At 43.0% G+C, this 71640-nt stretch overlaps 3 protein-coding genes across 5 annotated transcripts; 1 reads left to right on the top strand and 2 right to left on the bottom strand.

Moving 5' to 3' along the window:
- Nucleotides 1-16352: 16352 nt before the first annotated feature.
- LOC132891056 (transmembrane and coiled-coil domain protein 3-like) lies at nucleotides 16353-38005 on the bottom strand. Its single transcript, XM_060928527.1, has 4 exons — nucleotides 37832-38005; nucleotides 22408-23252; nucleotides 20705-20840; nucleotides 16353-18606 (listed from the first exon to the last, which is right to left on the bottom strand). The coding sequence occupies exons 2-4, from the start codon at nucleotides 23250-23252 to the stop codon at nucleotides 18316-18318; spliced, it is 1272 nt and encodes a 423-aa protein (XP_060784510.1). The 5' UTR covers nucleotides 37832-38005; the 3' UTR covers nucleotides 16353-18315.
- Nucleotides 38006-38860: 855 nt separating this feature from the next.
- On the top strand, nucleotides 38861-57081 carry nup160 (nucleoporin 160). Of its 2 annotated transcripts, XM_060928526.1 has the most exons (36): nucleotides 38885-38984; nucleotides 39753-39779; nucleotides 39913-40021; nucleotides 41301-41511; nucleotides 41804-42014; nucleotides 42153-42228; nucleotides 42429-42543; nucleotides 42804-43043; nucleotides 43121-43218; nucleotides 43304-43388; nucleotides 43830-43898; nucleotides 44027-44110; nucleotides 44487-44657; nucleotides 44974-45073; nucleotides 45191-45356; nucleotides 45517-45644; nucleotides 47174-47334; nucleotides 47422-47558; nucleotides 47652-47722; nucleotides 47840-48002; nucleotides 48091-48160; nucleotides 48423-48521; nucleotides 48650-48772; nucleotides 48855-48950; nucleotides 49052-49146; nucleotides 50250-50346; nucleotides 50534-50639; nucleotides 51540-51700; nucleotides 52065-52125; nucleotides 52442-52552; nucleotides 52678-52801; nucleotides 53668-53769; nucleotides 53860-54001; nucleotides 54232-54357; nucleotides 55340-55441; nucleotides 56909-57081. In XM_060928526.1, the coding sequence occupies exons 1-36, from the start codon at nucleotides 38894-38896 to the stop codon at nucleotides 56993-56995; spliced, it is 4215 nt and encodes a 1404-aa protein (XP_060784509.1). In that variant the 5' UTR covers nucleotides 38885-38893; the 3' UTR covers nucleotides 56996-57081. The 2 variants fall into 2 exon arrangements, with proteins under 2 accessions (XP_060784508.1, XP_060784509.1); XM_060928525.1 differs by lacking the exon at nucleotides 39753-39779 and having other exon boundaries at nucleotides 38861-38984.
- A 716-nt stretch (nucleotides 57082-57797) lies between these two features.
- Nucleotides 57798-66881, bottom strand: frs2b (fibroblast growth factor receptor substrate 2b). Of its 2 annotated transcripts, XM_060928524.1 has the most exons (8): nucleotides 66448-66881; nucleotides 65365-65540; nucleotides 63680-63769; nucleotides 60932-61022; nucleotides 60516-60702; nucleotides 59702-59866; nucleotides 59271-59434; nucleotides 57798-59145 (listed from the first exon to the last, which is right to left on the bottom strand). In XM_060928524.1, the coding sequence occupies exons 4-8, from the start codon at nucleotides 60995-60997 to the stop codon at nucleotides 58192-58194; spliced, it is 1536 nt and encodes a 511-aa protein (XP_060784507.1). In that variant the 5' UTR covers nucleotides 60998-61022; nucleotides 63680-63769; nucleotides 65365-65540; nucleotides 66448-66881; the 3' UTR covers nucleotides 57798-58191. The 2 variants fall into 2 exon arrangements, with proteins under 2 accessions (XP_060784507.1, XP_060784506.1); XM_060928523.1 differs by lacking the exon at nucleotides 65365-65540.
- Nucleotides 66882-71640: the final 4759 nt, after the last annotated feature.

Raw genomic sequence — 71640 nt, 5'->3', positions numbered from 1 at the left:
AAGTTTGAAAACCACTGCATTACGCTAGATCATTAACAAATTGATTAAATGGAGAGAGAGAGAGAGAGAGCACTGCATGTATCTGAGCTCTGCTCCTTTGGTTGCAATCTCCTCCTCTAATCCTTTCAACTCAAGCATTTTTTCTTTACAAGCCCTCCTAAGGGCATTCGATTTTGAAAGGAGCTGGGCCATTCGGCTACCAGCCTTGCTCTCTGCCTCTTCTGCCAACTTGTCAGCATCTTGGGCAAGGCTGTTTGTTATCTCCTGGACACTGTCCCTTTTCTTTTTCAGTTCTTTCAAGTGGTCCTCTGCAAGTGATCTTTTCTTCCCCTGGGTTTCTGTCTCCTTCCTCTTCCTCTGTTCATCCAGGTGTACATGGTACCTGGACCTGGCAGCCATGACAGATGCTAGTAGTTCTTTACTGAGTGGAACGTTGGTTACCCCACCATGCATTGCGACATAATCACACACAAGCCTGTGTGCAACTAAGGTGTCTTCTTGCATATTATCTGTCTCCACCTCTTTATTGACAGAGAGGCCTCTCTCAACAGAGGCCTGCCCATGAGACAACAGTAGCAGCTTCTGACAAAAAGCCCAAAGCTCTGGATAGGGTTTGCTAAGGAAGCCATGGAGGAAGACGTCTAGCCTCTTTTGCATTGGCTGGAAGGAAAGGAACTCTTCATTCCTGCACTCGATGGACAAAGCAGCATCAGGCTATTGGAGAATGGAGTCCCGTATAACAAAACAAACAAATGTTAAAAAACATACATTGACAAGTCACACAAAAGTGAGAAATATACAGTGACAAGCCACTACACCTCTTTCGACTCTATAGATATTGCTGAAAGATTTATTTAGTCATGTCAAAATCAGGGCTTACAGTCTTGGCTCAATATTTTGGATAAGAAAGTATAATCCCAATTCCAAAAAAGCTGGGACAAAGTACAAATTGTAAATAAAAATGGAATGCAATGATGTGAAAGTTTCAAAATTCCACATTTTATTCAGAATAGAACATAGATGACATATCAAATGTTTAAACTGAGAAAATGTATCATTTAAAGAGAAAAATTAGGTGATTTTAAATTTCATGACAACAACACATCTCAAAAAAGCTGGGACAAGGCCATGTTTCCCACTGTGAGACATCCCCTTTTCTCTTTACAACAGTCTGTAAACGTCTGGGGACTGAGGAGACAAGTTGCTCAAGTTTAGGGATAGGAATGTTAACCCATTCTTGTCTAATGTAGGATTCTAGTTGCTCAACTGTCTTAGGTCTTTTTTGTCGTATCTTCCGTTTTATGATGCGCCAAATGTTTTCTATGGGTGAAAGATCTGGACTGCAGGCTGGCCAGTTCAGTACCCGGACCCTTCTTCTACGCAGCCATGATGCTGTAATTGATGCAGTATGTGGTTTGGCATTGTCATGTTGGAAAATGCAAGGTCTTCCCTGAAAGAGACGTCGTCTGGATGGGAGCATATGTTGCTCTAGAACAGGGGTCTTCAATCCTATCCACAAAGGGCCAGTGTGGCTGCAGGCTTTCATTCCAACCAAGCAGGAGCTACACCTGATTTCACTTGTTTAATCATTTCACCCTCGTCTCCAGTCAACAATCAAGTGAGCCTCCAATTTGGCTGTAATGAAAGCCTGCAGCTACACCGGCCCTTTGCAGATAGGATTGAAGACCCCTGCTCTAGAACCTGGATATACCTTTCAGCATTGATGGTGTCTTTCCAGATGTGTAAGCTGCCCATGCCACACGCACTAATGCAACCCCATACCATCAGAGATGCAGGCTTCTGAACTGAGCGCTGATGACAACTCGGGTCGTCCTTCTCCTCTTTAGTCCGAATGACACGGCGTCCCTGATTTCCATAAAGAACTTCATATTTTGATTCGTCTGACCACAGAACAGTTTTCCACTTTGCCACAGTCCATTTTAAATGAGCCTTGGCCCAGAGAAGACGTCTGCGCTTCCGGATCATGTTTAGATACGGCTTCTTCTTTGAACTATAGAGTTTTAGCTGGCAACGGCGGATGGCACGGTGAATTGTGTTCACAGATAATGTTCTCTGGAAATATTCCTGAGCCCATTTTGTGATTTCCAATACAGAAGCATGCCTGTATGTGATGCAGTGCCGTCTTAGGGCCCGAAGATCACGGGCACCCAGTATGGTTTTCCGGCCTTGACCCTTACGCACAGAGATTCTTCCAGATTCTCTGAATCTTTTGATGATATTATGCACTGTAGATGATGATATGTTCAAACTCTTTGCAATTTTACACTGTCGAACTCCTTTCTGATATTGCTCCACTATTTGTCGGCGCAGAATTAGGGGGATTGGTGATCCTCTTCACATCTTTACTTCTGAGAGCCGCTGCCACTCCAAGATGCTCTTTTTATACCCAGTCATGTTAATGACCTATTGCCAATTGACCTAATGAGTTGCAATTTGGTCCTCCAGCTGTTCCTTTTTTGTACCTTTAACTTTTCCAGCCTCTTATTGCCCCTGTCCCAACTTTTTTGAGATGTGTTGCTGTCATGAAATTTCAAATGAGTCAATATTTGGCATGAAATTTCAAAATGTCTCACTTTCGACATTTGATATGTTGTCTATGTTCTATTGTGAATACAATATCAGTTTTTGAGATTTGTAAATTATTGCATTCCGTTTTTATTTACAATTTGTACTTTGTCCCAATATTTTTAAAATTGGGTTGTATAAACATTGCATGATAGTGTGGGGATCTGTGTTTTGTGTGGCTACCTGCACTGATAATGCAGGGCTCTGATTTGTGTGGCTGCTTGTTTTGTCACATGAGCCAGGTCACATGACCAACTAGGAAGTTATAAAGTTTGGCTGGGGGAGAGATCACTCTTTGATTTCGGAGGTTAGCCGGTGAGAGAGGCGGAGGAAAGCCGGGACGGATTTTGTTTTTGGCGGAAGGTTTGAACTCTAAAAACTTCAACTCTACAGTGAATGTAAAGTGGACAATGGCAGAAGAATCAGATGGTTATAGACAAGATAAAGAGAAGGTGGATGATGATGATGATATGTTTTGGGAGGAAGTGAGGAGAAGGCAAGTGAGACGACGAAGATCAGATGGTAGCAATAGTAGCGGATCTGTAGAAACAGTTAAGAGAAGTAAACCTATGAGTAAACCTGATAAGGAACCAGCTTGGAAAGTTATCATAGTTTTTGAACAACAAGGGCCAGATTTACACCCCATTCATGTCACCAAAGCCATAGAAAAAGAAATAGGTAAAATCAATCATGCACGCTTCTTAGGAAATGGAAGACTAATGATTTTTGCGATATCTGAAGATCAGAGAAGGGAAATCTTAAAGAAAACATCACTAAATGGATATAAAATAACATCACACGTCCCAGGAGCAATAGCTAAGAAAAGAGGAGTTATAACAGGGATTCCAGTTTCAGTATCCATTGAAGATATTAAGAATAACCTGAAAGGAGGAGAGATAGTGGATGCAAAACGACTCACCAAAGGTAAAGAGAAAACAGAAAGCCTATCGATTTTACTTCACTTTAAAGATGAAATGCCTGACAAGATACAAATGGGTTTCATGTGCTACCCAGTGAGAGAATATATTCCTCCCCCTTTGCGATGTTTTAAATGCCAACGATTTGGACATGTAGCAGCCCAATGTAAGGGTAAACTTAGATGTGCAAAGTGTGGAGAAGGACATGAATATGGGAAATGTGGAGAAAATGCTCAGTTAAAATGCTGCAATTGTGGAGGTCAGCATAGTGCTGCTTATGGAGGATGTGAGAGGCAGAAAGAAGCAAAGGAGGTCCAGAAATATAAAGTAACTTATCATGTCTCATATGCAGATGCATTAAAGGAAATAAATAAAGCTAAGAAAGACACCAATGCTAATAGAAATGTCTCCCCATCAAAGCAAGTTTCTTGGACTCCAATAAGTTATGCCCACAGCTCTAGCTCTGTAAGACAGAATGATGATGGGACCAATATGTCTCAGCTAACAAAGGTAGGCCTAACAAAGCCTAACCCAGAGCCAAAATGTTGTAAATGTAAAACACGCATTACAAATGACACCCTTTTGATTAAGGAAAATGAATTTATTGCATTCATTTGTACCATAGTAAATGTTACAATGCAACATTCTAGTAAGAGTGACCGAATTAGATCAGTTGTAAAAACTGCAAATGATTTTTTGGGTATTATAACTAAAGCTGATGAAATTCATGAAATGTTAAATAGCAAGTATGGAGAGTCACAAGTTGGTTAAATGCCTAATGGTTTTTATCATTCTCCAGTGGAATGCAAGAAGTCTAATTGCAAATGGACAGGAGTTTAAAAGGTATGTTGAAGAATTAAGCAGTAAACCAGATGTTATATGCATTCAGGAATCATGGTTAAAACCACATTTGGATTTTGTCTTAAAAGGTTACAACAGTATAAGACAGGATAGAATAAAAGATAGAGGAGGAGGGTGTGTGACCTTTATCAAAGAAGGGATATCATACAGACATTTAAAAACAGCTGAAGAGCATGACTGTATTGTGAGTGAAATTTTTAATGGTGATAATGGCAAATATACAATTGCTAATTATTATAACCCATGTAAAGCTTTAATAAATGGGCTGTTGAAAGATATTTTCATAAGATCTCATAGAGAAATATGGTGTGGGGACTTTAATGCCCATAACAGTCTATGGGGAAGTAATTATACAGATCTGAATGGGGAAGTTGTAGAAGAAATGATAAATGACAGGATGCTTGTATGTTTAAATAACGGTACTGGTACAAGGATAAATGTATACAAAAATAAAACATCATGTATTGATCTAACTCTGGTAGACAGGAAATTAGCCAGTATATGCGAGTGGGAAGTTGATCTAAATACAAGCATTGGTAGTGATCATTTTCCAATATTTTGCAGAGTAGGAATTGAACTGAAAATTGAAGAGAGTTACATACATCACAAGTGGAATTTTATTAAAGCAGATTGGGAAAATTTTTTATATAGTTGCAATAATGAAATGAAAAACATGCCAGAGAAAGAACAAACTATAGATCAGGTGAACAATAATATTACCATTCCTATTATCACTGCAGCTAGTCAAAGTATTCCTATCAGTAAAAGTCAGAAGAAAAAAATGAATGTCCCATGGTGGAATCAAAAGTGTCAAGAAGTCATTAAAGACAGAAACCGAGCTTTCAAAATATTGCGTAAAACATTAACTATGGACAATCTTATGGAATACCAAAGGAAAAAAGCTCTAGCAAGGAAAGTGATTAAACAAGTCAAAAGGGAATCTTGGAGACAGTTTTGTGCTACAATAGGTAGGGAGACAACTTTGAATAAGATGTGGATGATGGTTAAAAAAATGTCAGGCAGGTATAAGCCATCAAATATTCCTGTGTTAATTAGTGACAAGAATTTACAAGCTATATCAGACAATGAAAAGGCTAATATGTTGGCTAAAATATTTGCAAACATACATAAAGGAGATCATCTTGACGAGTGTTATAAAAAAAGGAGAGAGGAAATTTTAAGAGCAAATAAAGGTATATTAAATGCTAAAACAGGAACAGGGTCAATACTTGATGAAGACTTTACATTACCAGAGTTAAAAATGGCTGTTGCTAATACAGCGTATTCATCACCAGGAATTGACAATTTATGTTATGCCATGTTTAGGAAACTCCCTGACAAAATGCTAGAAAAGATTCTAGAACTATTTAATAAAATTTGGAATGAAGGCAAATTACCCATATTATGGAAAAAGGCAGTAATTCTTCCATTTCCTAAACCTGGGAAAGATTCTAGTAATCCAGGTAACTACAGACCAATAGCTTTAACCTCACACTTAGGAAAGTTAATGGAAAAATTGGTAGTGGCCAGATTAAATTACTTTCTGGAAAAGGAAGACTTGCTTAAAGGCTATCAAACAGGATTTAGAAGAAGTAAATCAACTAGTGATGCTCTTGTTAAACTTTGTAATGAGGTTGAAAAGACGTTAGTTATGAAAGAGGTAATGGTGGCAGTTTTTTTGGATATTGAAAAAGCTTATGACACAATGTGGAGAGAGGGACTATTAATCAAATTAGAGAAGATTGGAATTGATGGGAAAATGTATAATTACATTCTTGACTTTTTATCACATCGTACCTTGAGGGTCAGAGTAGGAAATGGACTATCAGATGAGATCATGGTAGAAAGTGGTATTCCACAAGGGAGCGTCATCAGCCCTATTTTATTCAACCTCATGATTAATGACATATTTGAGAAAGGAAGAGAAGGATTATTGTATGCAGATGATGCTGTGATTTGGAAAAGGGGGCGTAACATTTCACATATTGTGGAAAGCATACAAAAAGAGATACAAATACTAGAACAGTGGGGAATAGACTGGGGATTCAAGTTCTCTATACAAAAATCTAAGGTAATGTTTTTTACTAAAAAGAAGGTTCCAGAGACTTATAAAGTAATGTTATATAATCAAACACTTGAAAGAGTAAAAACATTCAAATATCTGGGGATGGTGATGGATGAAAGACTTACATGGAAACATCACATAGTACATATAGAAACTAAGTGCAAAAAAGTATTAAACCTTATGAGGATGATTTCTGGGCAACACTGGGGTGCGGATAAAGAATCACTCATGAACATATACAAAGCACTAATCAGATCAACCATAGATTATGGATGTATAGTGTATAGTTCTGCATGTACAACATCTATTAGGAAGCTTGAAAGAGTTCAGTTTAAAGGCCTAAGGATTGCCTTAGGAGCAATCAAAACAACGCCTACCTGTGCACTGTTAGTCGAGGCTGAGGAACCCCCAATTAAATTAAGATTTGAGAAACTGTCGTTAACATACTGGGTTAGGCTTATGGGGAGTACAAATAATCCTGCTCTGTCTGTGCTAAACAACTGTTGGGAATACCAATTAAAGAGTCCTGGTTTTGGGTGGAAAGTTCATGACATGGGGGAGAAATATGGAATTAAAGACTTTCGCTTTAGTCCTGCACTTGTTTTGAGCAAAGTTCCCCCATGGATGTTGCCAGTCCCAAAAGTTGATCTAGAACTGCTGAAAGAGAAAATGGAACAAACTAATGAACGGGCATTAGCTATGTACTGTGAAAGACATCTTGTATCTAAATACTATGGGTTTGTAAAGATATTTACAGATGGCTCAAAAGATATACAAAATGGTCATTGTGGAATTGGGATTTTTATCCCAAAATTTAACAAAAGTTATGGATATAGATTAAGTAATTTTTTATCAATATACACAATAGAGTTAACTGCAATAATTACTGCACTGAGATGGATTGAAGAAATCAAACCACTTAGATCTGTTATATGCTCTGACTCACTTGCAGTTTTGCTCAGCCTTGAATCAGGTAATACAGTAAGAGAGGATCTGGTAATTGAGACAAGACATTTGCTATTAAATATTAGAAATCTTAGAATATTAGTTCAATTTTGTTGGGTCCCAGCACATGTTGGAATTAAAGGAAACGAAATGGCTGACAAAATTGCCAAGAAAATGCTGGAAAAAGAACATATAGGAATTAATATCTCAATGGGGAAGGGAGAAGCAAAAACTAAACTTAAGTCAGAAATGCTGATCAAATGGCAACATGATTGGAAGGCAGAGCACAATGCCAGGTTCTACCACTCAAATCAGGGAAATGTTTGGGGGAAAAGGGCTACAGGTCTCAACAGAAGGGAAGAGGTTGTGTATAGTAGACTAAGGTTGGGTCACACATGTCTTAATGGTACATTGCAGATAGTAGGGAAGAGTAATGGGTTATGCAGGTACTGCCAAGTTAAAGAGGATGTAGATCATGTTCTATTTAACTGTTACAGATACTCAGAACACAGACGACAGTGGAAAGAAAGAGAGGCAGAAAATGGAATAGTGAATATCCTGAAAGAAGAAGGAATGCAAAGAGATAAAATGAAATCCCTATTTATTTTTCTCAATAACTCAGGTCTAATGAAAAGGATTTAAATTTTTTTTTTTTTTTGTTTACTTGATCAAATAGCCATAGTCTGCCAAGTCCCTTTACACACTCCTGTACAGTAGGTGGCGGTATGCACCAAAGAGATGTAATCTGCCAATAAACTAAGAAGAAGAAGAAGAGATCACTCTTTTCCTCCTGCCATTTGTTATTGTGTCTGGGTTCCCCTGTCATTGCAGGTAATGAAAGTGCTGTTGGATGTTCTATTGTATAAGAACTGTATTTTCATGTTTTGTTTTAATTTTATCAGGGTGAGTGCTTTGTGTTCCACTTCCTGGAGGACACAGAGGTGACTGCCTGATTTTAAAGACTTGACCACCTGTTGAGTAGCTGGGCCACAGACACTGATCTGCACTGGAGTGTCCCATTTTGCTCCTGTGTTACTGTGCTGTGGGGGAGCCCTGAACGCTCTTGCAAAGTAGGCCTATATTCATTGCATGTGTTTATTATGCCTGTGCTCTTCATAAGTGGTTTGAATGAAATTAGAATCTAATATGTTTCCTTTCTTTTGTAAAGGACCAGGCCAGCCACTGTTTTACTGTCAGTTCACGCCTCGTTCGTTTGTTTATTAATATTGCCCTGTAGTTATACTGTATGTAAGCTTTAACTTTAGTCTATTATTGTACTGGGAGCTGGCTGTTCTCCTGCTTTTGTCTCCGTGTAGGTTCCCTCTGTACAGGGCCGGATCCGCACCTGACTAGCTCCTTACTGAGAGGGGACATTTCTATCTTGGTGTGTACTGGTAATATACAACACGGTGTGTCATATTGTAGTGATATTCACATCTATTGCATGTGTGTGTGCAGTGCTTGCTGTGTGCATGCTTGTGTGGTGTGGGTTTTGCTGTCTCTTTCCTCTCTCTCACTAGGGCCACCTGAGATGGGAGCTGTGTGTGCTGATCCGACCTTATTACTTTGAGGAGTCCCAGCCAGTTGCCCTCCATCGTCCTTGTCTTTCACATCATTAATTGTATTTATACTAATTTGTAATAAATTTGAACTGCTCATAGATATGCCTCTTGTAAACTGTTCCTTTGCGGGGAAGGTTTAGCATCAGTCACACTGCAGAGTTGAGGGGTTTCCCCCGCCCAGATAGGGGGTGGCGTAGTCCGTTGGTATTCTGCATGTCAGGTACTACAATAGCAATTACTTAGTTAAAATGTGCAGTTATATAACAGTACTGAGGATATATTTTTATTTGCATGACCAAATGTCAGGGATATAGATATTTATGCAGTGTTTTATGCCCCCATGTTGCACTAGCAAAGACATGTTTTTGGGTTGTTTGTCTGTCTGCTATGTTTCAGGTTAAATCTCTAAGTAGTGTGTATTACCACACAGGCATCAGTAGTGTGGGCTACATTTTTCTCGTTTTAAATTCGGACATCAGTGTGTCACGTACTGCTTTCTAGTCAGAATTCTTCTGAATCTGAGTCCGAAGAGGTAGAACTGGAAGTGGGTTACTCAGATGAGACTGGTGATGAACCAGATTACAGGTTTGAGAAACCGTAACATTTTTTTCTAATAGGATGTGTGTTCCTTTATATATTATTAACTTGTACTTTGATTTTTTTACACACATTTGTATTAAATTTATTAGATTAGATTAGATTCACTTTATTGATCCCACATCGGGGAAATTCGTTACAGTAGCAAGAAAATGTCAAACAGATAACAAATAAAACTGAAATAAAAATTAGACAAATGAAAGATTAAATACAGAGGGCTATTTGCATTATCTACCGTGAAAAAGTATAGAAAAATTGCCTTATTGAGAGGCTTGGGAAAATTGCACATTACAGGTAGACTGTGTGTGTGTGTATGTGTGTGTGTATATATATATATAAGTATATTATTGCACATAATTGCATCGATGAGAGATGGCAGAGGTAGTAGTGGTGAAGTAGTGCAAATATAACGACAAACAGGTTATTGGTGCTCCGTTACAAGTTGTGGGTTAAGAGGCCTTTTTATTTTTAGATATTGTATCTAAATTTTTTGTCCCCCCATTTTTTCTCTGAAAAAGAGCGGGGGGAGACATAGAAATAGGGGCTGGCCGTCCATCTGGTTAAAGTTTTTCAGAATGTGCTTATGCTTGAAATATTTATCAGTTTTAAACAATTTATAACTTTGCAAGAAAGGTAATATTGCTTTAGTTGTTTCTTTGTAAATTCAAGCTTTTTTGAGAAACTTGGTAAAATTGAACTTTGAAAAAATCTCAACCTTGACTTAAGAGTTTCTGATGGCTTGTGGCGGGGGGATATTGGTCACTTTAGTGGCAATCTTGTAAAGTTTATTTTTGTGATGCATGCCTGTTTTGTCCTAGTATCTGTAGAATGACTTTTTTTTTTTAAATAATATCAAAGCTTTCAGGCAGATTAGCAGCATGCATTTGATTTGCATTATGCAATATTTTTGATAAAATTGAATTTTACTTCCGGAGAAACTTTTTCCCTGGAACTTAAACATTAATTTTAATTATTAATTTTGTAATTTTTTTGTATGATGTAATTTTTCATATGAATTTTCTCAGGAAATTTATTGATTGTAATGTGTTTGTGTTAAAACTGTTCAGTTTTGCTCTTAAATATGATGTATTAATTATATGTAGATGTCTACATGAAAAGATTGGTGTAGAGTTTTTGTTTCAAGCGGAGATTTAGTAATGTTTGTTTATCCGGCGTATTGTTTACAAGTCATTGTTGGAATAAAACATTGAATTTTAAAACATTCATAAAGTTTGTTTTACTTCATTTTTAGTTCTCAATATTGGAAAGTAAGCCTCTAATACAATCGTAAAAATTGTGGGCCCGCTGCCTGTATGGAAATATCCAGATCCCCTGTGAATAGCGGCTCCCTGGTGTGGCTGGATGGACACCTGCTACAAATGTTCATAGAATGTTCTGCTTCAACTGTTCATATGATGTTTGAGAACATTTGTGAACATTTGTATAATGTTCATATAATGTTCACATACGAACATTACCTGTCCTCATTCTTTGTTCATGTAATGTTCGTGCAATATTCGTTTCATGTTCGCGAACAATTCTATGCGAACGTTCTAAAAACATTTAAAAAATGTTCAGTTTCCAGGTGGGTGCTCTCATTAAGTTAACAAGATTAAAGAAATTGCAGCTTGTTCCATTATGACCCTGAAAAACTGTAAAGAAGTGTAAACTCCTCTGTCCTAAAGAAACTTAAAGTTCCTGCTTCATCTCTGACTGTTACACAGTGCTGACACTGGAGACTCCTTCCAGAGACGACACACACACACATTTCTCCTCACTTTATTATGATATACTATGATAACGTATTCATAAGAACGAGTACATTGATGATAGATAATACTGTGATTTGCAGTTGCACTATTGTTAGAGCTGCTGTGATAGGAAATTAATCAACACCTTCTGGTTCATGAGAGTCCAGCAGTGCAGTGGTGCAAATATGAGTAAAATGTGGAGGCATGTTGAAGTGGAATGAACTTTAAGACAGTGGTGTGGATGAGGAACAGCCAGAGGAACATGATGATGATGTGTTATAAACGCAGTACTGGGACCTGAGTCTAATATCAGGGGTCATAATATCCACAGCAACAGGTCAGAACCTACAAATACTTGCAGGACACTGATCTCTATAATAGTGTTTTTCAAAAAAAACTGTAGTAAAGGTCCAGATCAGGGGTCAGAACACAGACAGGGTAGCGAAAGAACTCTAGAGCACACACAGCCATGCGTATACACCAGTACTGTCGTCGAGTTACTACACCTCGAGTCCGAGTCCGGTTTTGAGTCCCCAGTGTTCAAAGAAAATTTTGAGTCGAGTCCAAATTGAATCTACTATTGGCCCGGGTCAAGTCCAACACAAATGACACAGCTATCACACACGCTCTCACTCCTAGGGGCGTCTCTCCAGGCATTTTAGTGCCATTAACGTTAGTTTGTTCCTGAACATGACGTATGAACAGGTGAATGTGCATTCTCTTGCACAAAATTAATGTAGATATAAATATCTTATGCCAAATTATTAGGGCATGTTACAAAAAATAAAGAAAAAATCGGAGCCTGAGTCTCCAATTTACGAGTCCGAATGCAGTTAATGCACGAGTCCGAGTCCAAGTCCGAGTCATCAGTGCTCAAGTCCAAGTCGAGCCATGAGTCCTTTAAAATTAGGGCACGACTTGGACTCGAGTACTACAAGCCTGGTTTACACACAGTCTACAAAACATAACATTCCACAAACTTCACACACATCAAGGTAAACTGTGACACTTGTGCACATGGTTATGTGATTAGTGAGTGAACACTAAAGCGCTTTCAGAAACGTGATCTCGAGGATGCAGTTGGGTTTCTTCATGACCAGTTACAGGACTGCGAACAGCACTACAGCTGGATGTAGTGTGAGTGCAGAGAATATTGTCTCTGTGTGTGTGTGTGTGTGTGTTAACAATGAGCTGAATACAGGAGGGGAAAATAAATGTCTTCGGAGGCAACATTATTTCTCAAGAGGACCAAAATTTATTTGGTGTATACAGTAGATTGCTGAAAATAATGGGACGTTTGTTGGAGGGATTTTTTTGTACAAAAGCCTTGTACAGTTGTGTGAATGGGATTAATGTCACTGTGAAATGATGTGATAAAACGACTGGGTATTAAATATTAAAAGCACATACAGTATATAACAAATCAACATTTCATTACATATCCTCCTCCTCCTCATCATCATCATCATCAATGTCATACACTACTGTCCAAGCAGTATCATCATCATCTTCTTCTTTCAGCCGTTCCTGTTAGGGGTCGCCACAGAGGACCATCATGATCTGTATATTTGATTTGGTTTAGGTTTTACACCAGATGTCCTTCCTGACGCAACCCTTCCCAATCTATCTGAGCTTGGGACTGGCACTAAGTACACACTGGCTTGTAGAGCACCAGCGGCTGGGTATTTTACTGAATCTGCACGTCTTTGAGCTGTTCAATCAGTATAAACATCTTAAATTCTTTAAAAAAAAAACAGGAGGAAACATTAATAAAATAAGAATGCTTCTGGTGTTATAGTATATATAGTTGCAGCGCAGCAGGAAAGCTGTAAAAGCCGTGATATGACGTTTTACAGAACACAACACACACAGATATACAGTAAACATGACTTACATTCAGTAGGCTTCGTACAGGCAAATGAACAAACAATCATTTTTAAAAGATTTAAAGGGCTGATGACACGAACATGACTATGCAATTTCTTAAATAAACTATACAGCATGGCAAACGTTAGATTTCTGTTATAATTACGTGAAAAGAAGCTGTTGTTACGCGAATATCCAACTTTTAATTGCACAGCGCAAGAAAACTGGGTCCGTGGCTCGCAGCCATGTTGTGACGTCAGCGGAAGAACACGCTGTGGTTCACTGGCTGTTCTACTCAATGGAAATGGCGCATGAAAACGCCGGTGAACTCTCTAGCTCTTCCTCTTCTGGGAGTCTAGAATTGTGTTGTGAGTGGGATAGATCGGAAGAATCAAGTGATGATGAACACAGGTGCATCCAACCGTACAGGTTTGAACCTGTTACTGTGCAATCTGAGAGCGACTCCGACCCCGAGATGGACAGCGGACAGGCAGACGGCCCAGCATTGAACACCACAAGGTTGGATAACAAGGATTGGTAGGTCAACCCGTATTTGTTCAAAATGTTACGGAATCAATATTTTAATATTGCGTATTGTTGTCTTGCATGTGTAAACACTGCTTATATAATGTAAGCCATATGCTACACTGAATACATAGTTCCTAATGGAGCATGCAAACGGCTAACGTAATAAGCTTATGACTATGCCTGATCCGTGATACATTTAGGATAATATTGGCAGGCACGTCTTCTAGTTTATGGCTTCTTAGTTTTATCCTTGAATGAAGCAAAATATTTGATAACCTACATCAGCTTAAGCAAATGACAATCTGTAGCCTACTTGTCTGGCTAAGTTAGCTTTCCCTCAGTGTTTGCTTTGAGAAACAAATTCTTTCATCTTGGCAATAAGAGACCACAATGCAAAGGCAAAATACTACAACTGCTACTACAAATCTGTCACATCAACAAACCAGGGTACTTGCTACCGTTCCCTAACAACGCATGGCAAAGGGTAAAGTGTAGTGTTGCTACGAGTACTTGCTAAAGCCTCCGGTGGAAGATCCTCGATGTGCTGATAAGACATACAGTTCTATAGAACACACAAGTGTCACGATAATCACAAAACAGATGCAAATTGTTAAAATACCTAATTTTTAAGCAATCATGTATTGATATCTTCCGAATAGAATCTATGATAGCCTACCCTCTTTACCCTTTGCCTCTCGTTGCTAGGCGGCAGTTACATGAAAGCCACAAGCTTTCACAAGCAAATACATGACTGATATCACGCCGACTTTATGATTACATTTATGATTATCATGAATGTGTACTCTATGATGTGTACTCTATGAGCGCTCTGGAGCGAGTCACTTCCAAGATGGCCGCGCAGACCGCATGGTTACTATTTTTAGCATCATGTCGGAGCACTCTATAGCTCTACGTACCTTTATCTTATGTCGTTTCTCAACACATGTTCTGACAGGAGGACTGTCTTTGGAGGAGTCGCCTTGTCCCAGGCGACTGCTGGATCCGGCATAGCTACTAGTAGACCCCCTCCGGAATACTGTAGGCACTGCTGATGGTAGCAGCACACGTTTGTGCTGAACTGAACACCCAAGAGATTCTTTTAAGCTGGGAAGGGTGTCAAAACAATCCAAATCGAAGTGTTCAGAGCACAGGACGGATGTTGGTGAGGGCTCCCACTTGTCACGAGTGCGCCTGACTTGCTTCACCCACTTCGCATGCAGCTCGGGATCTCTGGGAAACTTGAATAAACTTACCCCATCCTTGTGGGTTTTGGAGCAAAAGCCGGCAACACAACGCGAAGGCATAATAACTATATATTATAATAATGTATAATAATAATACTAATAATGATAAATTGAACACCTCTCGCATCAACAACAAACTGGTAAGTGAGGAGGAAGATTCTTTTGCTGACGTCATATAGTCCCTCCTCCTCTTTCGTCTCCTGGGTCCTGCGGCCCCGTCAAATTTGCCCAAATAGCCGCGTTTTTTATCATAACTTGTAAAATAGGCGACTTCGTGAATTAATATATGGATCATCGGGAATTACTTTTTATGTTATAAAACATCGCCAAAGATGTCAAAAACGTGTCATCAGCACTTTAAAGCAAATAAAAAGATTTTAAGGAACTCGGGAGTCGATGTAAACTGTGACTGCAGAAAATAAACAGTTTGACGAGCCCTGTGTGTATACCGTCTCACTGGCTGGAGACATTTATATGTTACATTTACATGGACACTAATGATCTGTTAATAATCTGATTCAAACTCGATCAGAATGAAACGTCTCCATGTAAACAGCTCGATAGCGTCACATCTGTGCAGCATGCAGCAGCGTACTTCAGACTGTAACTCATGTTCACACCGCACTCGTGCTCATTAAGATTATTTGATGCCCAGCATCTGTTCCTGATCACAGTGCAATCACAGCTCACATATTTAAGGACTCACAGGACACAAGCGGTAAACGCTCAGAGTCACACGCCTGTCTGTACCAAGCCGTTTGGATATTCCTGCCCTGGGTTTGACTTGGTTTCTGTTTTCCTGACCATGTTTATTGCCTCACCTGGTTTGTCCTACTGTTTGCCTGTTTCCTGTTCCTGGCCTCATGTTTCTGTCTTACCATTTTTTTTTTTTTTTTGTGTGTGTGTGTGTGTGTGTGTGATTACATGTCTATCACCTACTCCCATAACAGACAGAATTTAGTCAGACTGAAAGAGGTGTAGATCAGAGATAACCTGATCAGAACCTGGTAGCCATGTAAACACTTCATCAGATTTCCTTCTGCATGTTCAGTTTGCTTTCACGCAGTGACGTCATCGTGACATTTTATAGACGGGAGAAACGTGGTGTACTTTAGAATCTAATACATTATAGATGTAATAAATCATCATATGAAGTTACTCACTACTTGAGTTATTTTATGAGATTCTTTTTTTGATGAGTACTTCTACTTTATTAAGTAAAAATACTTTTACTTTAGTAGTTTTTGTTTTTTTCTACACACCGCTGATTATCACAATGAATTCATTCCAAGCGTAAAGAACGTGTGTGTAAACGTAGCTACTGGTTTGTTGAAACTTTGAAAATACGACTTTACTGTAAACTGAAGAGCAGCAACACGAGAATGCGAGAAATCTTAAGATCAGTGCACTACAGATACAGGTTGTGTGGAAATGCTTACTTTTATTACATCCATGATTTAAAAAAAACGTATTAAGAAAAGAACAAACTCAGTTTGCATACAGTATACACACACACACACACACACACACACACACACACACACACACACACCCCTATACAGTATGTGAGGAACAGCAATTACAGCTCCATGTGTTCACACAAGAACACCAGATTCAGTGCTGAAGATTAAAGATGTTCAGTCCATTAGAACCTGAGCCAAAACACACGGTACAGCACCGCAGAACAACGTTACCACCAAAATGAAAAACAAAACAAAAACACCCAGAGAGTGTACCGTACATCACAGCTCCATGCCAAGAGCATGAATAATAAAACAGAAACGTTAGCAGTAAATTATTTTTCTGCAGAAATTATATTTACGGGGTGGCACGGTGGTGTAGTGGTTAGCGCTGTCACCTCACAGCAAGAAGGTCCGGGTTCGAGCCCCGTGGCCGGCGAGGGCCTTTCTGTGTGGAGTTTGCATGTTCTCCCCGTGTCCGCGTGGGTTTCCTCCGGGTGCTCCGGTTTCCTCCACAGTCCAAAGACATGCAGGTTAGGTTAACTGGTGAGTCTAAATTGAGCGTAGGTGTGAATGTGAGTGTGAATGGTTGTCTGTGTCTATGTGTCAGCCCTGTGATGACCTGGCGACTTGTCCAGGGTGAACCCCGCCTTTCGCCCGTAGTCAGCTGGGATAGGATCCAGCTCGCCTGCGACCCTGTAGAACAGGATAAAGCGGCTAGAGATAATGAGATGAGATGAGAAATTATATTTACATCACAATAAAGTACATAAATACTGTATAATCCAACAATACGATGCAAACTTTAACAAAATCCTCAAATCAGGATTTAAACTTGCATTACTGACCAAAGAAAAGCTGCAGTTTACCTGCACTTATTACTGAACAACCGGTTTAATAACAAAGAAATGAAAAATCCTCGTTCTTTTGGTTTCTATCGGCTCACGAGTCTGAGGTTCTCAATTCACAGGTCAAAGGTCAGAGATGAAGTTGGTGCAAAGTGAAAGTAACCACAAGAGTGTTTCACACAGTGCCGGGTCATTTCCCTTTCAGTTAATCAGCAGAACTTTAGTCACCTTTGTTCTGACGACTGTTTTCTCTGAAAAAGTAGGGAAAAAAAAAAAAAAAGTGTCTCTTCCTGCATCACTGTAGGAACAGGTCAAAAATCATAACTATTTAAACCGTAAATACTGACACCCTGATTCACAGATTTATAAGAAGGAATACAGTGAAAGGAAGTGAGAACACAAATCCTGTTGTCTATATGAAATTCAAAATCAAGTTAAAAAAAAAAAAAAAACTTTGTGCAGCAACTAAAAAAAAAAAATCTGATTTCAACAATGAGGAAAAATATTTCTCCATTCGCAGTGTTCAGGTTCAGGATTGACGTTCAGGTGCAGTACCAGTGATGAGTTAGTGTACTTTCACATACACAGTTTTTAGTGTGTTTGAACCGAACCCTGGTGTGTTCTCTCCGTCGGCGTGGTTCTTTACACAGGTGAGAACACACTCGAGCGATCGCACTCAGATCCGAGAGCAACTGAGCAAAGTGTTCTGGTGAGAAAGTGATCCGACTGTAAATCAGCTGAGCAACTGAGCTAATCTGTGCAAAATGTGTTTTCATTTGGTAAAAAGTTGTTTAGATTTCTTTGACCAGTACAAAGTGTAATTTTATTTTATTTTTTTTCCTGTTTTAAGCCCCACCCCCTCTGGCAACTTTTTTTTTTAATTATTAAGTGCAGCGTGAAACCAAACAGAATCAAATATTTAAAAAATTAAATAAATAAAATCATCTCACTGTGACTCAGAGTTGACAAACTGAGCGAAAGGAACGAGAACGCTCTTAAAGATCAGTATGAGGGTTCAGGGTCCAGGATTAAGGGAGGAGTTCCGGGTTCAGTTTCAGGTCCAGTTCTGTATCTAGGTGTCTGGTTCAGATCTGCAGTTCTGCGTTCGTGCCGAGTCTCTCGTAGCTCCTCCAGACCAGAGCAATCAGCACTGTGCTGAACGCCGTCACCAGCAGGTGTGTACGGCTCCGAATGCCGGTCATGATGCAGCGTGTCGCCGTGGAAACACACACCAACATCAGCATGATGACTGCAAGTAGCACGCTAATGATTTTAGCGAGGAGCTTACGGCCAAACACACCTTCAGTCTCCACCTGAACCACCTGCACCTGCTGCTCCAATTTACACAGCCGAGAGTTACACGACTCCAGCATCTCCTGGAACACACACACACACACACACACACACCAGTGTGAGTCAGAGAGCAAATTTTAGATTTCCAAACATTCAGTATCTGAAATGTTAGACATTTTAATTAACAGACTAATTATAATAAGGATTAAAAAATAAATTGCATTATTAATCTTTGTATTTAATAAATATGGTCTTCTTTCACTCTTCATGAGATTTTGATGAGTTTAAAGTTTCAGTGTCTTTGTTTGCTGATCTTGGAACTAATTTTACTAAATTCAGATAAATAAATAAAAAAAATCTGAAACATATGAAAATATCTCTCTATATTTTCTGACTCATTCACTACATTTACATCCACAAAATATTCTGGGTTTTGTCCCTTTTTCCAAAAAGACAATATTCCTACTTAGCTGTTTACATGGATAATTAAAATTAATATTCCACTAATATTCCTGTTTACATGCAGCCGTGTGAATTCTAATTGTCTTCTCCGTTTGTGAAAAACACACAGAGCGGAGTGTGAACAGGAAAGAGCTCGTGCATCACAAAGTGCCATAAAACCCCCAATTTTCCAAATGCCTTGTAAACATGTCCAAAGAACGCTCCTAAAACCTGAAGAATCTCGATAAAAATCCCACAGATTAATCTCATCTCATCTCATTATCTGTAGCCGCTTTATCCTGTTCTACAGGTTCGCAGGCGAGCTGGATCCTATCCCAGCTGACTACGGGCGAAAGGCGGGGTTCACCCTGGACAAGTCGCCAGGTCATCACAGGGCTGACACATAGACACAGACAACCATTCACACTCACATTCACACCTACGCTCAATTTAGAGTCACCAGTTAACCTAACCTGCATGTCTTTGGACTGTGGGGGAAACCGGAGCACCCGGAGGAAACCCACGCGGACACGGGGAGAACATGCAAACTCCACACAGAAAGGCCCTCGCCGGCCACGGGGCTCGAACCCAGACCTTCTTGCTGTGAGGCGACAGCGCTAACCACTACACCACCGTGCCGCCCAGATTAATCTTAATCAGAAAATGTTAAGCTCATAATAAAAGGACAAATTCAGAATATCCAAACAGAATATTCTGTTTCCATCACGTCCCGTATCAAATTCCAAATATTGTTGTATTCTGAATAATAGTAGAATATTAGTGTGAATGTAAATATACGAAAGGGTTTTTTTTTAAAATCCCTAAACTTTAAAACTTTCCAGTGACGGCCATTTTACTACACTGAACTATTTTCCTTTCATCCAAATTAATTATAATTTGTTAAATTAATTTAAAATAAATAATTGGATCAAAGGCAGAAAAACATTAACATTGAGCTGTGAATTGAGATGCCAGCTGGTGTATGTGCAGGACATCAGCACCCCCTGGTGGAGATAAAGGGGAAACACACTGAGGCTTGAAAAGCTAACCGCACCCCCCAGCTGAGATTAACTCCGCCCACTACGTAATTTTGAGAAGAGGTGGATGGATGGGGCCAGGGAGGGGCGGGGTGTGGAAAGAGCATAAACTGAATGATGAATTTTGATGAGCGTTTATTTGAAACATGAGTGCGGTTTCACAGACTCCCACTCAAGGGCGGGGCTGGGGGAGGTGGGCCGGCCGGCCGGCCATCTCTGATTAGAGGGCGTTAACATTCTTCTTCTTCTTTTTAAATACAAATTTCATGATTTAAACGGTGGATTTTACATCAGCAGCGAACTTGCAGGGTTCAGGATGACTTTAACCAGCAGGTGGCGCTTTGATCCATTTTCAACCCATAAAATATAGATTTTTAGAATAAAAATTGTCATTTTGTTAACAGGAACACTAGCGTGATGTGTTTCATCACAGTACAGTCACATCATACAGTTTACAGCTCAAACATTTACGTGTGCAGTGATCTCACATCACCATAAATAAAATACAGGACATTTTTAAAGCCTGAGACACTAAAACTGTAAACACACAGTGTGATGAAAGCCTGACAGAGCCAATGAACTCAGTTACAGTCTCAGAGTACTGAGGTCTTCATTCTACAGATTATACACCACCACAGTGAAAAGAAGACGTTCTAACAGGAAGTGCCACTTTTCTCCACTTCCTGTCTGGGTGTGAGGTTACCTGCAGGTCTCTGGCCCTCTCATTAGCCTGATAAGCCACCTTCTCCTCAATGCTGGCCAACTCCTGCTTCAGATTTGCCATCTCATTCTGATGAAGTTCAACCAGATCGTTGAGCTGCTCCTCCAGACGCTCCGCCCTGTGACAGAAAGAAAAAGTGCTGAAACATCACCGCTGGGATTTTACACTGAACATTAAAGCAGATACGCAGAGCCATGGCCTCACTTTCGTTTATAAATGCCTTGAGACCTCAAGAATGGCACAGGAATAGTTTTAAACGTTAACAATAAATCTAATATAGTAATTTTTATGATTAAGGTGATTTATATAGGTAGCGGTCTGAGTGAATGACCTTGACGTCCGTAACATCACAGCAGGAAGTCTATCGGCCTCATCGCCATTTCCGCTATACTAAAACACAGAGCTGACTGCAGCACGACAGAAGGTGGATTTATGTTGCATTCATGGCCCAAGAATGTTCAAACTGCAAAGATTTGGACGCGTTTTGCGAGAAGTTCACGGGCACATTGGGCGCCTACGAAGTGGTCTCTCCTCTGCTCTGCACATTTTACTGAAGACTCGTACGAGACCTCTGATCTGTTGAGGAGTGTTGGCTATAAGCCCGGATTGAAAGAGGGTGCAGTAGCAACAATTAAAGAAAAAGAAAAATACTTTCCTTTTCTTGTAGTTATTTTATTTATTTATTTTGAAAAAGTAAAGTAAGTTCAGTTGCACCAGTCCTCCCGGAGTGTGAGCTGAGGGTTGTTGCTAAAACCCGGGACGGAACGGGACATATTATCGCTCGGGCAGTGACCTCGCTGCAGTTGTTGCTAAAACCGGTGACGTCCCGTTCCGTCCGGGGTTTTAGTAATTGCCTGAGCCAAGCAGTAATGGCGGAATACTCCGTATGGAGAAAATGGAGAATGAGTGGAGCAGCCGTCTGATTTCTCCGCTGGATTTGCTCGCCTCAGCAGCAATATCTCACCCTTACGTGGAAGAAGTGAATGAACGGAGAACTGAACAAACAACTGAAAGTCAGATTGTTTCAAAACAATCCGCCACAAGATCGGCCTTCAGGAAGCGAGAACGCAGACGGGTAAGCTCCGACTCTCATTTGGATTTAAAAAAAAAAACAAAACAAAACACAAAACTCGTTGTTTCCCTGCATTTAGATTAATCCATGTAACTTGTATTGTGTGTTTAAGTTAGCGGTATGAGATTATTTAATTTGCTTCAGAATGTGATTGTCTCAGTTCATCTGATTATTTAATGAGCCTTTTGCGTTTTATCAGTGAAAATGCATGCATGTACATGTCTGTTGCATAAGTTATAGCACCCATCCTGTTTTAATGAGAGTCAACCCACAATCAGTGAAGTCAAATCAGTCTTAGTTGAGCGAGTCGGTAACGCTATTTCTTACTTTCACCATAAATTGTTATTTATATGACTTTGGTCTATAGCTGTAAAAGGCCTCGGCCTTAAAACCGGTTCCCGCTGTGACGTCACGCGCTCAGGGCTGGCTGGCTCAGCGGGGCGGCGCCAATCACAACTTTGTGGTCGATTTTAACTCTCAAAAATATATATTTTTTATTCCCATTTATGCAGCATACAAGAGTCAAGGATGGAGATACTCTCCACTCAGAAATTTATTTAAAAATAAAGGTTCTGCATATATGCTTTAAAAACCTGGAGATGAATAAGCAAACCTGTCTCTCTCGTCCTCGAGCTGCTGTGTGAGGAGGTCATGTGTACTCAGGTTCACTTTCAGAACCTCCATGTCTTCAGCAAGTTGGATTTGGGACTGACAGATCTCCTGAAGTTCCTCCAGCACCATGTTGATGGTGTTTTGGTTGTGTTTGTGGAAGGAAGGCTTTCCGTTACTATCCACTGAAGCAGAGGTTCCCGTGGAGCACTCATCGTCATCACTGTGGAACTTTGATTGGCCGACGATGGTGGCACTCCCGCTCAGCATCCTGCCTCCACCTTCGTCCAGCGAGGTCTTGAGCTGTGTGATGTTGTCTGCGCTGCCGAATTTGTTGCGGATTAGATTAGCAAACTCTCTGGGCTTGTTGAAGAAGGACGGTGGTGTGAGTAACACTGTCGGCGCACTGGGTTTTAACTTGTCCAGGCAGTGATGGCGCCCGCTGCCACTCACATCCTTCAGAGTGTCCTTAGACACGTCCTTGGTCTGCTCTTTAGCGGCGTCTTTCGGGCTGCTGTTCTTGGAGGAGCCATTGTTGTTCTCGCTCTCCTTCATGCGTCTGTAGTACTGCTCCAGCTTCTTCTGTAACTGGTTAATGTTGTCCACCGTTTTCTGGTTCTTCTTCTCAAACACTTGTTGGATTCTTGGAACCTGGTGCTTATCGGCCATATTGACCAGCTTGAGGAACTCAGCCACGTTGTCATCGTGCTCCATTTGCTCCACCCTCAGCTGCTCCTTTGTCTTCAGGATCTTCTGCTGCAGGTTGCTCGAACAGTAAAGGTTCGAGTCAGAGCCTCCATGCCGCATCATCGGGACAGGGATACTGAGGACATAACAGTCGTTATCCATCTGAGGAAAAAAATAATAATAACACACACACACACACACACACACACACACGTCAGATAGGGAGCTCAGGAAAGGAAACCAAAATCAGAAAAATGACCATGAAAACTGCAACTGCTGCAAAGTTGATCTGACAGACTGCTGACACACGACTTCGAAAACAGACTGCTTTTAAAACAAACTGTTCACATTTTAATGCCATGTCAACACCTGAGGCTATATCATGGTAAAAACATTTTTTTTTACAGATATTACAATTACTTTATAAATAAAAACTACATTAAATATTAAAACACACACACAAAAATGAATAAACAACTAAATGAACTGCTTTAGGCGGCACGGTGGTGTAGTGGTTAGCGCTGTCGCCTCACAGCAAGAAGGTCCTGGGTTCGAGCCCCGTGGCCGGCGAGGGCCTTTCTGTGTGGAGTTTGCATGTTCTCCCCGTGTCCGCGTGGGTTTCCTCCGGGTGCTCCGGTTTCCCCCACAGTCCAAAGACATGCAGGTTAGGTTAACTGGTGACTCTAAATTGAGCGTAGGTGTGAATGTGAGTGTGAATGGTTGTCTGTGTCTATGTGTCAGCCCTGTGATGACCTGGCGACTTGTCCAGGGTGAACCCCGCCTTTCACCCGTAGTCAGCTGGGATAGGATCCAGCTCGCCTGCGACCCTGTAGAACAGGATAAAGCGGCTACAGATAATGAGATGAGATGAACTGCTTTAAAAACACGTGGCAGAAACCCAAGTCAAATCACTTTATTCAGCACGTTTAAAAACAAAGCGCTTTACAGTCGAGGTAAATAAAATTAAATACATAAAAGGCATGAACAAAACTGGAAGGAGAGAAATAATGAGGCAAGACTGAAGACCCAGAGGTGGACAGTAACGAAGTACCTTTACTCGAGTACTGTACTTAAGTACACTGAGTATCTGTACTTCACTTGAGTATTATTTTTTTGGAAACTTATGACTTTAACTTCACTACATTTGAAAGGCAAATATTGTACTTTTCACTCCACTACGTTTCTATCAAGGTCTTCATTACTCGTTACTATGAAGCAGCTTAGAAAGTAGATGTTTTTTTTCTTTTCTTTTCTAAATTGTGATTGGTTTTTTTCGCAGGTGACACTGAGACAGTCTATCAGTAATCACTCGGGTCACGTCACGGCCATAGACTGTATAAAATCAAGTTCACTGATTTCTCCGCAGCATTCTTTAACACAATCAGTTGATGGCAGAATGAAAGGAGGCGGTTCTTCTGGGGAACGCACGCACTCATGGCTATAGCTAGAACCCATGTTTCAGTTTTCTGAAAGGATTAAACATTTGTTTAGTCTTAAACGTTTGCTTTGTTTGCCAAAAACGGAGCACATCACGGCCTACAAAAACTCGCCGTCCAACCTGCGGAAGCATATTGAGGGATATAAACATTTTATCCCAAGAGAAAGCTTGCAATGAAGTTGTCTGTGCTTTTAGAGCTAGCGATAATGTTGCAGTAGCTGTGCAGTCTGGTTAGTCACATGACTTTCTATGGATTTGCCCACCAAGTTGCCATCGCCGTGTCCACGGCTAACCTTAACACATTAACACAGTTAACTTGGACACTGTTAGTTAGCATGTAAAAATGGAGTTACACCAACATTAGGGTGCATCAGTTGCCCTCACTTTCATAAAATCTGATGCATTTTTGTCTGGGTGTTCCTTTTCACCAATAAAGACATCCTGTAAAATTTTTTGACCATATTCAAAAGTCTAATGGTGGCACCATGAGGTTCATTTTTTGCCAAAAAACGCTTATTTTATGTTTTCGCATAAGGTTTGAATCACAATGTTGGACTCCATTTATTGATTTCTTGTGACCCAGAGATCATGTTAAGAACCTTTGCAAGGGATTGAGAAGCATTAATGTGATTCATAATACATTTGTATTGTTTAAAAGTAGTTGAACAATGATTCAATGAACAGCTAAAACTCAAACTGTGCTTGATAATATATTTAGAATATGTACTAAAAATGCATATCTAAGATATTTGGTATACTCTATAAGGTGCCATAATGTTTCATGAAAAGTGATCGAAATTGTGTCATAAAAGTCATAAAATAGCAGCTTTTTCCATAACTTTGAGCTCCTGGTGCCGCCATTAAACTTTTGAATTTTGTCAAAATATTTCACCCAGTGTGTTTTCTTACCAAAAGGAACATAAAAACAAAAATGCATCATGATCGGAGGAACTTTTCATTTTTAGGGGGCAACTGATGCACCCTAACCAACATGAATAACATTAACTTATCTGAAGTCCTTTCAGAAATGTTTTAGCATAATCTTGCCAAATAAACAAAATGTAGAAATCTCTCTTTTCTAGTAACGTTAGCTACCCAATATGATTTTGAGTTTGAAAAGATTTTGCTAGCATGTCAGGTGGAGCTTCATTGACTAGCTAGCTTAACGTTAAACCACCATGATTCCACAGGCAGATTCATACGTGCATGAATACAGACACTTGTGCACGTGAGACCTGTGAGATGGACAGTATTGTACTAGTCAGTCACAAGAAGTTGCTGGAATTTTTTGTTTTGATTTCAGATGATGGTCTTTTGTCTTGTTTAAAGCAGTGTTGCTGTTGGGCCGTTATTAAGCTCGAGGTGTGGATCTGGGTTTTAATCAGGTTGGATTGTCCTTTTTATTTTCTGAGCAAGCTGCATTTACAGCTATTCCACTGTCTTCCTGATTAACATACACACGTGTGCACACTACCATGCTGCTTTGTGTGGGTGGGGAGGAGTGTGACAATTTAAAAAAAAATATGAAAAGACAACGGTTCTTTTTCAGCTCAGTTGTGTTTCATTTTGTAACGTTCTACCAGGTGTTTATTCTACAGGTTAGTCAGTAAATCCAGTCGGTTGCTTCAGAGGCATTTGGTTTTGTAAGCGTTATGGCAATAATACAACAATGTGTTGACAGAAAATGTACTTAAGTATTTTTAAAAGCAAGTACTTCAGTACTTTAACTTAAGTAAAAATTTGACTGCACAACTTTCACTTGTATTTGACCAGCGGGATCTGTACTTTGACTTAAGTAATGAAGTTGGGTACTTTGTCCACCTCTGATAAGACCAGATAGAATCATAAAAAAGACTGTAAAATCAGTCATGAAATCGCAAGATCAGTCAAAATCAAAAGAGGATATAAAACCAATATAAAATCATAAAATTAACATGCAATATGATAAAAAAAATTATATGTAGCTAAATAAGAAATGAGAAATTATTCATGGTTAAAAAACACTAGAATGAAAAATTACGATTAAGAGTGAACTTAACCAAAACAAAACAGAAAAAACCCATGGAGCTCAGACTGAATCAAAATCAAACTGAATTAAAAGCAAGAGAAAAAAAAAGATGGGTCTTTAAGTTTGACTTAAAATCATGAATGGTAGAGCAGGAACTCATGTGGGGCGGGAGAGTGTTCCAAAGCCTGGGGGCAGCAGCAGAGAAGGTTCCATCCCCTTTAGTTTTGAGCTGTGTGAGGGGAACAGTGAGGGGATTTTGTGAGGATGAACACATCTGGTGGCGACACCTTTTTAAAAACATCATCCAAGGTATATTGTGAGTAAAAAGTTCTCTTGTGGTGTTGAGCTCCGGGCAGCTGAGTAAAATGGGCCCGATTGTTGACAATGTCTTGCAAAAATGGCACGATGGTGGTTCTTCACCCTTTAATAAAAACTGTGGGTGAGCCATGTGTGTCCAGTCCGACACCTGGTGTACACCACATGGTCATGTCCGTTTTGGAATGAGGATAAAAGGGGCGTTTTTAATAATGGGGTTAATTTCATGTAATTTGTTTTCAGGACATTTATCCCATTCAGGCTGCTGCAGACTCTCTAAAACAGGGGTTCTCAACCTTTTGCAACCTGGGCCCCACCAAAGCTGGTTCATTGCAGTTGGGGGCCCCTCTTCTCGCCCCGCCCCTGCCCCGCCCCCCCAAACACACTCACCCGCAGTGATGCCACCCGACCTACAGCACCTTATATCAACCGATAGATAGATAGATAGATAGATAGATAGATAGATAGATAGATAGATAGATAGATAGATAGCCCTGGGCTAGATTATTATTATCATTATTATTAGGGCCCGAGCCCAAATGGGCGAAGGCCCTATTGTTCTTGTAAGAGTTCACTATTCTTCTTCTTCTTCTTCTTTATTTTTCTCCGCTGTTGGGCCATTTTCGGGGCGCTTGCCATGGGCGAAAACGCACGAAATGTGGCACCAGTTCCGAGAATTGCCACCGCTACTCAGAACCAAAAGCCCAAACTTGGCCGGGGCTCAGGGCCTCTATAGCGCCCCCTAAGTCGTTGTGATTTTGGCCTCCCGCATTAAGGTGCCTGGTTGCCATGCAGTTTGAAGTAGTGGCATGCCATTTGGTACGCATATGTATCTCACTAAGCCGAACAAAAATGTAATGCCAATGCATTAGCCACGCCCAACAGGAAGTGAGGTAATTTCACTTTTGTGCGAAATGCATGGCCACGAAGACGGCGCAACTCCTCCTAGACCGTTCATAGGAATGTCACCATAATTGATACACATCATCTACAGACATGGCCGACAAAAGTTACTAAATAGGTTTCACGTAGGATAAACCGTTCAGAAGTTATACGTCAATCAATTTTCAACGCAAAATTTTACATGCTTAAAAATTCATAACAAATCTTCTGATTGCTCAAAACTGCTCATACTTCACACGCAAATCACTCATTGGGCTTCTGACATGTTACCCAATTTCTGTGTTATTTCGCCACTGGGGGCGCTATTTTTGGGCAAAAAATCCAATCTTTCCTCAAATTTGGTCAAACTTCACGGCCACCCTCTTACTACCTCCCATGTCATGCATACCACATTTTGGGAATTTTCGTCCATGGGGGGGCGCTGTTTTTGGCCGACGCATTTGCTCCAAAACAGGTTTTTGGTAAATAATTCCATTATGCTTTTCCTTCACACCTCTACCTTGTGATAGTACGTTGCTGTTGTAGACACTTATTTTCCCAACTCATAATCGCTCATGTACAGCATAGCGCCACCTACTGACATGGGAAAAACCAAAAAATTTATTCTTCAAAAATCTATATCTCATCTTCTATTGACTCAATTGTCATCAAACTTCATACGCAAACTCTTCATAGCTCACCTGACATATACGCCAAATTTTGTGCACTTTCGCCCCTGGGGGTGCTGGTTATGGCAAAAATGATATTGCAGCTTCTGATTTGTCAAACTTGGCAAGCAAACTCTTTACAAGACCCTTATTGGGGCGCTTGCCATGGTCGACAACGCACGAAATTTGGCTCCTTTTCCTTAGACTGCCACCGCTACTGAGAACCAAAAGCCCAGATCCAGGCGGGCCTCAGGGCCTCTATAGCGCCCCCTAACGTGTTGTGATTTTTGCCTCTCGCATTAAGGTGCCTGCTTGGCATATAGTTTCTAGTTATTATTATTATTATTCTTGGGGCCCGAGCACCGTTCAGTGCGAGACCCTATTGTTTTTGAAGGATTATTATTATTATTTTTATTATTATTAGGGCCCGAGCACCGTACAGTGCGAGACCCTATTGTTGCCATGTGTCCAATTCTGTGCTTTGTCGCCATTGTGGGAGTAATGTCTCTTGCCGAAGAAGCTGTGGAAGGTATTTCGCGGGGACGCATGCCCCCGCCCCCCTTGGCCGCTGGCGCGAGGGCCCGTCGAGGCCGCTTGCGGCTTTAATTATTATTATTATTATTATTATTATTATTAATAGTAGTAGTAGTAGTAGTAGCAGCAGTAGTAGCATTATCCATAGTAGACTAGCAGTAAGAAAACAACAAAAACAACAAATTATTTGGGTAGAGCTGAAATGGGGAAAGCAAAAATACAGTGTGGGGTAGTAGTCTTTAAAAAGACTGTTTGGGTTTTGCGCTGTATCGATGGATTGATGATAGTAGACTAGCGAGAGTCGGCACGAGTTAACTCGGCAAGAAACCAGACTAGTGTGTGTGTGGCAAGCACTCACACGGTGGCCATGGTATGCAGACTCACTCACGTGACGTTGCGTCATGTTCGCGTCACGGGCTTAAAATAACCTACACACAAGATTTTATGATAGATTGATGATAGATTTTATAATAGTATTGATTTGTATGTAATAGTCCAATGTCCTGCATTTTGACATGGGTAAATGTGTTGCATCTGCTTAGCTACTATAGCCTGTTAGCCCCAGATTTTTTTTTTTCCTCCATACATGAAGCCTACTCGCGACCCCCCTGGAGTACCTCCGTGCCCCACCAGGGGGGCGCGCCCCCCCGGTTGAGAACCACTGCTCTAAAATATAGGACGCCAGCGCAGGTCTGAGGTTCGATGATTTCTCTGGTGATTTCCCCTGGCCACACTATCTGCCTGCTCATTACCCATGAAACCAACATGACCTGGAATCCAACAAAAAACAACTTTCCATTTCTGTCTGTGTAAAAGTTCAACTTTGTGTAAAATACTGACAATCAAAGGGTGATTAGTTTTTTTAAAAAGCAGTGCCTGGAGGCATGATCTCAAGTCTGTAAAAATTAAAGAGTTCTGTTGTTTAGTGTTGTTTATCTACTTCAGTGCTAAAATCAAAGCACGAGCTTCAGCTGTAAAAACCTTACTCTGTTCTAAGACGTGCAGTCCGTGATGATTGTGTCTGGTTACCATCACTGCAGAAACACGTTTATCTACTTCAGATCCATCGGTGTTTATAGGTGTATGAAAGGCAGAATGGCATCTTGGATCTAAGAACTGCTGCTGGTGCACGTTTGGGTGCATCACTGCCTTCTACTTCTGGCCCAAAGCCATTATAATGCTCATTTATTTCCCAAATTCCAAGGGAAATGGTGTAGAAACATGTCTGTGTCAAATTATCCACACCGATGTTCAGCTTCTCCAGATGAGGTTTTCTACAGACTCCAAGAGCACTGATGTAGTCAGGGCTGGCCTCACATCTGGGGGAAGAACCATGGTCTAATGGTCTTTCTGACTTTATACCTGTCCATATAACAAATCTCTTTCTTCTCTCCATCTGTCTGTCTTCATTAGCAACTCTGGTTTTTGTATAGCATGTGGAATCAGTCTTTCATTTAACACACTGCTCAAGAGACTCAAGGTCTCAGTTTCACTCCCTCACACACACACACACACACACACACACACACACACACACGGTTTCTCTGAGGTTTTGTCTCATTCTGAGGAAAATAAGGAAGTTGTGGGAGATGAAGTAAAGATTAGAGGACAGTGCCTTGTCCCTCTTTCCTTCCTCTTTCCAAGTTTAAAAAAAATAAAAAACAACCCCCCCCCGCATACACACACACAACGGTCACTGGCAGAGACACTTCTCCCTCAGAGCCGTCCAACAGCAGACCTCAGAAACGTCACTCCGTTATTAAAATCAGATAATTTAAAGTCAACAGCAGAAATTAATTTTAATAAGAACATTAAGAATTTGTGTTTTGAACACAGCTGAAATGCGCATAAACACACACACACACACACACACACACACACAAACACACACAGAAAGAGAGAGAATTAACATCATTTAATTAAGGATTAAAAACAGCACAGAAAACTTTCACTTCCTTTTAAACGTTCACACAGTGTGAAAACATCTCAGTGTCGTTTCTCAGTACTGTACGAACAGAGTGTGTTCTGATTGGCTGAGAGCAGTACAGTGTGTTCTGACTGGCTGGGAGTCAGGAATTCCATCAGGGAGTCAGTTATTCACTCAGTCAGCATGACGTTCCGTCAGTCACTACTTCAGTCTCTCCACCAGTCAGTCAGTTACTCAGTCAGACAGTTAGTCACTTGGTCAGTCAGTCACTACTTCAGTCTCTCCACCAGTTCGTCAGTCTCTCCACCAGTTCGTCAGTCTCTCCACCAGTTCGTCAGTCACAAGGCCAGTTACTGCATCAGTCAGGCTACATTAAAAAAAAAAAAATTATATATCAAACTGTATACACACATGAAATCCACATCACTGTTAGGCTGCATTTGAATCTTGTTTATAAAACACACACACCTCCATTTCCATCTTCATCACCGATGGTCATTAAATCTGTTTAATGAAGGATTGTGTTTAATCTGTGTTTAATGAAGGATTAATTAAACACAGGGGCGGCACGGTGGTGTAGTGGTTAGCGCTGTTGCCTCACAGCAAGAAGGTCCGGGTTCGAGCCCCGTGGCCGGCGAGGGCCTTTCTGTGCGGAGTTTGCATGTTCTCCCCGTGTCCGCGTGGGTTTCCTCCGGGTGCTCCGGTTTCCCCCACAGTCCAAAGACATGCAGTTAGGTTGACGTGGGACGGCCTTGGGCTGAGGTGCCCTTGAGTGAGGTACCGAACCCCTGACTGCTCCCCGGGCGCTCTGGTGTGGCTGCCCACTGCTCTGGGTGCGTGTGTGTGTGTGTTCGCTGCTTCAGATGGGTTAAATGCAGAGGATGACTCTCACTGTGCATGTGACAAATAAAGGTTTCTTCTTCTTCTAATTGTGTTTAATGAAGGATGAGCTCATCACTACTGTAGGCTTTAAAAACAGAGTTTACCCACAAGGCACTACGTGGGGCAAGGAACCCTACAAGAGTGTGTTGGTATGCAGGGTGAACTTCTCAGACAAGCTCAAACACGCTTTCACACACACACACACACACACACACACTGAATCAGATGAAGACCTGAATCTGTCCTGCTCTAGCTGAAGGTTTATTTGCACGTCTGTAGTGCTGTGTCCGTGTTCAGCTCGTACCTGCCCAGGTGAAAACATGATGCTGTACATTTATGCAGTGTGTAATTACACAGTGATTCAGTTTGTTTAGAAAACACGATTACATAAAACTCACAGAACGTGATGAGCCTGTGTGCTGCTGTTTAGATTAACCTGCCCTGAGGAAAAATCACCAACAGCAGAGAACAGGACCGTACAGGTCTGTAACTGTTACTGACAGAAGAATAAACATGACGTTAGTCGCATTACTGAATACAACCCATCTGATATATAGATCAGACACACTGTAGATCCGTATAGATTTGTTTATTGCTTTATTTTTAACGTCACCCTTTTATTCTAGTTTTAGCTCTGTAGTTTAGCTTAATTAGGAATCTGTAGGCTTGCTCCTTACAATGTCTCAGTGTACTTACATACGGACAAGTAATCTTGAATCTTGCTGAGCTGCACAAAGTTTTGGCACCCCATCCTATGCAGTAAATTAATAGAAAGGACACACCATAGGGGCCTCAATATCACTGCTGATCTGAGAAGCGTCCATCACTCCGTCCGGCCATCAGTTACACCATCGCTCACTGCGTCAGTTACACCATCGCTCACTGCGTCAGTTACACCATCGCTCACTGCGTCAGTTACACCATCGCTCACTGCGTCAGTTACACCATCGCTCACTGCGTCAGTTACACCATCGCTCACTGCGTCAGTTACACCATCGCTCACTCCATCAGTTACACCATCGCTCACTCCGTCCGGCCGTCAGTATCTGTTACTTTTAAATCTTTTCAAAAATGAAACATAGGATTCTTTCTCACTGGTCTTCTTACAGGACTTGTCCGTTTTAGCGATGGGCATGCTGGTGAATTTTCTACCATAAAAATATCCTTCAGATAAACTACAGCCTCCTCAGTTCATTCCATTTCGCTTAAAAATGAAGACTTTTATTCATATTATGATCATTAGGCTGCATTAAACTGAACTTGAGATATACTTATTTTTTTCCTTAGAGTTTTATAGTTGCTTTTTAATCACTTACAGCAGCTTTAAAAAATAGGTAAAACACCACATTTACATTCTTTAAATCCTTAATTTCCCACCAGATTCTAATGAAGTGTGATTTCTGAGTGAAACCAGTTTATCAAAATTAATGGTTTTCAGCAGGAACCAATTAAATCAGGTGGGAGTCATCTGTGAATTATAGCTGAATCTTTCCTACACACACACGCGTCTGATCTGTTGGAAGATTCTTGTTTTTTTTTCATCTGATGATGCAAGATAAAATCTAATTTACTGTTTAAACATCTCGTCTACTTTCCAGTGAAACTCCCACATGAACAATTTTCTTTCCTGAACACTTGACACTAAAACCAATTTCAAACCTGATTTTCCATAAGCCATATACAGTCATGTGAAAAAGAAAGTACACCCTCTTCCAGTTACATGGTTTTACCAATCAAGACATGACGACAAAAAAAAAAAAAAATCATCTGACCCTTACCAGGTCCTAAAATTATGCAAATCTAACCTCAGGTGTAAAGCAACACACAACAGATTCCACTGTGTCATTATTTATTTAACAAAAATTAAATGAAAATGCAGAACCCATGTGTGAAAAAGTAAGTACACCCCATGATTCAATAGTTTGTAGAACCACCTTTTGCAGCAATAACTTGAAGCGATCATTTTCTGTATGATTTTATCAGTCTCTCACATCGTTACGGAGGAATTTTGGCCTGCTCTTCTTTACAACATTGCTTCAGTTCATTCATGTTTGAGGGCATTTGTTTATACTCTGCTCTCTTATGCCATGTACACACGTAGCCGGGTATTTTTAAAACCGAACATTTTCCCCCCCTCCGTTTATAAAAATGTTTTATCCACACCACCTCGTCTTCGAAAAAAATCCCTTCCACACATAACCGAACATCTGCGTTTTCAATCACATTCATAAGCATTCCAAACCTGTAGATGGCATTATTTCCCCAAATCCTACCCCCTAATCACATCGCCTGTGCTCCTGGAGCAGTAGTTGGGCTTCTAAAATTAAACATGTAAATAGCACCTGCACAATAATTAACGCTTTCAAGGCACTACTCCGATCCATTACTCTTTAGCTAGCCGCACACTACGCCGATTTTCAGCGTACCGAGCCAACTGAAGTCGCGAGTCAGGCGTAAAGACTAGTTTTCGATGGTACCGACTCATCTCACAGCCGATTCGAAAAACTAATCGGGAGCCAGACTGATCGGCGAGAGTCGCTAGCAATAGCCAATCATATCTTTCGCATATAACACGTGACATCATTAAACACAATTTCTAGCGCGAGAAATACGTGTTGGTAGCACCTAATGCAGGTATATACTGTAATTCCATAGACTGAAGCTTTATCCATAGACACAGTGGGCTGGAAAGCCACTCTGCTCAAGTTGTGTGGCTGAATTCCAAATCGCTTTAACTCCCCTATATAAGTGCACTATTTAAGGTTGGGAATAATAGCTCATGCAGCCTAGATAGTGCGCTACATATTCCGTGTTGTGTCATTTGTAATTCAGCCTGTAGCATCTTCAAGTGTTGGATTTAACAGTAACTATATCCAATAGCCAATCACAAAGCTATTAAGATGTCACGTGTCGCTTCAATCGCGACTGCACTCGTCAACAGTCGGGGGATATGTGCGTGCCCTGTCGGGAGTCGGCTCTGAAATGGGTCGGTTCGGTACCGCGTGGATCGCCGTGGTGTGCGGCTAGCTTAAGTCCATGCTTAATCTGGCTTCTGCAGTAAACAAAGGTCGCACGTTTGACGTCAGGGCAGATTTGTTGTCATTTTTTTGGCGCAGATTGTGACATTCTAAAACGCAAACCTCCGGTTATCTCTGTCCACACGAAAAGGCATACACGGAGTTTTCAAAAATCTTCACTTTGCCCGGAGTTTTTTTAAATATTCGTTTTTGATGTGTTTTCATGTGGATGACAGGCCAAAACGTAGAAAAATATCTTCGATTTAGCAGATACCCGGCTACGTGTGGACGGGGTCTTAAGGTCCCACCACAGCATTCCAATTGGGTTGAGGTCTGGACTTTGACTTGGCCATTCCAACACCTTGATTCTTTTCTTTTTCAGCCATTCTGCTGTAGATTTGCTGGTGTGCTTGGGATCATCGTCCTGTTGCATGACCCAATTGCGGCCAAGCTTTAGCTGTTGGACAGATGGCCTCATATTTGCCTCTAGAATACTTTGGTACACAGAGGAGTTCATGGCTGACTCAATGACTGCAAGGTGCAAAACAAGCCTGTGGCTGCAAAACAAGCCCAAATCATCACCCCTCCACCACCGTGCTTGATGGTTGGTATGAGGGGTTTGTGGTGATATGCTGTGTCTGGTTTTCGCTAAACATGCCCCTGTGCATTATGGCCAAACATTTCCACTTTGGTCTCATCTGTCCAAGGGACATTGTTCCAGAAGGCTTGTGGCTTGTTCAGATGCATGTTTGCAAACCTCAGCCCTACTGCAATGTTCTTTTTAGATAGAAGAGGCTTTCTTCTGCCAACTCTTCCAAACAAGCCATACTTGTGCAGTATTTTTCTGACTGTACTGTCATGAACTTTAACATACTAATTGTGGCCTGTAGAGTCCTAGATGTAGTTTTTGGTTTTTTTGCAGCTTCTCAGAGTATTGCACAGTCTGACCTTGGAGTAAATTTGCTGGGACATCCACTCCTGGGAAAATTGGCAACTGTCTTGAATGTTTTCCACCTCTGAATAATCTCTCTCACAATAGAATGATGGATTTCAAATTGTTTGGAAATGGCCTTATAACCCATCCCAGACTGATATGCAGCAGCAGCCGCTTCCCTAAGACCATTGCTGAGGTCCTTCCTCCTTGGCATTGTGTGAACAAACACCTGAGTGCTCCAGACCAGCAAACTGCCAAAACTTCTGTTTTTTAAGAGGTGGCCACACTTGCTGATGCTCAATTAATCAAATTCATTTGATCAGCAACACCTGGCTGCTAACTGCCTTCATAACTTCTATGGAAGCAGTAAGGGTGTACTTAATTTTTCACACACTGCTACTGCATTTTTGGCTTACTTTGTCTCATCTCATTATCTGCAGCCGCTTTATCCTGTTCTACAGGGTCACAGGCAAGCTGGATCCTATCCCAGCTGACTACGGGTGAAAGGCGGGGTTCACCCTGGACAAGTCGCCAGGTCATCACAGGGCTGACACAGACAACCATTCACACTCACATTCACACCTACGCTCAATTTAGAGTCACCAGTTAACCTAACCTGCATGTCTTTGGACTGTGGGGGAAACCGGAGCACCCGGAGGAAACCCACACGGACACGGGGAGAACATGCAAACTCCGCACAGAAAGGCCCTCGCCGGCCACGGGGCTCGAACCCGGACCTTCTTGCTGTGAGGCGAGAGCGCTAACCACTACAACACCGTGCCGCCTGGCTTACTTTGTGTTAATTAAATAATGACAGAGTGAATATGTCATGTGTTATTGGTCATCTGAGATTGTTTGTGGCTAATTTTAAGACCTGGTAAGGACCAGATGATTTTTTTTTTTTTTATGTCCTGACACTTAAAGCCTAGACTTGAAAGAGGGTGTATTTTACTTTTCACATGACATACTGCACATGCATATACACTAATTGTGTGGCAGTGGGGGCGTGGTCAAGTGTCAGTCTGTGACCAGAGGGCAGAGTCAGGGAAGGTAAGTGGCAGAATCACTGCACCTGAGGTTAATTAATGTGTTTGTGTGTCTTCCCCAGTGACCGCGCCCTATTTAAGGAGAGAGAGCGAGAGCAGAGGGAGCTCTCTCCCCAACCAGACCACTGTGCGGGGCTGGGAGAGTCAAAAGTTTGCACTGAAAAGTCAAAAATAGAGTTTTGTGAACTCAGTTCTGGCCTGCCGTCCTTCTGTGCTCGGTCCCGGGTTTCAGCACCACTGTGACAGTTCGTATGGGTGGGTGGAGCACAGAAGGACGGCAGGCCAGAACTGAGTTCACAAAACTCTATTTTTCACTTTTCAGTGCAAACTTTTGACTCTCCCAGCCGCACACACAGTGGTCTGGTTGGGGAGAGAGCTCCCTCTGCTCTCGCTCTCTCTCCTTAAATAGGGCGCGGTCACTGGGGAAGACACACAAACACATTAATTAACCTCAGGTGCAGTGATTCTGCCACTTACCTTCCCTGACTCCGCCCTCCGGTCACAGACCGACGCTTGACCACGCCCCCGCTGCCACAATAAGATTTAAAAATATTTGTACTTTATTTGCAAAGACATTACATTTTGATTCCTTTCTATGTTTAAATGTTCCTGCATGTAAACAACATTTAAAACACTGAAATGAGTTCTTAATTTTACATCAAATAAACATTTAAAAATGTAAATAACGTGAAAAATATTCAGAGTTTATCACAAAGATATGTCACAAATTCCAAGAGAGTCTGTGAGTGAAACTTTATCTGTAGATTAAAAAAAACCAGATCAAAAACAGATCTGATTCTCTTCACAAATTAAGTTGGATTTAAATGTTTTTAGGCTACACTTTACACAGAAACACTAAGATTTTACATCTAACACTTTTTATTAGAACTCTGCAGCCTGTCCTTCTGAAGAGTTCTATAAAGAGCCCAACATTATTTTCTAAGAATATAAAACAAGAAAGTGTTAATAAACAACTTTTAAACAAGTAACGAGTCTGACCAGTTTAACAGAAGTACCGTCAACACACACTTTTTGATAATAACTTCCAACACAGGAACGCATGAATGGAGAGAGAGAGAGAGATTGTTACCGTGTGTCGGGGTTTGATAATCTGGAGTTCTCTTCAGTTTTCTGAACTTTTCAGCTTCTTCTGCAGGTTTACATGCAACAAACAGCATAAAATCACACTCTTTTTTTTTTTTTAAACCCCCGTCTGTCTCTCTCTCCGTGTCTCACACACATCTGCTGCTGATCAGAATTTCACTCTCTACACACGACAACTCCAAATAAAATCATTAGGAGTAAAGAGCGCCTCTTGCAGGTCATTCATATACACACACACTGTCTCTCTTTAAATTCATATGCAGAAAAGAATGCAGTGTGTGTGTTCCAATAAAACGCTGAGTGACAGGGTGTTGTGGTAACTTGGAGTTAGTTATCTCTCCGAAATTGATTATTTTTCCTGTAACAGCACATCCAGACAAGTTAGTTCCTGATGTCATTTACATTACAGCAGCCATAAACACGTTCCCTACGCCAGCCTCTTTATTCTCTCTTCAAGTTAATATGATTACAAAATCACAGCTTGTTCCATCATGTCCCTGAGAAACTGTACAGAAGTGTAACCTCCTCTGTCCTGAAGACATCAGAAAACCGAAACTCACAGCTTCACCTCTGACTGATACACAGCGCTCACACTGGAGACTCCTTCCAGAGACGATACACTAATGTTTCCTTACTTTAAAGAAATATTCATCATATCAAATTATGTTTAAGAAAATGTGCACGTAGGTCGTCTCCCCTGTATTAAAACTGAAATGGAACTTAAAATGTATTAAACATAATATTATGTGGCACAGCAACTTCATAAACACTGTAATCACATGATGAAATCATTGCATCATTTTAGATGTAGTTTTATAGTATTTAAGCACTGTTTGTCTTTGGGAGAGCTGTATAAAATTATTTTTGTTACTATCTAATTTTCCAATAATCCATTTTTACAAAGTAAAGAAACTAAAACGGCATAAAATGAATACAAAAATACAAGTGCTGTACCAAAAGGGGGCGACAGAGAGCGCAACACGCTCCTGTTCGTTTTTAACTTGACGCCTTCGAAATGCGTCACATCCGGTGTTTTGGCGCGCGGAAAATGGCGGCTGCCTTAGAAAGGAGCTTTATAGAGATCTGCGGGTTTGAAAGGGAGACAGTTTCTCGGTTTCGGGATCTCACCATTAATCTGGGTAAAAATAAAAGCGCCTCATTTTCTTTGTTATAACACTATTCTTTTCGTTTTAATAATAAAATTATATTTTATACAAACAGCAAAACCGAAAGCGGCGCGTGCGCAGCACTGAGGAGGCGAAGATGACGCCAGTTAGCCGCTTGGCTAATTCCTGAAGCAGTTTAACTCTTTATTTCTATCCTGATTGTAATCTCTGTTTAACTATACAGGCGTGAATATAAATATTTTTTATTGTCTGCTTTTAATGGTCTGTTTGGTGTCGTTATTTTTGTTAAGTTTGTTATTCTTGTGGCAGCGCACTATTTTACCTCAGAGCTGCAAGTTGGCCATAAACTGCTGTCCGAGCGCGGTGTTTGTGCCTCACGCCGCTCCCACTGCGCGCCTCCAGCATGAGGAGCCTGACTGAGGCCCTGCTAAAATGTTGGCACCCTCTCTGCCGTGCCCCTCAGTGGGGCAATGAGCCAAAAAGCAGCTGGTTTATAATAAAACTCCCTCCAGCACTGGCGCAGGCAGGCGGTGTGATTGTACAGAGCTACAGCTGAGATGTACTCGGACCTGATATCATCACCGCGCTGTCTGTAAACCTCTGTGTTAGAAATGAATCATTCGACTCTTTTTAATTCAATATTGAGAGTCGACTCGTTTTGTATACGACACATTTAGGTTTTTGTAAGCAGTGTGATTACGGGTTTAGTGTAATTTAATGAAAATGTTCTCCTGGAATGAGAGGAATCTTTCTTTTTGTGAATTGTCTTGTCTGGTTTAGAAAATAGGGAAATGAGCCCTTTGAGAGGTGAGTCAAATAATCTAACTTGGTCAGAAGAACCGAAATTCCCATTACTAATGTGTTTGAATAAGTCTAGAGACAAGAAAGTGTGTGTGTGTTTATTGTAACTGGACAGTGTGTTGATGTGGTGTTGGTGCAGGTGTGAGTACGTTCCCTGGTGGCGGGAGGCTCGCGGACAGTGCTGGGGCATTCTCTTATGAGGAGAGCGGAAAACTGCTGTCTCTCACCAGCAACAGGTTCATCCACTGGTGAGTTCTGTAAGGAATAAAACCCTCGGGGGAAAATGATTAATGCTGAGACAGGCCGACACAAAGCAGGGATTCCCTTATCACCCTGGAGTTAATTAAATCTCATCTCATTATCTGTAGCCGCTTTATCCTGTTCTACAGGGTCGCAGGCGGGCTGGATCCTATCCCAGCTGACTACAGGCGAAAAGCGGGGTACACCCTGGACAAGTCGCCAGGTCATCACAGGGCTGACACACAGACAACCATTCACACTCACATTCACACCTACAGTCAATTTATGCTGCTTTTCCACTACCAACACAGCTGAGTTGGGCTGAGCCGTGCCGTGCTGAGTTGGGCCTGAGTCGGGCTGAGCGGGGCTGTTGGAGTTGCATTTCGACTACAACCGCGCTGAACCGTGCTGGCTGGAAGTGGGTGGACACATTGGGTGGAGTTAGCGAAAGTGGGTGGACGTCACGTGATGTCGTTAGGCGGCGCAAACAGTGACATCAATGACCTTTTAAGCGGTAGTCTCACGACCCGGATAGTAAACAATAAACATGGAGTCGTTAGTGTTGCTGGTCTTGGTGCTGTGGCTTGTTGTCACCGACAACGCCAACAGATACTGGCAAGAGCGTATAGATGAGGCGAGGCGCATAAGGCTTCAGAAATTCTCATAATTCGTAATTCTTCTTCCGGGTTTACAGTGTTTACAGATCCCAGCGTGCTCGCAGGGCGTGTGTGGGCATGTGAGGACACTCCTCCTCACCAATCAGTGCACAGGGGAGTGTCTCCTCACGCCCCTAGCCCCACTCGGCTCGGTTTGGCTCGCTTCAGCCCCACTCCAAAACCGTGCGAGTTTTGGGTGCTGAGTAGGGCTGAAGCGAGCTGAGTCGTGCTGCTCTGAGGTAGTCGAAACGTGAGCCGTGTCGGGCTGAAGTGAGCTGAAAAAGGGTAGTGGAAAAGGGCCATTAGAGTCACCAGTTAACCTAACCTGCATGTCTTTGGACTGTGGGGGAAACCGGAGCACCCGGAGGAAACCCACGCGGACACGGGGAGAACATGCAAACTCCACACAGAAAGGCCCTCGCCGGCCACGGGGCTCGAACCCGGACCTTCTTGCTGTGAGGTGACAGCGCTAACCACTACACCACCGTGCCGCCCGAGTTAATTAAATGAAGTTGAATAATTAAGTCCTGTTATAACACTTGTTTTAATTTAGCTGCTGTTATAAAAAATTAACCAACATCCTTTGACCAATCAGAGTCCAGAACTCAACAGTACCATGGTGTATGTTCAGGTCCACATCAGGAGACACGGTTCAGCTGGTGGAACAGTCTCTGGACGCGAACCTTTTGAACAACTCTCTCCGTCTGAAGATCCTAAACTGCAGTGTGCTTCCTGGAGGCGTTCACATCCATGAGACGCTCAACAATGTCATCGTCCTCATCGTCACCAACCAATCAGTGCACAGGATGGTGCTACCCCACCCCACACGCATGTACCGCAGCGTGAGTGTGTCACTGTTCACTCATACACACCTGCATTCTGGAAAGGGTTTATTTTACTTTCAGGTGTAGATAATTTGTTCTTGAGCATTTGCAATGAGTGGAGAAAGAAGAAAAAACTCATGCTTGTGACAGTCAGTGAACGTTTGAAGTTAAAACCATGTATTGAAACTTTTTTTATTTTTAGCCTCTATGGTGTCAATTATGTGAGTCATATTGAACCTGTTACTGTATATATTGTTTGTGTATAGTGACTGTAGAGTGTGTGTGTGTGTGTGTGTGTGTGTGTGTGTAGGAGCTGGTGGCTGAGCTGCAGATGCAGAGTGTGTTCACCGACGTGGGGAAGGTGTGTGTTCAGGACGCTGTTCACTCCTTCACTCTGTCGTTCACACAGAACCTGGTCACATCATCTGCCTGGCTGAACACACACGGCCATGCCCATTTTGCTTTGGCCACTCCTGCTGGTGGCATCACCATAGTTACCTTACCTCCTCATGATGAGCAGGGTAACATGAGCACTCTGATGGAGTTTTAATAACAAAAACAATTAATGATCTAATGAATTATTGCTATAAATGAATAATAATTAGCTTATAGTGAGCTTTTAGAGTGGACTGTGTGTGTGTGTGTGTGTGTGTGTGTAGGTTCATTGTCAGTGATGGAGTTAAAGCAGAGCTCAGTGATGCAGAGATTAGCAGGCTGGGTCCCCAGTGCCATCAGGTGAGTGATGAAGACTTCCTCCTCGTTCTCACTGGACAAAAGTGTGTGCTTCAATCTCAATTTATTTATGAAGCCAAAATTAATTAATTATTTTACCATTAATTATAATTCATATTTATTTGTTTACTGTGCCGTTGTGAATGAAGGGTCGTCTTCAGCATGTTTTTATTAAAGTGTGTGTGTGTGTGTGTGTGTGTTAGAGGGGACCAAAGCCCGTGTGACCTGGCAGTCAGTTTAGCCGTGTGGCCGATGGAGGACGACACCTTCATCTTTGCTCTGTGTCAGGATCATAAACTGCGTGTGTGGTCATATAAGGTGTGTAACAATGTCTGATTCTCAGTGTTAAACCTGACGTGTACAGACAGTGCATTATGGGTAATCTCAGTTGTGGGCAGGATATCAGTGTAGACAATAACGTGAGGTTTAAGTTCTGTTTAAACCAAAAGCTGAAAAGGCATACGGCTATAACAACAAGCATGTTTGTCGTCATTCTGGCCCTGCCCCCTCAGCCCAGTGATTGGCTGAAGGAATTATCACTGTGTTCTGATTAAAAGTAAAATTGTGTGTGTCTGCAGGAGCAGCAGTGCGTGTTGGTGGCAGATATGTTGGACTATGTCCCTGCGGGTCGGGCGGAGCTGAAGAACAGCGCGGGCGTCTCTCACCGTCTGCGTGTGTGTGTGTCCGGCTCTGCAGGTGTGTGTGTGTGTGTTTACATCGCTGCTCTGCACCACAGTCAGTTCTCTGTCCTGCAGCTTGTGTCCAGTAACAACACACGATACAGCCTGGAGCACATCTCTACTATCTACAGCACACAGGTACACATGCGCGCGCGCACACACACAGAGCTAGAGTGTCCTACTGTGTGTAATATATAACTGTGTGTGTGGATCAGGAGACTCTGGTGGACTTTGTTCTAACCTCCACTGATATTTGGGGTCTGTGGGTGGATGATGATAACCAGACCATGGTGAAGTACATCAACTTTGAGCAGTAAGTCTCACACACTACCAACACTCAGATCGGGTTATGAGTTTGTGGGTATGTTGACGTGTGTGTGTGTGTTTTTTTTTTGCAGTAATGCAGCAGGCATGTGGAACCAGGTGTTTGTGCAGCCTGCCCCAGAGGAGGAAGTTCACATTGGGTCTGAGCAGGACCCCAGAGTAAGAACTAGGCCGGCTTTAGAACTGTGTGTGTGTGTGTGTGTGTGTGTGTGTGTGTGTGAGAGAGAGAGAGCGAGCTAGTCATATAAATCTGGAATAGTTGACAGTTACGTAGATATTTTGAACTCTCTAATATTAACTGAAGCCCCGCCTCCTTCCTCCACCTTACATTAGTAATTAGTCTTTTTTTTTTTTTTCCTGATCACAAGATACGCTGATGCAGCGTTCTCGCTTTCTGTCACGGTAAATTGAGAATGAAAATATGAAATATCTATTTTACATGAGACTGGTATATAGTTAAACAGTTAAATAGATTTTTATTAGAGAAGGAAATAATTTCATGCTGCTCTGGTCGTTTGACCACATTTTTTTCACATTTGGGACAACCAGAAATCTGTTCTGTAAATCACAAACTCACTGCTGTTTGTTTCCTCTCTTCAGGAGACGTATTTGGACGTTCTGTTTTCTCCTCTGCGCTTCACTGCTGTTGCCATCGTAAAGGCTCTACAGGTAAACGCACAAACAAGATCAAGATTCCACCCTGATTCATATTCATTCTCTCTCTCTCTCTCTCTCTCTCTCTCTCTCTCTCTGTGTGTGTCTAGATGAAATAAATCACTGGTTTTTGGTTGTTACAGATATACAAACGTGGCACGGAGCGATTCCTCGACTTAACTTGGGAGACACTGAAGAAAGAAGTCAGTCTGGCTGTAGAGAATGAGGTGTGTGTCTCTCTCTCTCTCACACACACATACACACACACACACACCCACTCCATGGCAACAATCCTGTAATGGTGAGGGTTGGTAGGGAATTAGATAAATAAACAGCTAGCTTAGTCAGGTACTGATGAGGAAGTGAGATGTACAACGCTACCTTGTGGCTAAACACAGCTCTACACTGCACACACCACTGTCAGCTCTTATTTAGCAAACAATAACGTTAGGCTAATCTAAAAATCACAGCACGTACACCAAGCTGGTATAAAATTTGACAAGGTTTTAAGTTGGGGGGGACACAATTTATTCTACTGATTATTCCTGCACTGTTGTGCGTGTGTGCATCATTGATAATGTGTGTGTGTGTGTGTGTGTGTAGCTCCAGAGCAGTGTGACAGAGTTTGAGTTCTCTCAGGAGGATTACCGCATGCTGCAGGTGGAGTTTTGGTCCAAGTTCTACGCCTGCTGTCTGCAGTACCAGGAAGCTCTGTCCACCCCTCTCGCCCTGCACGTGGACCAGGCCACAGCTATGGTCTGCCTGCTCAAGAAGGTACCAAATATACTCTTAAGGGGGGGTGATGAGAGAGGCTTCTGAGTGTTGTGGGAAGACACAAGGTGTAATTCTGCTTCATGGCACTTAAACATGTTTATATGGTTCTGTGTTGAAGTGTAGTGCACAAAAGATGAAAGAATCCAACAAATCAGTGTAAGCTGTTCCAATATTAGGCCACGCCCCCTTTTAGTGACCCTGTCAAGTCGAGGCAGAATAATTTGAACTGAGGAATCATTTATACTGATTCTGATGTAATGATTCAAATCAGTCAGTCTGTACAGTGTGTTAGAGCTCATCAATGATGTTTCATCAGGGCTTTGTGTCGTTCCTGTTGCCCTGCTTTGCCGTGGATCACCTGTACCTGTGCTCTGATGAGTACCTGTTCTCCGAGGAGGAAACACCTGTTGCTGATGGTCAGCACTCACACTTAATGACATTATACTTTCATCGCAGTTAAATGCATTGAGGGGAGGGGTTTAGCAATCACATTGCAGTTAGTGTGTGTGTGTGTGTGTGTGTGTGTGTGTTAGAACCGGAGCTGAGTGGGGATGTCCAGCAGCTGGTGCAGTGTTTGCGGTTGGTGAGTGAGTGTTTGCAGGGGGAGATGGTGTGTGTGATGGACAGAGCAGTGGAAATGCTGATGTCTCCAGAGAAAGCTGCAGAACAAGTGCTGGAGAACCTGCTGGCTAATGATAAGTCAGTACTGTACACCCCCCCCCCCCCCCCCCCCCCCCCCCACACACACACACACACATCACCAGCCTCCTTTGCTCACTTCAGCTTTAAAGTGTTATAGTCGACACAAACAAGCTGAGGCTTTTGCTAAGATTGTGTGTGTGTGTGTGTGTTGTTTCAGTGATAATTTGATTTCTGACATCACCAACAAGCTGCAGGATGTACGAAACCCTTTGGCTGCGATGAGCGCCCTGCTCCGAGAGCTTGACCTGGAGGCAGAGTTAGACGCGCCCGACACAGCACCATCACGTACGGGTGAAATCTATCACTCACACACACGCACACATCAGCAGCATTTATTCAGACTGTTTCTCCAACATGCTCTGTTTTTCATTTTGTCACATGACAGGAGTGCGTTGGTCAGTGAGGGCGGGGCTTAAATTACAGTTGGTCATGTGGCGTGCATGAGCCTAAAACTATATTTTTGATTTGTGAGTAGGATTAAAATGTGCAACTAAAAACACTGATGTTTCATAGTTGGGGGGCAAGAAACGAAAAGTCTCTCCATCCCTCAGTCCTGTTGGTAATTGCATCATCACTTTGCATCTCATTTGCATAAAGTTCAACTTGGCTCTGTTGCATTGCTCTCCTACTTCTCACAACACTTCTCTCCAGCTACCTCACCGACAGGCCGCAGTACATCAGGCTGAAGGACATCACGTCTGACACTGTGATTAGCAGCACTGGAGCACCCCAGGGCACGGTGCTGGCCCCTCTTCTCTTCATTCTGTACACCGCAGACTTCTGCTGCAACTCAGAGCTGTGTCACATTCAGAAATTCGCCGATGACACAGCCATCGTTGGGTGTATCAGGGACGACAGAGAGGAGGAGTATAGGAGTCTGGTGAGGGACTTTGCTGTGTGGTGCAAAAGGAACCATCTGCAACTCAACACCTCGAAGACCAAGGAGCTGGTCATTGTCTTTTGGGAGGTCCAGACCAAGGTCATGACCAGTTCTGATCGAGGGAGTCGAGGTGGAGGCTGTGGATTCCTACAAGTACCTCGGTCTGTGGCTGGACAGCAAGCTGGACTGGACTTGCAACACCAATCACTTATACAGGAAGGGACAGAGCAGGCTGTACTTCCTTAGGACGCTGCGGTCCTTTAACATCTGCAGGAAACTCCTGTGGATGTTCTATCAGTCTGTGGTCGCCAGTGTCCTGTTTTACACCGTGGTGTGCAGGGGGGGGGCAGCACATCCAAGAAGGACACATCCAGGCTGGACAAACTGATCAGGCGGGCCGGCTCTGTGGTCGGCATGAAGCTGGACTCTCTGGTGACGTTGGCAGAGAAGAGGACTATGGACAAACTACTGAACATCATGGACGATGCCAGTCACCCTCTGCACACCGTCATCAGCAACCAGAGGAGCCTGTTCAGTGACAGAATGCTCCTTCCCAAGTGCAGGACGAACAGACTCAAAAACTCCTTTATCCCTCACGCCATCAGACTGTACAACTCCTCTCTGGGGGGGAGGAGGGGGAACAGGAGGACAGAGGATGGGAAGGAGCAGCAGCCTAGCCTGACAATAAGCAATACTGGACAACGTGCAATATAAAGTGCAATATCTTCTTCCCCCCCCCATTCTTTTTATATTTGTATATGTAAATACTTAATTTAATTTATCTAGAAGTTTTTCTCTATTTCTTTTCTCTGTTTATCTGTAATGATGCTGCTGGAATCTTAATTTCCCTGAGGGAGCCCGCCCAAAGGGATCAATAAAGTTCTATCTAATCTAATCTAATCTAACAATCCTACTGTTACTGTGTGTTCTTCAGGCCAGTCTCTGAGCGTGCGTCTCAGTCTGTCTCAGCTGTACAGCAGCAGTATAGCTGTGAGCGTTGTGTGTCAGGCGGTGTGTCACATGACCATGACTCGAGCACTGATCTGCAGAGACCTGCTCATCCTGCAACACCTGTACCTGCATCTCGGAGACAGTGTGAGTCTCTACAGAGTGATGACCTGTTAGGTGAAATGGAAATGGGCATAAGTAAAGTGTGTGTGTGTGTGTGTGTGTGAGAGATAGGTGCTCCTGGCAGGCAGTGCTCAGTGTCTACAGTTGCAACAGGATCTGATCCCACGCTGTTCACACCTGCTGTGCTGTTATCACCTGCTCAAACAACTCAGCCAGACCCTTGCCTCACCTGTACCACTCGACACACTGTACGTACACGCGCGCGCGCGCGCACGCATGCTGCACATGTATGACCTGATCTGCAAAACTAACCACATGCACATACGCGCTCTGTGTTTCAGAGATGCTAACCTGCAGCACCTGTCTGTATTGAAGCTGTCTGATTCCACAGCAGTCATGGCTAACAGATCAGGTATGACTCAGGGGTCAGGAGTGTGTGTGTGTGTGTGTGTGTGTGAGACAGTGTATATAAAGGTAATGCATTCAGAATGTATTAATATTTGGTAACCTGTGTGTGTGTGTGTGTCAGTGTTGAGTCCTCAGACGGTGGTGGAGCTGTTCTATCAGAATGTGGCTCATAAATCCATTGTGCCGCAGCTGTTTGGCCAGAGGGAGGCACCAGAGAGTCACATCACCAGCCTTCACTGGAACCAGCTCATCTCCAGTGTGGTGCACCTACTGACTCAGTTATTGTATCCTTTGTGTGTGTGTGTGTGTGTGTGTGTATTACACACACAGTGCTTGAGTGTGTTTAAGGCCTTACATCATCACTATGATCAGGTGGCCCAGTAACCCCAACTTCCTGTTCCCTGAGTGCATGATGGGAAACTGCCAGTACACACAGCTCCAGGTGAGCTACTGCTGTGTGTGCACGCGCGTGCTCTTGCCTTTAGCGTGTTACTACTATTATCTGCATGGGTTATTTGCATTTGTACTGAATCTCGCACACACCCCACACTTCTACAGGTGTGAAAAGTGCCTTTGTGTTTGTTTACTGTTCCCCAAACTTAAATGTGTTAATGAAATATTTTCTGTCAGCTGCCCAAAATCAATATGATACAACCAGAACACGAGTTATGTCCTGTCTCACAATTGTGCGCGTGTGTTTGCAGGAGTATGTGCGTCTGATTGGGCCGTGGTGCCAGGCTAACGTGGGGTCGTGTCGGTTTGTCCTGGGTCAGGCGTACTTGGCCTGTGGTGAAGGACAGAAGGTAAAACAGAGAACGGTCACATCAATCCGAGAAAACAATTCTTACCTCATCAGACACCAACAGGTGGAGCTTTACCCCTCTTGTAAAGTCTTTCAGTTACAGCTTTCATGCGTTTTATCCAATTGTAGGCGCTGCAGTGTTTCCAGGAGGCAGCACCAGAGGTGGAGAAGGAGGAGTTTCTGATGAGATTGACAGGCTCGGAGGAGGACGAGGCAGGGACGACAGCACCACGATTACTCTATTACAACAAGGTATACATGTGCGCACACAGGTTTGACATTGTATTATTGTTGATATTGATGCTAATGGGGTGTGGGGTTGTTTTTTTTTCAGGTCCTAAGACTCCTGGAGGATGTTGGGTTGCCAGATCTTGTGATTCAGCTGGCCACGCTTGCTGTGTCTGAAGCTGTGAATGACCAGCGCAGTCAGGTACAGAAACTCTGCACGCTGTTTACACTTCAGCTTCCTACCTTTGATTTTTGTACTAACCTTCATGTTACTGTTCATATTTGTAACACAAACGCACACAGGCAGCTCTGTGGACACGTATTTTTAAACACCATCTGGATCTTGGACACAATAGGGAAGCGTATGAAGCTCTGACCCAGAATCCTGATCCCAGCAGGTACACACACACACGGAGAATAATGCTCTAGTTGAGAGAAGGATCCTTTACAGCCCTTTTCACAGCACTGTGCGTTTTCTTTGTCTGATAAAACATGTATGATTTGTTGTGCATGGTGTCAGTAAGCTGTAAAATAATTTTTTTTTAATGAAATTAACAATTTTATATCACAGACCACTGAAAATGGTCAGTCAAGTATTTTCAAAGATAAATCTGCCATTTTAATCGTTGAGAGAGAAAGTGCTGTTACTTAATGGGGAACTGAAGTCATTTTTAAACTTGCTTTATTTCTTAATTAACGTGTTATTCAATTATGTTTTAGTAACCTTATATCGTGACTCGTATTGGCAACTAATTGCAATTAAATATTATACTTATCGGCCTGTTCGGTTTTAGCTGTGTTGAATTTAGTTCGTTTGGTCCACGGCAGGCGTCGCTTATCCGCGCGATCTTCACGAGACTTGTGCGAGACTTCGAAACGTGACGTGTCAGCCAGGTGTCAGTGCCGCCATTTTGAAAACTGTTTTCCAAATGAAATATTGCACAAAAACGAGTTTAAATGACGATTACTGACGACTTTTTTCAAACTTTCCTGATTGTTATTAAAACTTCCGGCTTGATTACGTCAGCATTCGAAAGAGGGCGCGCGCGTCTTTTGACAACGTTGGCAGATGTTGGTGACTTTGATTTCTGCTGTACGTTTTACTTCCGTCCTACGATGTCTCGCAAAGGTCTCAACGAATCTCGTTTACGGCCATCGCTTTGACATATGGACTGATATATTACGGAGCATATTTCAAACACTCATAACTTGCTATAGCAGCAACAAAATAGCGATCAAAATGCATTCCGATATTTAATAAAATTAGGTAAATAGAATTTTGATGATAAATTTGCCTTCAGTTCCCCTTTAATGATGAATTCCCTCAGTAAGTGAAGGACCTTAGGTTCATGGTCATGTGATTTATAACAGACCAATTAAAAAAGTCATTTCAAAAACATCTAAAAATGATAGAATGTGACTTGGTTTTAAAAATGACACTGGTGTTTAGAATCTCCATGTGGGAGTTGTAAGACTGTAGAAGGTGTGTGTGTGTGTGTAGGCAGTTGGACTGTCTCCGGCAGCTGGTGGTGGTCCTGTGCGAGCGCGCTCAACTACAAGATCTCATCCAGTTCCCTTACATCAACCTGCATGAGGAGGTCAACACACACACTTTTATTTTATTTTTTACAGGGAAGAGTAAGCTGGGTGGTCTAATGCTAGTTAAAAGTAACCATGGCAACAGATTCTGTTTAAAAACATTAAGATGGCTGAACATTAAATAAGTTTCACTATGAGTCAGAGAGCTAACTCTGATTTGCATGAGGAATGTGTGTGTGTGTGTAGGTGGTGGCGATTATCGAGTCTCGTGCCCGTGCTGTTGATCTGATGACCCATAATTACTACGAGCTGCTCTACGCCTTCCACATTAACCGCCACAACTACAGGAAAGGTAACACTGTCTACACCTATCCTTTACTGCAGTTCAGAATGTATCCAGTAGGGGGTGATGGTGTGTTAAAACACTCATGTCTAACATACTGAGTAGAAAAAGTGTAATGAACACATGATCAAGTATTAAAATTCTTTGTCCCAGAGTCTGGATTTTATATTTTTATATTACATTTGTGGACAAATCACAGTGCAGCATGTAAGACATCATTAGTGTAAGGACTGTGGGCGCGTGCCCACACACACACACCTTTGTGGGAATTTGAGAGAAATAAAAACACTGTTATCTCAGGGTCTTTTCTCACCAATTGTCCAAAATTAGAGGAGCTCTAGGGAAGCTTCCACACCTATTGTTCCAGTTGCGGAGTCTGAATCAGAGCAAAATTGATCCTCATGGTTTTTGCTCTTTGGTTTATTCAATTAAACTAAGTAAAGGGCAAAAAAGCTTTGGCTGTGGGGTGTGTAGGCCTGAAAATGCATTCATAAAACTCTTGTTCATTGGTCAGAAATATGATTTGGGGAGGTAACCAAACCATTGCATCATTTAAAAAAAAAAAAACACTGTAGCGTGCAGAACGCGGAGTGGCGCTTTAATGTTACGAGATAATTATAGAAATCTCGGCTTCTCATCTACAGAAAAATGTCACCTGCAGCCCAGAACACACGGCATGTTTACCTCACGTCCTGTATTTGGGTCGATTCAGGATCGAATGCCGTTGAACGGTGCAAGAGATGTTTTGGTTGTTTTGGTCCATCCCGGAGTTGGATTGTTGTCGGTTTTTACCTGCGCTAATGAAACACAGCAGGGTTTGATTCAGATGGACTTAAACACCATGTACATGCCATCACTCTAGGAGATGGCTGTTGATATGGTGTGTGTGTGTGTGTGTGTGTGTTCCAGCCGGTACAGTGATGTTTGAGTACGGGATGCGTCTGGGTCGTGAGGTTCGGACTCTGAGGGGTCTGCAGAAGCAGGTGAACTGTTACCTGTCTGCTCTGAACTGTCTGCGTCTGATCCGGCCGGAATACGCCTGGATCATCCAGCCTTCATCTGGACCTGCTGTGAGATTCCATCACTCTCTCTCACACAATGTTTTTAAGAGTATTCTATATTGTGACCTGGTTTTAACGTGATCTGTCGCTATGTCCAAGTTTACAAACTACGTGGGTCTTAATGTAGCTTTGGATTCTGAAATTAAACTTGTAGATTCACTAGAGTGAAATTTTCATTTAAACAAAATGGCATCCTGATTCCATATACAGAATAAAAGCACGGATGGGAGGCATTAAATTGTCTTCGTTTTGTCTCTGCGTGATCTCACATTGACGTCCTCCTTTTATATAACGCTGGGTTGAAGTGACTTTATGTATATTTGGCTTTAAACTACATTAGTATTTATTTTATCTTCCTGTCTGTGTTTCTCAGTGTGAGAGGCCGGGCACGTCACCAAAGCGCAGTCATGATGGAGATTTGGCTCCGCCTCCAGGTTAAAAAAAAAAATCCTTTTTTTATGTCAGTGCTGTACACTGAACATTACAACCTTTTTTTTATTCATTTAATCTCTAGGGTGTGCTGGATGTTCTCATTCCTTACAGTAAATAGAGGTATATAAATAAAATAATCAAATCTGTATGAGCTGTGATCATTATCACACTTTTTTTTTGGGGGGGGGGGGCATTGTTGTCATGGCAACCAGACATGCATCTACACTACATAGGGTACTACATGGGTGTGTAAATCCTAGGCATCCTACAGTCAGATTAAATACAGTGTGTGTGTTGTTTTGGGGTGTGCGTGCGCAGTGAGTCGTCAGATAGAAATCCTGGAGCTGAAGGATCTGGAAAAGGAGTACGTTCTCGCACGATGTCGTCTCACACTTGCGCAGCAGGACCCATCTTCGGCTGCTATAGCAGGTACAACACACACACACACACACACACACACACACACACCTTACCTGCATATATATGCCACATTTCATAAGAAAATGATCTTTACTAAAGCATCTCTGATTTTGTGTGTGTGTGTGTGAGAACAGGCAGTGCGTCGGCGGTGGAGATGGTGTCTCTGTTGGTGCAGGCCGGACTGTTCGACACGGCGTTGTTATTGTGCGAGACATTTAAACTCCCTCTCACTCCTGTCTTCGAGGGACTCACATTTAAGTGAGTGTTATGACAGGCACGTGGTGGAGCCGTGTGTGTAGTGAGAGTGTACGGTTTGCTTCACCTGGCACGTAACGTACATCAAACAACCAGCTTTCACATTTCTCACTTTATTAAAATAGTTCAATATATTTTAAAGTAAAGTCTGTACACTGTAGTAAATCGTGTGCTGTAGGATACATCACCTCGTCTCATCAGAACTGAACGCTGGATGTACGGGACACGCCCACAAGTGATAAGTCACCCAGTAGTGCAAACACAGGCTTAATCAAGCATTTAAAGCACACAAGCCTGTGGGGGAAATAAAGGGAAATGCTTCTCAAAATCTTGGTGGGAAAATAAAAATACAGTAATAGAAAAGCATTTTAATCTCATCTCATTATCTGTAGCCGCTTTATCCTGTTCTACAGGGTCGCAGGCAAGCTGGAGCCTATCCCAGCTGACTACGGGCGAAAGGCGGGGTTCACCCTGGACAAGTCGCCAGGTCATCACAGGGCTGACACATAGACACAGACAACCATTCACACTCACATTCACACCTACGCTCAATTTAGAGTCACCAGTTAACCTAACCTGCATGTCTTTGGACTGTGGGGGAAACCGGAGCGCCCGGAGGAAACCCACGCGGACACGGGGAGAACATGCAAACTCCACACAGAAAGGCCCTCGCCGGCCACGGGGCTCAAACCCGGACCTTCTTGCTGTGAGGCAACAGCGCTAACCACTACACCACCGTGCCGCCCGCATTTTAATCTTATTTATTTATTTATTTATTTGAAAACTCAGTAATGAGGTAATTGTCTGATTACACAGCCAACAGAAACAGATTCAGGACATTAACACACTCCTCCTGTTGTGTGTTTAAGGTGCATTAAGCTGCAGTACGGATCAGAGCAGAGCCAGAACGAGGCATGGAACTGGTTATCAGCCAATCAGCTGCCCAATCTCATCACCACTAAAGAGTCCAGGTGTGTGTGTGTGTTTTTTTTTTTTTTTTCTCCCCTCCTCAGTGTCGGTGTGTGTTTACGTACCTGAACTTGTTCTGTCCTGCTTCACAGTGCAACAGATGAAGCGTGGAGACTTTTGGCCTCTTACCTGGAGAAGCATCAATCCCAGAATGCTCAGCATCATCGGTGTGTCATTAACAGGCTGCTGTCGCATGGTGTACCTGTTCCTGATTGGCTGCTTAATGCATACAAGGTAAAACAAATACACACACACACACACACACACAGCTTAAGTTCTATTTCTTCAGACTTGTGATTTTTTTTTAATAAACTTATAATGTAAACTTCTCATTATTCCAAAATACCTTAAAGTGCTGAATGTTGGACAAGGTTGTCATTATAAATAATTGACAACCTCTTAAACTTCAGAACGTGTTGCATGTTTACACATACCAGGAAGTCACTGTGTGTGTGTGTGTACAGGAAGTGGATGCTGCGTCCCTGCTGCGTCTGTACTTGAACTATGACCTGCTGGATCCAGCCACTGAACTCGTGATGGAATACGTGGATGCTCTGCTGGGGAAAGGGCATCAATATTTTGGAATAGAGGTACACACACACCCCTACCTGATGAATCACTTGTATTCATCAGGTGTGTTGTCTGACCCAAGCAATTCATCATTAAATATATGAGAGACTACAGTCTGAGAACTCTAGTGTCTCATATATTTAAAAAAAAAACCTCCTGCATTAAAATATCCTGATTCACACACTACAGTGCATTTGTGTAGGTCACATGACCATCTGTGGTTGGTAGAAGAGAGCAACTGGACTTGCTTGAAGATTCTTGAAGACGTTTCGCCTCTCATCCTAAAGGCTTCCTCAGTTCTGTCTGACTAATAGGGAGAATCCAGTATTTATCCTCTCATGGATCATCATAGAATCCGAATCAGAATGCTGATGGCTGCATTGTAGGCGGCTGATAAAAGATGTCATAGACACCCACCTCTGTTCAGTGATGGTCGTTCCAGGTTGACAGAAATGAACGATCCTCTCTGGCCAAGATGTCTGCCAGTTTTCTGGAAGTCCTCTCAGAGGGATCTCATCCCAAAGTGCGTAGAAACATATGTGACGAATCTCAGTCATCCAGGTCCATAGTAATCTGTGGTTGGTTGAAGAGAGCAACTGGACTTGCTTGAAGATTCTTGAAAACGTTTCTACGCACTTTGGGATGAGATCCCTCTGAGAGGACTTCCAGAAAACTGGCAGATATCTTGGCCAGAGAGGATCGTTCATTTCTGTCAACCTGGAACGACCATCACTGAACAGAGGTGGGTGTCTATGACATCTTTTATCAGCCGCCTACAATGCAGCCATCAGCATTCTGATTCGGATTCTATGATGATCCATGAGAGGATAAATACCGGATACTCCCTATTAGTCAGACAGAACTGAGGAAGCCTTTAGGATGAGAGGCGAAACGTTTTCAAGCAAGTCCAGTTGCTCTCTTCTACCAACCACAGATTACTATGTACCTGGATGACTGAGATTCGTCATAGATGTCACATGACACTCAATTTTGTGTGTTTAGATGCCGCTCAGTGCGACAGCGCCTCTCGTCTGGCTGCCCTACACATCCATCGACCAGCTGCTGCACAACCTGAGAGAAAGTCAGACTCCGAGCAACTCACAGGTGAGGGACACGCCCATGCAGGAACCTGAATTATGGCTGCTGGGAAAGTGGGCGGAGTTAGTGTTGAGTCAGATGATCTTGCTTGTATCGGTGTTGTGTAGTTTGTCTCAGACCTGCCAGTTTTGCACATTTTGCGTAGCTCTACAGGTGTGGTGTTTGTGTACACTGCTACAAGTTATTACTCCAAAATACACCAGAAACACATCTTCATTCTCTCACACACACACACACACACACACACCATACTGACGACAACGTTTTGTACTTTTGATGTGTTTAATGGCGTTTAAAACCATGCAGCTTGTTACTGAGAAACCGCAAAGTAGCTACGCTGAAAAACTGAACTTTATTTTAATCAGGCAGTAAATTGTTACTTGTTGGTACTTCATTGTGCATGTTAAACACTTAGCTAGCTCACAATGCACAAAAAAAAAAAGCTGTGTGCTGATTAAGTGTATATTACACTACGTTCAGACTGCAACCTGAAACGACCCATATCCGATTTGCTGTGAAATCCGATTTTTTTGTTCGGCCGTTCACATTACCAATTATATGAGACTTGTATGCGATCTCCAATATGAACGGAAAACGACCCAAAAGTGTCCCGCGTGCGCAAATTGACACGTAATAAGCACATCTACGTAATACGTAAACAAAAAAAAGCGCACTCTTCATGTTTGCAAGTAAAGCATGGAGATGAGGCGAGACCTGGCGATGTGGTTTTTGTGGCGGCGGCGGAACTCGCACAATAATCTGATTAATGTGGGCAGCAGACTAATGAGACCGAAGGTGTCAAATTACTGGAAATTTCCAGAACAATCTTATCTTGTAATACAGGATGGTTTAAGTTATAAATCAGTTATAGAAACTGTTTTATTTAAACAGGCTAACAGGTAAACATCCAGGTCCCTACCAAATCCACCATTAGCTTGATCAATTCTATTAAAGTCTATTTAAATTCTGAAAACTGTACAAATGATGTTGTTTTCCACCAAAGAGGCGGGATTAGCCAACGCAGAATAGTGACGTTTGTCTCTTGTTGATGACGTGTAGGTCGCATGAATGCGACCTGTCCGGTCAGACTGCAGTCGCATGTGAAAATATCGGATATGCATCGGATTTAGGACCGCATATCCAAGCGGCCTGGGTCGCATGTGAAAAAATCTGATCTGTGTCGTTCAGATTGTCAATAACAAATCGGATACAGGTCGAATATGGGCAAAAAAGTTGGACATGGGTCGTTTCAGGGTGCAGTCTGAACGTAGTCTTAGAGGGAAATATTAACTTTATTACTCTATATTAATTAGAAATATTTTGCATACTTTTTTTTTTTATTGTGTAAGACCTCTCTGAAAAACACCATGGTGATGAGAGCCTCCTGTATAAAGTTATAAATGGATAAAATTAAGAACTGTGCAGTTTGAGACACATTTCATCATCATGTAACAGAAGTGTGTGTGTGTGTAGGTCTATGAGAAGCTGCGGATGAAGCTGGCAGAGTATCACAGACAGGTGGATCGCAGCGGTAAACACCGACTACAGGTTCCAGCCTGAACACACACACCCACACAACGGACTGTTTCTCTCTCCACCGCTTTGTAAAATTTTATATGCAATTAAAATGTTGGGTTTTGTATGGATGTGATGTTCAGCTGTTTTATTTATTTATTTTTCCTTTCTTTAATAAACACTCGGCAGCGTGCTGATGAGCTACGAGATGATGTATGACAGGAGCTTGTGGGTATGGACTATTCCATTTTTGAAGGGGGGGGGAAGTGGGAGGAGCTAAATATCTTGATCCCCTTATCACCAGGAATTAAATTCAGGGAATGTCCAGATTCTTTGTGAAGGCTCCTTTGGAAATGAGTGTGTGCTACATAAATCATTCTGTCCCCTAAGTGTAAGTAAACACCATTATAGTGATTCATCCAGTGTGGGTGTGTCCAAACCACACCCTCAACCAAGCAACAATCTAACAGCGCTGGAGCACAATGCACTGTGGGGGAGACGGTGTGTGCAGCTTGCATGTCTACACACTGGGAGGGATTAAACATGAACATTATCTAATTAATTGCTGTATAAAGGCACCTGAGCCCCGCCTCCTCTGACAATGTGCTGATAATGAACGTGAACCGTGCAGTATTCAGGAGGTTCCCGACAGAAGAGCGTTATACTGAACAATGCTGGAAGTGTGTCTCGCCTCCAGTTTCGCTTCAGGATGATGTGGTTCCACACTAAAAGGTTGAAGGTGCTTTAGAAATAATTCAGAATAAAGTTTAACATTCTTTTCCTATTTTAAGAAGCTTTTTGTTTTGGTGTGCCGCTGAAGTTAAAGACGGAGTCACGCACTCAGATATGAATCAAACAAAATAAAGTCTTTTATTGTGCTGTAGTGAAATCTAAATGTAGTCAGCAAGATGGCAGCTATCATGTACCGTACAGTCCCTGGATACTGAAATTATAAACAACCTGTAGTGTCATTTCAATACAAAAGTACAACAAAAGAACAGAAACAGGAATGCTCCATCAGTAATACTGATCCGTATGGAATGAACACAGACTGCAGTCCAGCCGTGTGGTGAAGGTCAAAGGTCACGCTGAGATGCAGGATGGCGAGTGCACAACCGGCAAAAACAAACCATCGCTCTGTTCTACAGCGTTACAAAACTGCTGAGTGCCTTTTAAAGGTTTCTTATAAAGTTTTAGAGGAAAACAAAGTGGGAGGGGTCAGTCAGATGGAGTGGGTGGGGTTACATGGGCAGGTCTACGCTGTTGTGTCTGGTTTTCCTGGACGTACCATCATAACGCGGTTGCGCTCTTTGCAGATTCGACATGGCTGTTGTGCGTTCCACGTCAATCACTGCATACAGTTCGGTCTTGCGTGTGGGCGTGGCCGTAGATGGGGCTGTGGTAGGCGTGGGAGGGCGCGGTGAGGCGGGTGTGTGTGGCGTCCTGGGCGTACTGCAGTCCGAGCCTGGGTCCATTTCAACTTCAATGTAGTTGAGCGTGTGCGGCTCACACGGACGCCGCAGGTCGAAGTTAAACACGCTGAAACGCCCTGACTCCACCCTCCCAGCACTGAGTGGCCCAGACTCCACCCACCCTGCGCTCAGAGGCGCTGACTCTGGCCACATCGCTGCTGCTACGTTCTCTGTGTTGATGTAGAGGTGGGTAGAGTCGGCGCTGTGGTAACCGTTGGGCGGCTGCGTTTTTGTCCTGGCAGCCTGGTCCTGATCCTCCTCCTCGTCACCTGCTTTAGGGTCCTCCCTCAGTGGAGGGAGCGAGGGAAGGTTCTCATAGTCCAGCAGCGCTGTCCTGCGCTGGGCCGAGTTGTTCACGTTAGCATCTGGGCTGAGAGGAGGGGGGCGGGGCCTGCGGCGTGATGGGCCAAACACGGGACCGTTCGAGTGCTCTGGAGTCACCTCTGTAGCGGCCACGCCCCCATTAGCCGAGTTGAGGGTGGAGCCAGATGACGCACCTGCATCTTGTTGCCTCTCCCTGGCCATGAGCTGCCTCTGCACGGGCGTCGGCCCCAACACGAACCTCACACCCTCACGCTCCAGCTGTACCCGAGGACCAGGGTCTGGGGCTTGTACAGGCTCCTCCCCCTCTGGGGCTGGGCTGTGGGGGGCAGGGGGCTCTCCATGTCCTGCCCCTACTTGCTGATCCTCCAGGAGGCCTGTAGTGTTCACATACGTGTGGCCCTGCGCACGCATACACACACACACACACACACACACACACCATTATATGAAAACTCATAGCTCCACCCAAGCTTCAGTGAGTCATGTTGCAATAGTGATAATAGAAAAGTGGGATGAGTTCTGACCCGTATGCCATCATCGGGCATCAGCAGCGGGTGTGTGGATTCTTCTCCCACAGATGGCAGACGGGTGCTGCCCACTGAGGGGTGCCTACTAGAGGGGTGGGAGGAGGCGTCACCTAGTGACGGGTACCGCAGGCTCCCATTGGGTAAAACAGGAAGTGCGCCACCTGCAGGACAAAAATACCATCACACACAATCAGTACCAGCCCTGAGTTCAACAAGAGGAGTGTATCAGGGCTTACGACTTTAAAGAGATCATTTTCAACAAATTTCCATCTCATTCTTAAGAACACACTATCTAATGACCCCAAAAAAAAAAAAATCACACATTTTGGCTTCAAAATATACTCATTTAGGTCAAAATGTCAACAGAATATCTAGTCATAGATGTTTATAGACACATGAGGACACTATAGCGTGAGTGTGTGTGTTACCGGTGGGAGTACGGGGCGTTTGCGGAGCATCCGGCTCGACGTGTGTATGTGTGAGCGCAGGTTCAAACACAGGCTCCTCCACCACGCTGATGCTGTTGTTGTGCATGATGTCCTGCAGCATGTTGAAGATCTCCTCCGCTCGAGCACACTTAAACGCAAAGATTCCTGTAGGACAGCACGCGCGCGAGCACACACACACACACATACAGCCTGCTGTTAGTGTTAACCCACTGCTACAACATCGCATACACGCAAACTATAAACACACAACCTGACAGAGAATGAAAGCACATACACACAGACGTCAGCGTGATGGAGCAGCGTGGCGAGGCACACGGCGAGTCTCCATTACTCACCAATCAGACTCATCCTTTTGAAAGCATTGGGGTCAAAGGTCACATTCTGACATTAATAGCCATGCTGCAAACAGTGTGTAAAAATCGGTGCAGTCCTGAACCAGAGGCTGAAGGGGTTAACTTCTGACAGTGGACATTTATACATTTGGTTTTAGGACGCTCTTGAGAGCACGACCTGCCTGTGTTTCATTCAGAAGTAAGGGCCGCAGGTGAGTTGCTAGGCAGCCTACTTGGGCAGTATTTAAGCAGCTGCTATTTTTAAGTTTACCACAAGAATCTTCAACACTTCAAACTGTCATGATCTGATCTCCCTTGGTTACTGTTGCTACGTGATCAATGGAGGCAGAGTTGCCTGGAGCCATGGCGGATTGTAGGAAAAAGGGGTGGAGCTTAGGCCTGGTCAACTGAACAATAAAAAGAGTTCATTTCTAGCTTGTGTGTGTGTGTGTGGGTATTACCTTGCCCAGTTTGGCAGCGGCGACCACTCTCGAAGGAGAAGAGGTTAGAGTCGTAACCATAGCGACGGAGGCATAGGTAAGGCCACCTGACTGCATCACACTTGTGTGTGCGGAGAACGAGCTCGTCCTCAGTCAGCTCCATGATCCCAGCCCCGAGCTCATTACCGTCATCATCAACGTTCACCACCTGCATGGGCACACGCGCACACACCCCATCATTATCTATATACATTTATACAATACACTGAGCTATTTCACACACACCTCAGCATTATCCATCTATATTTATACAATACACAGAGATAACACGTACACCAGCATTATCTGTACACATTTATACAATATACCAAGATAAACACACACACACAAGCATTATCTGTATACATTTATACAATATACCGAGATAACACACACACCTTGAACTTGCTCTGGTGATTGTCAGGTATGGATTCTTTATCTGGACAGCTCCAGCAGCTTCCCATGGTTCTTCACACAACCATTTGATACCTAACACACATACACACCCCACATTAACATGCTGCCTGCTAATAGTCAGTAATACAGCAATAAGATGATGTACGTTATCCTTTCAGTAACAGCAGCTCTATACAGTCACTCTACACTCAGCGGATGATGATGTCATTTACCACAGCACGTGTTCCAAAAATAACCTGTAACAGTACTGTATAGGTTTTTATATTTCATGTCTTTTCCTGGAACTGTGCTGTGAAAATGTCTGTAAGTGGTGCTGTATACAGGACTCGACATTAACCCTTTAATCCACTGGTCCAGTCGGAGCAAGCAGTCAGGTTTCTCCCTCGTCCCGAGCACAACCCTTTATTCCTGTGGATTTACCAGCTCAGTGAGAGAAAACTGATTAACAAAGTTTATCTAAAAGCAGGTGTAGTTATGATCATCATTCTGCTTTAATGATTTATAATTGTTCAATAAAACTCTAACTGTAACAATAAACAGAAACTATCCAGTGCCCGTTATGGTGCGTGTTCTAACCCATGACCTGATCTGCCGTTTTAAGAGAGTTAGACTCACCCACATTCAAAGCTTCTGGAGGAAATCAAGTTAAATCCTGATTAATCAGTCAAACCTGAAGTATAAATTAATTTAAAGAAAACGAGTTGGATGTGATGAGGGGGACGGAATCACACTGTGAGTGAAAATAAATCATAAGCGAGTTCGGCGCTGTCGTAAATATTTAAGTATTCCCCCGAAATATTTTATAATAATGTGTTAATGTGAACCAAAAGAAAAATACAATAAAAAGTCAGAATGAAATGAAGATTCACCACAGATATTTTACTGAGGTATTTGATCGCCATTTCTCTGATTTCGATGAAGTCTAATAATCTATAATTAGATATAACCCTGTGGTTATTTTACACACACACCCGCTGTACTCGGCTTCCCCGGAATTTCGTAAACAATAACACGCCGGATCACTGACGGGATTGAACTGGCTTTGTTGGAACTTTATTGATCTAACTCTGGAATAATTACTAACAAAGTATTTTGGTGATTTTCAACAATCCCTAAAAGATATAAAAGCACAAGGTATCATTACCGTATTGTCTGGGGCGGTTACAGGTAATACTCTTGAGTAATTTTCCCTCATCTGTAAACCAAATGAGTTCGGCCTATAGGTAGAAAAAGTGACAAAATATGTACTTATACCATTTATGTAAATTGCTTATTACTATTATTTAAATAATTTTATATTCAACTGTGACTTTAAGCAGGGCTTCAAGGAGTTTATCCTGGATCATGTCGCCTTAGCAGTGAGCCAGCGAGTGTAAATAATCTGCACATGAACACTCGACCCTGTTAAACTCACCTCAACATGTCTTTTACAGTCGTTTACCCCGCCATGGGCAACAGTAAAGTCACTGTTACACACAGTACAGCACGCAACATCGTCATTATTTTACCCCATTCGGCAAGGGGACGCTTTCATATAGTCTGAGGTGAAGCAGGTTTTGTATTTTGTTTTTTTGGGGCGCTCTGCCATGACACTCCTGGAGACACTGAACTGATGGACTCTCAGTTCAGGAGAGGGATGTAAAGCCCGCCCACACAGAACACTGATTGGTCTACTTAGCAAGACAGAGCAATCAGGATGAATGCGCTCTCGCTCGATTCCACGATATTGTATCTAATTTGTGCACACTAAGGAGCTGCTATGAATATGGGAGAGACTCCTGGAACTTCAAGCACTGGGAATAATTCAACTCGTACTGTCAGACAGGCAGATGCGGATTTGACTTGTCCAGGTCAAACATTTAGTTGTCCCAGACAGTCAGACAACTGTTAATGTCAAGCCCTGTGCATGATGATGATGATGATTAAAATCTTTTCAGTAAAGTGGTGTGTGCGTGCAGCAGTCTGGTCATCTTATTTTCATAACGAACTCTATAGATGGCCGATATGATGAAACAATCTCAACATCATGATAAAGGACATCATGATGCACCTTTATGAACTACTGTGTGATAGTGAAACCTATTTCTATACTGAAAACTGTATATATTTTATATTACTGTATTTATGTTCTAATTATGTGCAGACGTTCTGGAGACATTGAATAAGCAATAACACACGACACACGAGACCGTGCTCACGGTTTAAAACCACAACAAAAAGAAGAATGATCAGCGTACACACAGCAGGGGAATAAATGAAAGATTTCAGCATGTATCGGTCTCCATGCACACTAAAAAATTACATTTAAAGGATAATGACAATTTTTAACCATACAGTAATAGCTGGATGATTTTAATATTTCTGCTGAGAGTCTCAGGCTCTGAAATTCTTTTATCATCTAGATTATTGAAATATTTAACAGATAGCACTAAGCGTGTGTATGAATATTAACGAGTCTCTAAAGAATTTTAACAAGTGCTCATTTATAAAAGTTCATCTTATCCACCTGGGGTTCATCACATCATCCTAAAAGATCATACTTATTATTTAATATGTGCATGTATTATCCATGATGCACATACTGTATGTATATCCTGCATGAATATGTAAACGTTATGTAAATATTATGTAAATGTGAGCAGTGTGATTAGTTCTGACAGGGTTGTGTAATAGGAATATAGGAAACATTGTGTGTGTGTGTAACTAGTAAAATCAGGATGATCTCTTACCCAGATCCAGCCATCAGGGTTCCTGATTCAGTCCCCAGCACCACACACACACTCATTCTTCATCAGTGAGGAGGATGATGACGACTGAACCTGCGGGAATGGTCATGGAGTCACGGTTAGTCACGGTGTATCATCACACAGTTACTTCACCATGGACTTTCACAAAATACCATAGAATGCATTTAAACCTGATCATCATTCAAGCTTAATTTATTTAGTACTGAACCAAGTTCTTTACTCCAGCGGTTCTCATCCCTTTTGTACAGAAAGTGGAGCAGCTAAAAAAGGGGTGATGAAACCGTGTTACTCAGCCCAACCGCATGGTGTGGGACAGTTTCAACAACTTCAGATCAAACTTGTAAGACACTTTGTGAATGAGGAGATAACAAACGACTACTTTTCTCCTTTTACTCAGAGCATTTATCACCTTGTACAAGTGAGAGATGAACGAGGCAGACTTCAGTTTGTGACATGATTAGAAGGAGATGAAAGCCATAAGTAACTCAACATGCTTGGAATATATGATACAGGCTATAAACTATTTTACAGACATGACAAACTTTGCTTATGTCACACTCATCTAGCCTGGGCCCGCCCATCCTAAGCGTGACGCAACACGAGGGCCTGTTGCGAGCTTAGTCTGGCCAGGCAAGCTATCTCCAGCTCTTCCAAGCTCCCGAAAAATCGGGAACCAATCAACTTTGAGCATCTCCAACGGCCCTGGGTAGAGGCGTGTTCAAGGCACTGACGTAGTAGAACTGCGACCGGAAGCCATAGATTGTTTACAGAATCAATGCCGGAAGCGCTTCATTCACGCTTCCGCATCTATTACGCATAGATGCTGTATTGAAAGCATTCAACGGGAAGTTCTCATTGAAAACGGAGCAAAGAGCAGCCCTGGAGGTATTTATTGAAAGGAAGGACGTTTTCGCCTTGCTCCCGACCGGCTTCGGTAAGAGTTTAATCTACCAGTTAGCCCCGTCGCGTCGCATACGTCAGAGGAAAGAGTGATGTGATTGGTTTAAGCTTCGTCACAGCCTTTTCTGGCTTCGACCAGTAGCAAACTGAGGCATTTCAGGGAGGCAGGTCAACCACGGGCTCTGGGAAACGGTTGGGCTTAATATCTTGGCCAGACCAATAGCTCGTAGAGCTTTGAAGTCGCGTTAGCCAGACTAACACTCATCACCTAACATTACCCTCCACGATGGTGATCAAACACACAGAACCCAACAGCACTGCTGGGAACAACTAACCCCAACAACACTCGCTAGAGTTTATTTCCCTCACAGCGGGACGAACACTGACAGACAGGGTATGACATTTTGTGAAAAATCTCTAAAAAAGAAGCACATTTCCTTTTGGTTTTGGCAAAAACACACATCTGCATGCAAAAAAAAAACCTGTTCAAAGATTTTGTCCAAAATTAAACTGAATTATTTACTTTTCAGCACTGGTTTGTAAAAACACATGATTAATACGATACTGTAATCTTTTTAGATTCGTACAGTTAAAATTTCAGACTGTAAACACTCTGAAACACCAAACAAGACAAGTAACATCACTATAGTAAATAAATACAGACCAAATGTTTATGCAATGCACAAACAGATGCAACAATCAAACAGGTTATCACCAAAAAAAGTTTTATTTTGGTGTGTAATGATGTGTAAATGATCAATCTTCACCTTCTCCAGATTCTGAACACAGCTGATCATGCATGGTTCCGAACTGGATCAAATGGACCCGTTTAGTTTAGTGATATCGGCGAACATCGCTGTCTCGTGAACAGAAAGTGAGAGCGGGTTGTGATGTAACGACACACACAGAGTGACAGGGATACAGCATCACATCTGAGCTTGAACTAACAATCACAGAGAAACAGAGAGTGTGTTTTTAGAAAATAATACGAAAACAGACACACGCCGAGCATCTCTGCGTGAGCCGAGCAGCGTGTGTGTGTGAGAGAGATGTTAAACACTCAGATGGGTTCGGAGAATGAAAAATTCCTGGAATATTTTCATAAAGCGCCCCTCCCTCCCTCCCTCTCTCCATCAGGCCGCTCTCTCAGTCTGCAGCTGGAGACAAAAATCTCACCTCTAATGTCGGCAGGAATAAGAAGAAATCAAACCTTGTGGCTTCACAGAGACGTCATACAGGCTTTATAACACACTAACACGGCTCCTCTCTCTCAGCTCATCACACATTTTCAGATTTATATATTTACAACTCCAGGATTAAAGTTAATATTACGTACAAGTCATATTATATCTGAAAACATCAAGTCTTGTTTGTTTATCAGACATTACACAGGACTGGATCTAAACAAACTAATAAACTATATATGCGTTTAACTCAGTTTATTTCTATAGTTCTGTCATTTACACAACAGGCTGTGGATACTGAAACTGTGCTTTACATAAAGACCACATAAGATATGTTTATTACAGAGAGAGAACTAACACATCTGAACACATTTACGTGTTTAGTTTAAACTTAGTTGACTTTAGTTGAACAACAACAAAAACAACTCACTTTGTAAACTAGATAAAGCTCAAATATCCATCCTGTACAGGTTATAAAGCATTGTGAGGAATATTATTAACATCTAATAAAAATAAACTCACTTTAACATGTTCATTAAGTTTTCCTGACTCTTCCTACTGACTCAATAACACTAACAGTGCATCCATGCTAGCTGCTAAACAATTAATAATAAGAACATTTTACAAAATAGTGTCATTATTATTTCGAAAAAGAGACATACTTACAGATGTACTGGTTTTAATCCACCGTTTGTTTGTTTTTTTAGTAAGACTTATGAGTAAATAAATATCTCCGCGCTGTGGAGTTGAAGCTAGCTGGCTAAGCTAACGCACGGAGCCCGAAACTACTCCACAGGCAGCTTAGCCGTTAGCCTGCTAGCCTGTTAGCCAAGCTAACGCTCAATCACGGCACAGCTCAAAGTTAGCCAGCCCGAGCGCCAAAACCGCTAGCCGCTAACGCTAACTAATGTTTCACACATTCACACACGTATTTATTTCATTCCTAAAAGCCCGCGCCGCTTCCCGCGTCGTGGATCCATGTCCGGCCGCTAAACGGTGAGGAAAAGCGCAGCGCTCGCCATCACTGAGCGGCCGATTCTCCCCTCAGTCCCGCTGAGCGCCGTCTGAGAGCAGCGACGCTGGGTTAGCCTCCAGCTAGCTGAGGGGGTGGGGGGCGGGGCGGGGCGGGGCGGAGCTGGGAGGGGAGGGGAGGGGAGGGGAGGGGGGTTGGTGAATACACGTCCTGCGCGTGAGTTAAACTCGGACGCTGATTGGTTGCCGAGGCCAGTTCAGAAATAAAATGGAAACTGAGGTCCAGATGTGTAGAGAAGAAAAAGAGAAATGAAATGAGGAGAAAAGACACACAGCAGGTTCATCAGAGACGACTCTGATCCTCTGTGACGGTTTATTAAGTGTGTTTAGTAAATTATCCTCACAATGAGCCTCATTCCTCAATCTCTGAGTAAAGCCGTGTGTAAATATTTGCGTAAGACAAACCAAACTAAAACATTCATCCCAGATTTACTAAAGTTCTATAAACACTGATTTTCTTCCTTTCTCTGTGTGTGTGTGTGTGTGTGTGTGTTGATAAATAGCAAGCACCCGTAAATTAATGAGCACATACACGTCACAGCTGATTTGGGTTTGGTCACGCCCACACATCTCCATAAAAGGGCAGAGTTCACAGAGCGGAAGCAAAAAATGGCGACTAAACGGCCAAAAAAAAATTAAAGAATTTCTTTGACGCAGATGTTGAAGCAGCCTACTTCTGATTCACGTCTACAAGAATAAAAACATATTATTTAGCAGTATATCCAAAATAAAATAAAAATAAAGGAACAAAAAGTGAATGTAATTTGGTGTTAAACATTTACTTATTGCACTTTTATCTTTATTTTGTTGACTATATAATTTTTTAAAGATATTTTTTGGGCTTTTTTCACCTTTATTGGATAGGACAGTGTAGAGACAGATCAGGAAATGACCTCAGGTCAGAATCGAACCCAGGTCCCCAGATTTATGGTATGGTGCCTTATCTACCTGAGCCACGACTATATAATTTTTAGCCCCATTTGTTAATGTATACTCTAACTTTTGGTTCCAAGGTTATCATAGCCGGGGGTGATAGCGGGGATAAGCTCCCACTATCTATAAAGTGCTCCAATATGCCGTGCGTCTCAAATAGCCTCTGACAACTAAGTCCAGCTCCTGGCCTGCTTGTGTGGCTTACTAGTTTCTAAGTCCAGCAGAACTGTTTCTACTGACAGGAAAAGGGGAGAAGGCGGGTCACTGGTGCCTCAAAACCAGTTGCTTCAGGTTGATGGAGCTCATTAAAAAAAAAACCTTTTTTATTATTCGTCACATGCACACTTCAAGCACAGTGAAATTCATCCTCTGCATTTAACCCATCTGAAGTAGTGAACACACACACCCAGAGCAGTGGGCAGCCCAAAGCACCCAGGGGTTTAGTACCTTGCTCAAGGGCACCTCAGCCCAAGGCCACCCCACGCCAACCTAACTGCATGTCTTTGGATTGTGGGGGAGACCGGAGCACCCAGAGGAAACCCACGGAGACACAGGGAGAACATGCAAACTCCACACAGAAAGGTCCTCGCCAGCCCCTGGGTTCGAACCCAGAACCTTCTTGCTGTGAGGCAACCATGCTAACCACTGCGCTGCCCACTGCCTGGGAAGTCAGTTCATCTAGGGGAAGGAAAACCCTGATTCCAAACCTCCGCTGCCTTGCAGCATACCTGTTCACAGGAAAGGCTTCAGGAGCCAACCCTGAGGACAAATCCGGAGTGGAGCCCCTAAGGCGGTTGGATGGCGCAGAGCGTCAAGTACCGGCAACTCCTGCAGCTGCGCTGGTACCAAATTGTATCGGTCTAACCTTTCCTTTGGATCCTACCAGCAATGCCGAGAGGGGGATCTTGACACCTTGGCAGCCCAAGGTCTCCATATATCTGGCCCAGGCCTGTAGCACCCTGGAGAGGACACTCCAGCATTGTCGCTAGACATCGGCACAACATGGGAAGTGGCAATTACCGGTTAAAAGTCCCATCCGACTGGCGTAGGAAAGGAGCGCCTGGGGTCACTTCCAATGGTGGGAGAGATCATCGCGTCTCATTGGACAGCTACTGCCTGCCTCAAGCTGGGCAACCCCCAGCCAGTAAGGTGCTGTCCTGTCACAGCTTGCCTGCTCCTCTGGGTGCGTGGGGCTTAGAGGTCATCGATCTTGACAAGCAAGCTGGAAATCCTGCACCAGGCAAACATAGAAGTATCAAAAATGCGAAGACTCCAGCTCTTCTGCTAGCAAGCTGGAATGTCCGGACCATGTGCACTGGACTCACCAACGATCTCCAACAGATCAACGAGTCTCGCAAGACTGCAGTCATCAACAAGGAGCTGGCAAGACTGAACATTGATATTGCTTGCCTACAGGAGACCAGTCTGGCTGACAGTGGCTCCATCAGAGAGTCTGACTATACCTTCTTTTGGCAGGGTCTGTCACAGGACGATCCCAGGCGGTATGGTGTCGGCTTTGCTGTGAAGAATTCCCTTTCTGCAGCTATCGAAACACCAACAGGTGGAACAGAGAGAATCCTCGCTCTCTGTGTGTCAACATCATCAAGTGCTGTTAACCTCCTCAGTGTCTATGCTCCAATGCTCTGCTCTACCCCAGAGTTGAAAGATCAGTTCTACAAGGCACCCGATGAGGCAATATCCAGGATCCCAGCACTGAAGGATTGTACCTTTTGGGAGACTACAATGCTGGAGCGGGGGCTGACTTTGAAGCCTGGCCATCCTGCTTAGGTCATCATGGCATAGGCAGGATGAATGAGAATGGACAGAGACTGCTAGAACTGTGCTGTCACTGTGGTCTGTGTGTCACCAACACTTACTTCAAGTGTAAGGAGCTCCACAAAGTCTCCTGGAGACATCCCTGGTCCCGCCACTGGCAACAGCTTGACCTTGTCACCACCAGGCATGCGGATCTGAGCAGCATCCTCCACACTCGCAGTTACCATAGTGCTGACTGTGACACAGACCACTCCCTTGTTGGCAGCAGAGTGAGACTGGTGCCCAAGAAGATCCATCATGCCAAAACCAAAGGTCTCCCATACATTAATACCTGCTGTGCAAACGATCCTGCAAGATCTAAGGCATTTGAATACACCTTCAAAGAGAAATTGGAGACCTTTACCACCAGCGACAATGATATTGACACCAAGTGGTCACAACTCTGTGACGCCATCTACTCCTCAGCAGTCACAGTTTTCAGAAAGAAAGAGTGCAGGAACACAGACTGGTATGAAACTCACTGGATGGAGTTGCAGCCAGTTACAGAAGCCAAGAGGAACGCACTGTTGGCCTACAAACAGAACCCCTGCTCTAGAACACACGACGTCCTTCGAGCTGCATGGAACAAAGCCCAGCAGACTGCCCACTGGTGCGCCAATGACTATTGGCTGAACCTGTGCAGTAGGATCCAGTCAGCTGCAGACAGTGGAAATGCCAGGGGCATGTATGACGGCATCAAAGCAGCCACAGGCCCCACAGCCACCAAGACCGCTCCACTCAAGTCCAAGATAGGCGACATCATCACTGACCAGAGCAAGCAGCTAGAACGCTGGGTGGAACACTACCTAGAGTTGTAAGCTACCCAAAACGTAGTGACCGATGCTTCTGTTGGGAGAAAGGCTACATCCCACAAGACATGAGGGATGCAAACATCATCACCCTGTACAAGAACAAGGGTCACCTTAGTGATTGTAACTACTATTGCAGCATTTCTCTCCTCAGCGTAGTTGGCAAAGTCTTCACCCATGTCATTCTGGTATGCCTGCAGAGCCTTGCTTCACAAATTTACCCAGAGTCACAGTGTGGCTTCAGAGCTGGAAGAGCAACAGTGGACATGATCTCCTCTTTATGCCAGCTGCAGGAGAAGTGTCGAGAGCAGCAGGTACCACTGTATATTGCCTTTATAGACCTGACCAAGGCCTTCGACCTGGTAAGCTGAAGTGGTCTTTTCGGTATCCTGCAGAGGATCATCTGTCCTTCCATGAGGACATGCACAGCACAGTCTGCTTCAATGGATCAACCTCAGAGCCCTTCCCAGTGAGCAGCGGAGTGAAACAAGGTTGCGTCCTGGCACCGACCCTCTTTGGAATCTTCTTCTCCATGCTCCTGCATTATGCCTTCACTGATTGCTCTGAAGGGATCTACCTCTGCACCAGAGCTGATGGGAAACTGTTCAACATCACTCGCCTGTGTGCAAAAACCAAGGTCATGTAGGTCCTTATACGCGAGTTGCTGTTCGCAGATGACGCAGCACTGACGTCACACAGTGAAGCTGGACTGCAGCAGTTAGTCGGCTATTTGTCTCACACCTGCAAAGAGTTTGGCTTAACCATCAGCCTGAAAAAGACCAACATCATGGCCCAGGATGCTGACTCTGCCCCAGACATCGTCATTAACAATATGCAGCTCCCTCTCTTTGGATGCAGAAGTGGGTATGAGGATCGCCAAAGCTGCAGCTGTCATGGCCAAACTGAACAAGTGAGTGTGGAGCAACAGCCAGCTGACTGAGAACACCAAGCTATGCATCTACTAAGCACGCGTACTCAGCACACTCCTCTATGGCAGCGAGTCCTGGACCACATGTGCTAGACATGAGAGAAGGCTGAACAGCTTCCACCTCTGCTGTCTCAGATGCATTCTATACATCAGGTGGCAGGACAGAGTGCCAAACACCAAGGTCCTACAGCGTGCTAGCATCTCAAGTTTGCCTGCATTGCTTAATCGGAGACGACTCAGATGGTTGGGCCACGTGCGAAGCATGGATCCAGGTCGCATCCCCAAGGACATGCTTTACGGCAAGTTGTGCAAGGGGTCCAGCCCTGTCAGCCGACCACAGCT

This window comes from Neoarius graeffei, chromosome 8 (genome assembly GCF_027579695.1).
Source record: "Neoarius graeffei isolate fNeoGra1 chromosome 8, fNeoGra1.pri, whole genome shotgun sequence".
In the NCBI taxonomy this organism is placed as follows: domain Eukaryota; kingdom Metazoa; phylum Chordata; class Actinopteri; order Siluriformes; family Ariidae; genus Neoarius; species Neoarius graeffei.
Note: the sequence above shows the minus strand (reverse complement) of the source record. Positions and strands in the feature narration are given on the sequence as shown.

Excerpts from the sequence above, each read along its gene's own strand:
- LOC132891056 (XM_060928527.1), bottom strand. The coding sequence starts at position 23,252 with ATGGATAACGACTGTTATGTCCTCAGTATCCCTGTCCCGATGATGCGG. Across the intron at positions 20,841-22,407 it reads CTCGAGGACGAGAGAGACAG|GGCGGAGCGTCTGGAGGAGC; the intron begins GTTTGCTTATTC and ends TTTCTGTCACAG. Across the intron at positions 18,607-20,704 it reads AGAGGGCCAGAGACCTGCAG|GAGATGCTGGAGTCGTGTAA; the intron begins GTAACCTCACAC and ends TGTGTGTTCCAG.
- nup160 (XM_060928525.1), top strand. The coding sequence starts at position 38,861 with ATGCGTCACATCCGGTGTTTTGGCGCGCGGAAAATGGCGGCTGCCTTA. Across the intron at positions 48,161-48,422 it reads GCCAGTACACACAGCTCCAG|GAGTATGTGCGTCTGATTGG; the intron begins GTGAGCTACTGC and ends GTGTGTTTGCAG. Across the intron at positions 54,358-55,339 it reads ATCAATATTTTGGAATAGAG|ATGCCGCTCAGTGCGACAGC; the intron begins GTACACACACAC and ends TTGTGTGTTTAG.
- frs2b (XM_060928524.1), bottom strand. The coding sequence starts at position 60,997 with ATGGGAAGCTGCTGGAGCTGTCCAGATAAAGAATCCATACCTGACAAT. Across the intron at positions 60,703-60,931 it reads ATCACCAGAGCAAGTTCAAG|GTGGTGAACGTTGATGATGA; the intron begins GTGTGTGTGTTA and ends GTGCCCATGCAG. Across the intron at positions 59,146-59,270 it reads TGCCCGATGATGGCATACGG|GGCCACACGTATGTGAACAC; the intron begins GTCAGAACTCAT and ends ATGCGTGCGCAG.